Genomic DNA, 71,162 nt, shown 5'->3' with positions numbered 1-71,162 from the left:
ATTATGTTTCTGGCATCCTATACAACTTAGGGCTCAATCCTAACCAACTTTCCAGCACTGAGGTAAGGGCAATGCAACTCTGAGGTAAGGGGACAAACATTGCCTTGCCTTGAGGAGGTCTCCATGACTGCCCCCCAACTGTGGGATGAAGCACAGGCCCCACTGGCACAGCTACGCCAAGGCTGGAAAGTTGGTTCGGATTGCACCCTTAGAGTGCAATTCGGGGAAGGTGAATGTCCAGTGCAAATCCCTTGTGCCGGCCCACCAGTGTCTTAAAAGTGCTGTAAAGCACTTTTGCTCCATCGGGAGAGGAGGGAGACTGGCACAAGTCTCATTGGGCTGGCACAAAAGGGGAGCCCACACCAGCTGAGCTAGGCCAGCATGGGGGTCTGGGGGAGCTTGGGGAGGGTGGAACTGAGCATTTAGGATGGGGGGAGGGAGAGCGGTGGGCAGGCCTTGGGTAAGTGGGGAGCGGGACCAGGATCTGGCACTTATGCCAGATCCTATCCCCATTCCTTGGCAGCCCAAGGCAGCTCTGGGCTGCTTGGATCTACACCACCTCTTTAGGTGCTGCAGATCCAAGTAGACCCATTGAGGCTGCAGCAACTTTACCTGGAGTAGGTGGAAGCTGAGCCACTTTTGGTCCCATGCATATTCAGAAGTTCCACTGTATCTAATGGGGCTTATTCCTAGGACAGTGTGCATATGATTGTCGCCTTATGCCCAGGTTGCCAGATAGCTAACCAAGATTTTACCCTTCCATTAGGCATGCCCTAACAGGATCTGAAGAGAAAACTCATCCACCCCAAAATTCCTACAGGATTTATGGCAGGGCCTCTGAGAGGAATTTTATCAGGGGTTACAAAGTTTCTTTTGGGCCCTTTTGCAAAGGGGGAGGGGTGAAATAAATCAGGGGAGGATGGTGACAGGCAAGCAGAATAGGGCAGGAAGGGATGAAGCAGGGTGAGGGGAGAGTAGAGACAGCTAGAAAGGTCTTTAGAGCCCAGGTCTACCCACCCATGTGGCATCAGTAGTGTTCCCAGCATCCCCAGTTATGGTAGTGTCCCCAGCATCCCGTACGGGCAACAAGTCTGAGTACATAAGAAAATGTCAGATCCCAGGAAATTTCTGGGCCCCTCCTTTGGCTCCCGGGCCCCCCTTTTGACCCTGGGCCTGGGTACAAATTACCCCCTTTACCCCCCACCCCACCCCTAGGCCCTGATTTATGGTCAGGGACAAGAGTATTAGAATTTTAACCAGTTTTTTTTAAATAGGATTTTCAACAGAAATACAAGTTTACCAAACCAAGTTATGCATTGTAATGGATGTAGTTATGCATATAGTTTGCCCTAAGTGTCTACATTCAGAAAGGTATTTGATCTTTGTGTTCAAAGGACCATTAATGGAGTCTTTCTGTCTTTCTCTGATATGAAAAGTTGAATATACTAGAAAACATTTATCCTCTTCTAATTAGTCCCCTCCTCCGCCTCTCTCCACCTTCCTTCTGCCTCCTCCCCGCCTTCTCCCAGGCCCCCACCTACCTCTCTGCTACCCAGTGGTCCACATGACCGCTGAGTAGCGGAGCTCCAGTGCTCCACTGGCGCTAGCTCAACACCGGCCAGTGCTGGGCTAGCACTGGTACTCCACCAGCACTAGGACCCAGAAACGTGCCTTCTGACACATTTGCAAGAATGCGAACCCATTGTAAGCCAAAGCACTCTTTAGGATTGGGCCCTCAGGCCCCTGCCATAGCTATGTATCATCTGCAATTTGGATAAGCATCACCTATACTACCATTTATAAAAATGCTGAAAAGCACAGGGCCCCATGCACAGTGCTCCCTAAATATCTCCCTCCAGGCTGATCTTTAAGCCATGTCTTTCTTGACACAGACACAATTTCTCCCACTCTCTTCCTCAAACTGCTATGTGTGTGTGCCTTTGCAATATGTGTGTGGGACTTATCAATAACGTGTATCATTTTTAGACTGAAGGGCAAAGGGAAACTGAACCATCGCTACATCTGTGGTCACTTCCACATGACCCAGCTTGCATGACCCTCACTCCAGCAGTGTCTCTTCTAGTGGCTGTCTGCTAGTGTTCTTTTGCATCTTTTTAGATTGTGAGCCCTTTTGGGACAGGGAGCCATTAGTTATTTGATTTTCTCCGTGAACTATTTTTTGAAATTTTTATTGAAAAGCAGTATATAAATACTGCTTAATCATCATCATCATCATCATGGGGTATTCAAGGGTGGCTAAAAGACAATAGTTCGTATTGTGAGAAAAACTTCTGGGAGATCATTGGAATAATTAGTATTAATATAAAGGTGAACTAAGCTCTAGCATAAGCAGAGAGCTAGGACAGCCATCCCTTCTCTATGTCTGGTAATGTACTCCTATATGGGGGGAGGGTTATGAGGGGAAGTGGTGCTATTGACACATATGAAGATCCTTTCTAAGAAACTGTTGTGCCCTTGCTCATCCTAAATTAGATTCATTGGACCTCTTCTCAAGACATAACACAAGGGTTTGGGAATCCATGCCTGACCTATCTGTGTTCAGTTGAATGTCTACATTTAACCTATCCAGGTACAACTGTACTCGCTTTTCACATGACAAAAAACATCGTTTGAAATCAAGGGAAGAGCTGTTGACATGCTATTTGATGCAAACCTCTGAATGAAAGTTGTAGCTGTTTGACACATATTCACCCATATTGGATATATTATTAGAAGAACACATATCAGATTCTCAAATTCTAGAGGGGTACATACATTGCCTTATAATGAATGCAACTGTTGGTATATCTAGCTAAGGATTTGTCAAGGACTTTAAAAGCTCCACCTGCTTGAGGAGTTGTGAATTTTAGCTGGAACCTCTAGCTCTCAGTCACAGCTCATCCTCTGCAATGTTCTATTCGGTGCTTGATTCTTTTGTGGTTCAAATCTAATAAAGGTGATACATTTGTTTTATATGTGTGCCTAACTAACTTGGTTAAGCAAAATTTTAAATCAGAAAAAGCTGCAAGAAATGCAATACATCATTAGGAAGCAGAGATGTTAGAGAAATGGAGCAATAAAAATAAATAAAGAAATAAAATAAAGATATCAAAATCTTGGCAAAATAAAAAAAGAGAAATGGAGCAAGCAATATCTCCATTTGCTTATACGTTAACCACATTGACTAACTGTATAGAATTTGCTTTGTATGACATAAGCCTCCCAATATTATTTCTCAGGGCCGCTTTGACCTCCTTGTTTCTCAGACTGTATATAAAGGGATTCACTAGAGGGGGCAAAACTGTGTAAAGGAGGGAGGAGAATTTTTGCATGTCATAGGTTATTTCATTCTTTGGCAACATATACACAATCATTAGAGACCCATAGAAAATGGAAACCACCACCAAGTGAGAGGAACAAGTGGAGAAGGCCTTTTGCCTTCCCGTGGTAGAGGGGATTTTCAAGATGGCCGCTATAATGTATATATAGGATGTCAGAGTCAGAAGAAAAGGAGGAAGTGTGAATATAACAGCTACTACATAACTCATAATTTCCAAAATGCTAGTATCACTGCAGGAGAGTTTTAGCAGTGGGAAGTTATCACAGACGTAATGGTCTATCTCACTGGGGCCACAAAAGTTTAACTGCAGGATAAAGGTGAGTAATATAGAAAACCCCACAAATCCATTGATCCAGGATGCAGCTGCTAACTGGACACAAATCCAAGGGCTCATGATTGTCGCATAATGCAGTGGTCTACAGATGGCTAGATACCTGTCATAAGACATCACACAGAGTAAACAGCACTCGGTAGCTTCCAAAGAACCAAAGAGATACCACTGCATGATGCAGTGGCTGTAAGAGAGGGTTCCATCCCCAGTCAGGAGAGCCAAAAGCATCCTTGGAAATATATTGGAGCTGCAGCAAGCCTCTAAGAAGGAGAGGTTGCCCAGGAAGAAGTACATGGGTGTGCGAAGGTGGCAATTAAAGACCACTATGGCCAGAATGAGAATGTTTCCTGTTAGGGTCACAATGTAGATGATAAGAAACAGTAAGAAGAGAAGTATCTGGAATTCGGGTAATTCCCCAAATCCCAAGAGGATGAATTTTAAAATTGTTGTCTCATTTCCCAACATCGTGTTGAAGCAAAGGTTGAAGTCCTGTTGAAAAGATAAATGCAGAGGAGAAAGAAAAATACTGGTGAAGATATTGCTACAGTCACCCTGAGTACTGTTCATGTGATGTTTCGGTCAGCATAACATTTTTGTGACAGAGAACGTGTGGTGTACTTTCATTTGTTCCAAACATCTGCTGTAATCTGGGTTCTCACACAGTTTTCCCAATTTTGTGATGCAGCCAAAGCACACATATTCAGCAGTCATGAATCAATTATTAGAGGCATGCCACCTTAGATTAGAGTCTGAAGACACTTCGCTTCTGCTGTTCATCTACCTGTTTGCTTGTTTACCATAGACCTCCATTTTCGCCTAATATGGTGTCATTGTGGAGTCCAATAATATTGCAAGTTGTGAGGGGACTGATCATCGCTCATTCACACCAAAAATATGCAAGGTGAGCATTTGGAATTATTGTATCAATGGGCAACAATTTATTGAATAATACTTGCAGGTGGTATTGAATCACTTGCAGGTGGTTCTAACTACCCTGCAATCCTCTCCCTTTAGTACAGGTTTCTGACTTGGAGGACACCATCAGCTATTGCCTATTCCCCTTTCATACATCCCCACACCAAGCTATAGAGCTTCCCCTGATATTCCCAGTTTTTCTATGCCCTTCCCTAAAAGAGTTTTGGGAAGTTCTGGATTGTACTGCCCCCCCCCCCTCAAAAAAATAAAATAAAAATAAACAAGTTGCCTTTATGCTGACTTTGGAATTCTTGCCCAAGAATTCCTAGCTAGTATATCTGGGCCAACTGCAGCAGCCCCTGGAAATGGGTTATGTATCTCTTATCAGTTCACAGGCCTCATGATGTCCAACAATCTCTATTCTTGTCCATTACACCTTTGTCTCCAAAAATTGATTCAAAATAAAAATCCCCATTCCTTTTAGCCATTCCCCTTTTTCTTCCTGCCTCCTTTTGGGGGAGGGGGTACTCCGTTGGCTGATATTGTAAGACAAAAGGCACAATCCTAGTTAGATCTACTCAGAAGTAAGTCCTATTGTGTTCAATGGGACTTACTCCCAGGAAAGTGGGGTTAGGATTGCAGCCAAACAGTCTCTAGATCTCAGTTTGCATCAGTTTGCAATTAGCAGATACACACAAAACAAAGTCTTCCCCTCCCCCAGCAAATTCATCACTTTTCCCTCCCTTTCCAAAACCTTCCAGGTGTGCTGCTAACAAACTCAGGATTGCACAATCCTAACCAGGTCCACTCAGAAGTAAGTCCTATTTTGTTCAATGGGGCTTACTCTCAGGTAAGTGTAGTTAGGATTGCAGCCTCAGTGTGCTGGCAGCCTTGTTTCTAGTGTATAATTGTAAAACCTTCACCCCCATTTTGTGGGTAACTGAGGTGTTGTAATGCGGAGCTGTGGCTAATGACTACAAGGATCAGGGGAGGCTTGAACCGGAAAAGTTAGAGAACCACTGCCCTAAGGCTCAATCCTATTCAATTTTCCAGCATTGATGCAGCTGTGCAAATGGCATATGAATTGCGTTATAAAAACATAAGAACAGCCCCACTGGATCAGGCCATAGGCCCATCTTGTCCAGCTTCCTGTATCTCACAGTGACGCACCAAATGCCCAGGGAGCACACCAGATAACAAGAGACCTGCATTCTGGTGCCCTCCCTTGCATCTGGCATTCTGACATAGCCCATTTCTAAAATCAGGAGGTTGCATATACAACCATTCTGTGCTGGGGGGGCTGGTATGGAGGCTCCCTCATGGTAAGGGAAAGCTTGTTCCCTTATCTTGGGGCTGCATTGGGACTGCATTGAAACTAGGAGATTGAATAGGATTGGGCCCTTCGAATTCTTTCTTCTACTCTGAAAACTACATATATTCAAAAACACCTCTGCCTTTATGAATAGTTCTTTGTTATGCCTGCTGAACATGTATCTTGCATGGTACTGTTTGCTTAAAGGTTTGTTTATTTGTTAAGAACTGCTGTTAAGAACCCTATTGGAATTCCTTCAAGAAGTATGGGGCAAATTTAGTTGAAGGTAAATGCATATTATGGCATTTTAATTTCACATTTGCCCCACATACACAATACCCCTGATCACTTTGAAGCATCATACCGATGACACAGGTCACTCTCAGGGTCATATCCTACTGCATCATGAGAACAACTCTGAAGAAGAGATAAGGATGTGATTATTTGGTGAAGGTTATCGAATATGCTTCTTTAGTGGGTAGGGAATTGATTCCAGGTTTCCCTCTACAAATTCAACACTCTACCCATTGCACCACACTGTCTTGCCAGTATCAATTAAATATAATCAAAAGCTCACTCACTGTTCTTTCTTTAGCTTTTTTAGTCTCCTCTCTTAATGGTCCATGCCTTCAGTCTTTCTAGCTGCAGGCCATGATCTGGCTATTTGTACTCCTCCTGATCAGAGTTCACCATTCTTAAATAGAAGCAACCAGCATTCAGCATAAACCCCACCCCCCAGTTCCGATTCCTGAATATCTGGTGCATGAAAGAAAAATGTGTTGGTTTCTCTAAACATAGGCTAAGATAGTTAATTAACTTCAGATGGCCTATATAAGCTGCCTACTATACAAAAAAAATTCAAAATTTTTGATTTATATTTGGGGAGAAAAAAACCTATATATTCAAGGAAGGAAGGAAGATGAACAAGGGAAAACAGAAATTGATTTTGTAAAGCAATAAACTTACCTTTCTGATACTGAGATATTTTACAGGTCCATTTAGTTTTCTGCTTTAGAATAGACATGGAGGGGGGAAACTGTAAGATCCTGCCTTTTACTCATTTTCTATGATCGTATCTCTCAGTTCTAAGATATATGCAAGCTGAATTATACTATACATAATGTTCTGTTTATAAAAACAGCATCTTTAAAATAAATTAGGCATGCCCTATTAAACAACATTCTGGCCTCTAGGGAATATACTCTCTGAGTGCAAAAATATAACTTTCTCTGGATGTTGGCCTTATTAAAAGGCAGTCAGTGCTGACTGCTAAGCCATATGGGATATCATCTATTTCAGAAACAAATGCAAGCATATGGAATGAAAGAAGAATTAGCATGAACTGCTTTTCAACTCCCACTAAATATAAGTCAGAGTTCAGTAGACCTGGCATCCCGATATGTGCTCTCTCCAGGGCAAGTGAACAAATGTTTCCTTATCCTGAAGATGCCTTCAGAGGCTGAAACTCCCCTGCTGTATACGGTGGGCGCCATGTTGGTGCCACTGCATCGCTGTGCAGGGATTTTGTTAGGATTGTGCAATAAGAGTGTTAGGCTCCTGCCCCAACCTCATATCATCTGCAAAGTTGATAAGCACCCCCTATCCTACCATGTATAAAAATTCTGAAAATAGCAGGGGCCCCATACACAGTACACATACACTTCCTCAATACCTCCTTCCAGGCTGATCTTAAGACCTTTCTTGACATAAATAGCCCCCCTCCCCCATAAGTTGTGTGTGTGTCTTTCAAAGTCCAACAACATATACTAATAGATTGAAGGGGGGAGGAAAGCTGAACCATTGCTGCATCCATGGTCACTTGCACATGTCCCAACTTGATAAAGGGATGTTCAAGCACGGCTCAAAAACAATACAGTCATGTGTCGCTTAGCGACAGGGATGCAGACCAGAACCCCCATCGCCAAGCAAGGGTTGACATTATGTGAAGACTCTGAAGACTCTTCTGAGCCTCGCAGAGGCAGCGCACATCGGTTTCTGAATGCCTCAGAATGCCTGTTTCTGGTTTACATGACTTCTGGTTTTCCAGGAAACTGGAAGTTACATGTTATTATCCACAATGGCCAGTCTGAGCCTTGTAGAGCCTGTGAAGCTCAGAAAAGCCTCCAGAGCAAAGCCTCACATAACATCAAACCTTGCTTGGGTGCTGGTCTGCATCCTCGCAATGCCTCTGTGAAGCTCAGAAAAATCTCTGGAGGCGAGGCAAGGGGGGATGAACAGGGACCAGCAGCAGCCATTGCATATGCGATCTGTTGCTGAACGTCACTAAGTGACGCTCACCTGTATTGAGTTCATGTTGCGAAGAAAACTCTGGAGAGATCACTGGAATAATTAGTATTAATATAAGGGTTAACTGAGCCTCCTCATAAGCAAAGAGCTAGGACTCTCATCTGCCTGTGTGCCTGGTGATGTATTCCTATAGGTGGGGTAATGAGGGGAACCGGGTGCTATTGAAAGGTATGAAGATCCTTTTTAGGAGACATTTCTCATTTTACATTAGAGTCATAGTTTACTCTACCATTGACTCACTGGACAATTCACAAAAGATACCTCCACAATTTGGGGATCCACACCTGACCTATCTGCATTCAGTGGAATGTCTGCATGGGCAAGGAACCTATCCAAGTATAACTGTACTCTCTCTTCACATGACCAAGTAACATAGAAAAGCATCCTTCACAACCATGGGGAGAGAGTGCCGTCAACATGTTACTGTATATTCACCCATATTTATCAGTGATTCTCACTTTTTTTTTTAGCACCGGGACCCACTTTCTAAAATTACTCTAATGGGGCACACTGAGTTTTACAACACTTTAAAAAGTGATAAAGAAATAAATAACGTTTTTATTAATTTATTTACAAATAATATATTATTTATTAATTTGTTAAAAATTGATCCATTTCTCATAAGGAGGCTGCCCTAATAAATAGCTTCAAGGCTTGAGGGGCTTAGTTATCTGACTCAACTTTCACCTGTCCCCACCACCTGTCATTGAAAGACTTGGAAAAAAAACAAACCAGAAAAAGATGCTTACACATTTATCTTCTTATATTTACACAAGCTTGCAGTTGTGCTAAATTAGTTTTTAAAACGTGCCTTGTTAACTTGGGTAAGCAAAATTTCAAAATGAACAAAAGCTACAAAAAAAATACATTAAATGCATCTATGTAGGCTGCTAGAGAAATGTAGCAAACAGCATCTCCTTTGCCTTATATGTTAACCACATTGACTAAATTTATTGAACTTGTTTTCTGTGACATAAACCTCTCAATATTATTTTTCAGGGCCTCTTTCACTTCTCTGTTTCTCAGACTGTATATAAAGGGATTCGCCAGAGGGGGCAAAACCGTATATAGTAGTGAAGAGAATTTTTTCATGTCATGGGTCAGTTCATTATTTGGTAATATATACACAATCATTAGAGACCCATAGAAAATGGAAACCACCACCAAGTGAGAGGAACAAGTGGAGAAGGCCTTTTGCCTTCCAGTAGTGGAGGGGATTTTCAAGATGGCCGCTATAATGTATATATAGGATGTCAGGGTGAGAAGAAAAGGAGGAAGTGTGAATATAACAGCTACTACATAACTCATAATTTCCAAAATGCTAGTATCACTGCAGGAGAGTTTTAGCAGTGGGAAGTTATCACAGACGTAATGGTCTATCTCACTGGGGCCACAAAAGTTTAACTGCAGGATAAAGGTGAGTAATATAGAAAACCCCACAAATCCATTGATCCAGGATGCAGCTGCTAACTGGACACAAATCCAAGGGCTCATGATTGTCGCATAATGCAGTGGTCTACAGATGGCTAGATACCTGTCATAAGACATCACACAGAGTAAACAGCACTCGGTAGCTTCCAAAGAACCAAAGAGGTACCACTGCATGATGCAGTGGCTGTAAGAGATGGTTCCATTCCCAGTCAGGAGAGCCAAAAGCATCCTTGGAAATATATTGGAGCTATAGCAAGCCTCTAAGAAGGAGAGGTTGCCCAGGAAGAAGTACATGGGTGTGTGAAGGTGGCGATCAAAGACCACTATGGCCAGAATGAGAATGTTTCCTGTTAAGGTCACAGTGTAGATGATGAGAAACAGTAGGAAGAGGGGTATCTGGAATTCAGGTAATTCTCCTAATCCTAGGAGGATGAATTTTGGAATCGTCTCATTTCCCAACATCGTGTCGAAGCAAAAGTTGAAGTCCTGTTGAAAAGATAAATGCAGAGGAGAAAGAAAAATACTGGTAAAGATATTGCTACAGGCACCCTGAATACTGTCCATGTGATGTTTCGGTCAGCACAACATTTTTGTGACAGAGATCATGTGATGTACATTCATTTCCCCAGACATCTGCTGTAATCTGGGTCCTCACTTAGCTTTCCCAATTTTGTGATTTGCAAAGTAGAAAGGGCAATGTTAAGCCCTGTTAGAGGCAGGGCCTGGGGGGGTGGTGGTAAAAGGGGTATTTTTTGTCTGGGTCCAGGGTAGAAAGGGACCCAGGAGCCAAAGGAGGGGGCCCAGAAATTTCCTGGGATCTTACATTTTCCAATATCACCCAGACTGACAGCCCATGTGGGATGCTGGGGGCGACTACTGTCACAAACCATACGCACCAGGCTCAGGAATGCATACATTCCTTAATCCATTTCTGCCCAATGTTGCATATAAGCAACAGGGACCAAATGTGTACACCTGTGGGCTGGGCAAAAATGGTTTAACAGTGTCACATCTGAGAAGAAACTTGACCTGCTACAGTAGCTCTTTGGCTTGTGGGTCCACTTACCATGAAGGAATGTAGAAGAGCTCAGCGACACAGCTGCGGGACTTGCAGCTGCTGCAGAAATCGGTTTTGGTGTACAGAGGACACTTTCCATGCTAGTGTGAGTCTAAATACAATGATACCAATTGGTGTGTTTTGGTTTGGTGCATTTAGTTTTCCGTATTACTGTAGCTGCCAATGCCAAGCAGGCAGGTAGACCTGTGCTCTGCATTGGGAAAATAGGTAGAGCTGGGCACCAATTCCAGCTCTTGCCACTTTCCCCCTGTCTGTTTTGCCCCCATTCTGCCTACCCCCATTGCCACCTCCCCATTCTGTTTCACCCCCTCCCTCTTTGGGAAGGGGCCTAGAAAAAACTTTATACCCCCTGATAAAATTCCTCTCAGAGGCTCTGGTTAGAGCTTTTGACTTATGAACCTTATAGTAATCTGGTTCTAGAATGCTATGGTCAATTCAATCGCAGAAGGTTCTAGAAAAACTAGCAAGCATTCTGCCTCTGTGCTTCTAATTATACAACGGCTGCATAATTAATCTTATTACTCAACTAGCAAATGCGCTAAGAGCCCAATACTATCCAACTTCACAGCATTGATGCAGCTGTGCCAGTGGGATAGACATTGCGTTATGTGCTGTGGGGGCAGTCACAGAGACCCCCTCAAGGTAAGGGAAAGCTTGTTCTCTTAGCTTGGGGCTGCATTGGAACTAGGAAGTTGAACAGGATTGGGCCCTTCTAATTCTTTCTTCCGCTCTTAACACTATACATCAGGGGTGCTCACACTTTTTTGGCTCGAGAGCTACTTTGAAATCCAGCAAGGCCCGGAGATCTACCAGGGGGGAAGGAAGCGTCTGACAGACACCCCCTTTAATGTATGGAGCCCCTGCTGGAGTCTAGTCAGTTTTGTCAGTTTTGTTGCTGCATGCCTGAAGAGCAGCTAAAGTGTTAGTTTCAGTGTCAGTTTAGTGTCAGCTAAATATGTCAGTTTCGTCTAGTCACTAGACGAAACTGACATATTAACAGTTTGGAGAGACAGGGCTCTGCGATCTACTCATTTTGCCTCGTGATCTACCGGTAGATCGCGATCCACCTATTGAGCACCCCTGCTATACATGTATTCAAAAACACCACTGCGTTTGTGAATAGTTCTTTGTTATGGATGCTGAACATGTTGTACTGTTTGTGAAAAGGTTTGCTTATTTTTGTTAAGAATTGCTGTTAATAACCCTATTGGAATTCCTTCCTTCCTTCAAGAAGTATGGGGTAAATTTAGTTGAGGGTAAATGCATATTATGGTATTTTATTTTCACATTGGACTTTGCAGCATCATACTGATGACACAGGTCAGTCTCACTGTCATGTCCTACTGTATCATGAGAACAACCCTGCAGAAGAAATAAGGTTGTGATTGTGATGTGGTGAAGGCCACCCAATGTGCTTCTTTACTGGTAGGGAATTGATTCCAGGTTTCCATCTACAAATCCAGCTCTACCCCTTGCACCACACTGTCTTGCCAGTATTAATGAAATATAATCACAAGTTCGCTCACTGCCCTTTCTTTAGCTTTTTTAACTTTGGCTGCAATTCTAACCACTTTTTCTTGAGAGCAAGCCCCATTGAACAAAATAGGACTTACCTCTGAGTAGACCTGGTTAGGATTTTGCTCTTCCTCTCTTAATCATCCATGCCTTCAGTCTTTCTAGCTACAGGCCATGATTCAGCTATCTGCATTCCTTCTGATTTGAATTCACCATTCTTAAATATAAGCACCAAATATTCAGCATAACCCTCCCCCCGCCCTGCACATTACAATTCATGAATATCTGGTGCAGAAAAGTGAAATATGTTGGTTCCTCTAAACCAGGGGTGCTCAATAGGTGGATCGCGATCTACCGGTAGATCGCGAGGCAAAATGAGTAGATCGCGGAGTGCCAACCCCCCCCTTTAGGTGCCTCTGGGAGGAAACGCCGGGAGTAAGGCCCATTGTATTCAATGGGGCTTACTCCCAGGTAAGTGTGGCTAGGATTGCAGCCTCACAGCCTAATCCTAGGCATGTCTACTCAGGAGTAAGTCCTGTTATACTCAGTGGGGCTCAAGGTACACCAACATACATTGTACACATAAATGTTATATGTTATGATGGCGCGAACATTGTAAAAAAAACTCTGGTAGATCTCCAGGCCTTGCTGGGTTTCAAAGTAGCTCTCGAGCCAAAAAAGTGTGAGCACCCCTGCTCTAAACATACGCTAAGATAATAAATTAACTTCAACTGGCCAATGTATCCTGCATACAGTAAAAAATAATTTTCAATGTTTTTTATTTATCATTTCAGGGAGAAAAACGCTATATATTAAAGGAAAGAAAGAAGATGAACAAGGGAAAGCAGGAATTGATTTTGTAATACAGTAAACTTACCTTTTCAATATTGAGATATTTTTCAGGTCCATTCAGTTCTCTGCCTTAGAATAGACATGGAGGGGGGGGGGAAATGTATGATCCTGCCTTCTACTCATTTTCTATGATCGTATCTCTCAGTTCTAAGATATCTGCAGGCTGAACTATACTATACATAATGTTCTGTTTATGAAAATAGCATCTTTAAAATAAATTAGACAAGCCCTATTAAACAACATTCTGGCCTCTAGGGAATATACTCTCTGAGTGCAAAAATGTAATTTTCCCAGGATGTTGGTCTTATTAAGGAGCAGACAGTGCCAACTGCTCAATCATATGGGAAATCATCTGTTTCACAAACAAATGCAAATATATGGAATGAAGGAGTTCTCATAAACCACTTTTGAATTCCCACTGTCTGTATATCAATCATCCTTCAATCAGCTGTTAACTGCAAAATGTCACCTAAAGAAATCTAGGAATTTCTCAGCCAAAAAAAAAAAAAAAAAAAATCTGAGGGATGTTGCAAAATATGCCTCAATTACATCACCACAATTTCTGGGTGTATGCACATGCTGAGGTTATTGCCCTAGGGCAAGTGTTCAACTTGGCAGGAGCTGGAACTTCCCTCTAGTCCCAACCTGCAACATGAGACCCACATTCAAGAGTCCACCAGGTGAGCAACTTAGATGAGTGAGCAGCCAGTCCTCTCCTTTTACCCAGCACCCCCCAATAAAGACACAGGCAAGGGCATATGGTACAAAGGGCCACTTTATTAACTATTTAAATATACTTCAGATTGCAACAGGGCCTAACAAATAAGTCATGCGGGTTCTACATGGGGGAAACAGAGCTGCCCGTCTACTTCCCCCTATAGTGATTTGGGCGATCACACCAGACTCTGGGCAGCGTCAGTACAAGCCTGCCGCCCCCTTCATTGTCACTCCGAAGGGGCAGGGTGGCAGGCTAGCTCAGGCCACCCGAGCGAACCCACGGTGCGCCTTTACCACCAGGCCGAGGTTCATCCAGCCTGCGTCACCCAGCCGGGAATGCCAGCATGACCAAGTGTGGAGTCCACTCTGCCCTTGACACCCTGCCGTGTACACCGAGATGACCTTACCTACCCAAAACCCACACGACACCTGCCTAAAGTGACCAACAAGACCTATGGAAACCCCAACTCCACCCCTAACTCCACAGTCCGGGGTAGGTGAAAAAACCACCAATCAATGTGCCAATTAGGCTGATGGTAAAAAATTCCTACCTGGCCCCAGTTGGCGACAAGCTAGTTTCAGACTGCCAAAGGGTGGGCGGGTGGGGGATTGCTGCCTGGTCCCGACTCAGCGGGCTCCCAATCCAATTAGCCCTCAGCCAAAAGCCTGCGGGGCTGGCCCCTCCTGTCCCTCATGTGTGTGGGGGCAGGGCAAACACCAGTGGTGTGTTAATTCACTTGCCACCGGAATTCCTGCAGAGGGCAGTCATGCAGCTTGTTCTGCATTGTATCATTTTCTTCCTCCTTTCCTTCTACTTGGAAGTAACAGGATGGGTAGAAAGTGGTATGCAGTGGTGTAGCTAAGGGGGTGCAGGGGGTAGCTTTTGCACCAGGCAACAAGTTTTAGGGGGGCAACAAGCTGAGCTTGACACTAGTGGCCAAAATTGTGAAAAAAAATTGGTATGTACGAATAATATTATCATGTTATATATCATTTGAAATGTAATTTAATGAGGATGGCAATGCAACAAACCCCATTAGAATATCTGTGTTCTATCAAACGTTATGGCCAATTAACCAGAAAATGAAAACACAACTGCATTATGGAACAAAAAGTGTATTTTCATAACACAGAACTGATCTATGAGACGGATTTTTCTGAGAGCCAATGAGATGTTGTTATGGTAAAGCATCGAACCAATAAGGTGTTAATATGAGTCAGCTCTCATTTCCATGTATCATAATACAGTGACCCCTGCTAACTGAGTAAAGAAATACTTTTTTCAAATGGGGCTCCTCTTATATTTAGTAAGTTGAGAATAACTGTCTCTTTTCACCCCAGCACAGTGTCTCTAACAAATAAGGTGCACACTCTCTATTTATTTGCTTAATTAAATTTGATTTTGTTGTGGAGGGGGAGGGGCTACAAAATCTTCTTTCAGCCCAGGTAGCAGATAGATGCCTTAGTATGCCACTGGCTGGGGGGAAGCGGCAGAGCAAGCGGGTGGCGAACTTCTGGGGGGGAAGAAGCATGTTTTCCCTCAATTTTCACTTTTTAAAAACCCGGGCGTTACATCACTTTGGGTTGTGACATCACTTCCAGGGCATCATTTTAAGCTCTGCACCAGGCTACACAATCATTAGCTACGCCACTGGTGGTATGGCAACTATGTATACTCCATTTTGAAAGGCAGAGGGGAAAAACGGGGAGATTGAGGCAAGCAGTGCTATGGAAAAGGTGAACAGGCCGAGAAGCGGGAAACTGACAGCCCAATCCTGAACTGCCCGGGGCACAGGCTGCAGTGACACCGAAAATGGCTGTCTCCACATCCTGCATATTCCAGGCAGCCTCCAGCAGCTTCTCAGGGGAAGGGGACATTTGTCCCCTTCCCCCAGGTAAAGTGAGTAGCCCTGCAATGGGGCTATTCCATTCACCGCCAACCAAAAGGTCGGGTGGTGAGCCCAACACAGAGGCTCTGGATATATATATAATTTAATATATTTATATTTATTTCTGTTTTATATATTTATTTATATGTTATAAGTATATAAATGTTATTTATTTATATTTGTTTATATATAAAACATGAAAATATATTAAACATATATATTTGTCGACAAATTCCTAGATTTCTCTAGGTGGCATTTTACAGTTAACAGTTGATTGAATCCTGATTTATGTACAGACAGTGGGAATTCAAAAGTATTTTACGAGAACTCCTCCTATGTTCCATGTACTTGTGTTTATTTAAGAAATATATTTCCATGTGGGTAATGTTGGTCTTAATAAGACCAACATCTCAATAAGACCAACGTCTTGGGAAAAGTATATTTTTGCACTCAGAGAGTATATTCCCTAGAGGTCAGAATTTGTTTAATACGGCATGCCTAATTTATGTTAAAGATGCTGTTTTCATAAACAGAACATTATGTGTAGTATAATTCAGCCTGCATATATCTTAGAGCTTAGAGGTATGACCATAGCAAATGAGATGAGAAAAAGGCAGGATTCATATGGCTCCCCCCATGTCTATTTTAAAGCAGAGAACTTAATAGACCTCTAAACATTGGAAAGGTAAGTTTATTTCTTTACAAAAAATTTTTCCCTTTGTTTTCCATTGTTCATCTTGTAACGTCCTTCCTTTCTTGAATAGCCCCCCACCCCACAATAACATAAATCAACACATTTGGAAATTATTTTATACAGTATACAGGATACATCAGCCATTTGAAGTTAATTCACAACCTTCGCCTAAGCTTAGAGGAACTAAAATATTTTACTTTCCTGCACCAGGTATTCATGAATCTTAACTGAAAATAAAACAGTTATGCTGAATATTGGGAGTTTCTATTTAAGAACAGTGGACTGAATTCAGATCACAAGTAATGCAAATAGCTGGATCATGGCCTGCAGCTAGAAAGACTGAAGGCATGGATCTCTTAAGAGAGGAGGCTAAAAATGCTCAAGAAAGGACAGTGGATGAGGCTGTGATTATATTTCATTAATATTGGCAAGGCAGTGTGGTGCAATGGGTAGTGCTGAACTTGTAGACGGAATCCTGGAATCAATTCCCTACCCAGGAAAGAAGCACATTGGGTGGCCTTCACCAAATCACAATCACATCCTAATCTCTCCTGCAGGGTTGTTCTCATGATACATCCCCAGGACCTTGAAAATGACTTGTGTCATCTGTATGATGCTGCAAAGCGATCAAGGGCATTGTCTAACAAAGCTATTTTGAACCAGTGTGCCGTACGGCACATTGATGTACCACGAATGGTCCACAGGTGTGCTGCAGGAATTTGGGGAGGGTCATGTATTAGTAGGGCCACTGGGGAATGTGAGTCCCCTGCCAGCAGCATGGTATGCCTTGTCAAAAAACCAGTGGTGTGCCTGGACAATTTTAGCACCTTGTCAGCATGCTGTGAGATGAAAAAGGTTGGAAAAGGCTGGTCTAACATATGTGGGGCAATGTGAAATTAAAATGCCATAAAATGCATTTACCCTCAGCTAAATTTGTTCCATACTTACTGAAGGAAGGAAGGAATTCCAGTGTGATTAACTGGATTAAATTCCAGTAATCCACAACAAAAATAAACATACCCTAAACAGTTCAATAACAGATACACCTTCAGAAGCCACACCAAAGAACTATCACACATGCAGCAATGTTTTGAATACATGTGTAGTATTAAGAGCAGAGGATAAACTTCTAGATGCATTTGCTGCTTGCTTAATCAGATTGTTTGCAATCCATTTTGTCATTAGTACCAGTGTAGCAGAATGCTTGCCAGTGTTTCTAGGGCCTTCTGCTATTGAATTGACCACAGAATTCTAGAGCCAGCATTCATTAGAACAGTGTTTCTCAAACTGTTTGTCGGGACCCACTAGGTGGGTCGCAACCCAATTTCAGGGGGATCCCTGTTCATTTCAATATTTATTTTTTAATATATTAGACTTCATGCTACCATGGTATGTGACTGCATTTGCGGAAGTGTTACAGACCTGTACTTATAACAGGCTACTCTGTATATGCTTTTAACAATGATAGTCAATGGAACTTACTCCTGGGTAAGTGTGGGTAGGATTGTAGCCTAGGATTGTTAAAAATATTCCTGCTTGATGATGTCACTTCTGGTCAAGACATCATTTCCGGCAGGTCCTGACAGATTCTCGTTCTAAAAAGTGGGTCCCGGTGCGAAATGTGTGAGAACCACTGCATTAAAGATTATTATAAGGCTCATACCTCAAGAATGCCTGGAAGATGGGGTAACTTTGCCCTTTCTCCCTTGCACATGATAAAGCAGGGAAATGAAGCTAGCCACTGGATAAGAGCCACGAGATGGAGTTCAGGATTGCTAATCAGTGTGTGCTGGCAGTCAGGATGGCCCCTTCCTCCCACCCCTGAATGTAAACTGAGATTAGCTAGCTTTCCCTTTGGGGGGCCAAGTGGAAATTCCTTGCTGCTCACTTGATTGGCATGTGGTGATGACTTGTGTGTATCTGTATGTGTGTGTGTGGTGGATAAGAATAAGGGTAGGTGGGCACCATGATGTATGTGAACTGGTAAGGAGTGCAGAACCAAGGAAACAAGGTAAGCAGTGGCTAGGAACTCTTGGGCAAGGATTGCAAAGTCAGCATAAAGGCTACTTGGCTTGGGGAGGGCGGAATGATCCAGAACTTCCTCAACCTCTTATAGGGAAGGGCAAAAACGGAGAATATCAGGGCAACTTAATACATGTATTATTCAATAAATTGTGACCCACTGATAATTCCAAATCCTTGTATATTATTAGGTTAAATAGGCAATGATCATTTTCCCGACCCCCAATTTGCAACATTATGGGACTCCATAATGGCAATTCAGATGGCAAAAATGGAGATCTATGGTAAACAAGCAAACAGATAGATGAAGAACAGACCAAGGTATCTTCAGCCTGGCATGCCTCTAATCCAGGGGTCTCTACACTTTTCAGTATGAGTGCCACATAGTATATTTTACACATTTTTGCAGACTGAAAAAAAAAAAAATCAGTTTTATAAACAAATGAACAAAATTTAAATGAATGAATAACTTTAACAGATCTTTTTTTGTAATCATCATGATATGTTTCAGAAGAAAAGAGAAATGTGACAATTACAAAGAAACAATGCCATGCTTAAACTTGGGGATGGTATATAAGGAGTAAAAATATCAAACATTAGCAAATGCTCTGACAAAAACTCTGACCAGTTGCTGTGGGCCAGGTAAAAACTTGTGGTGGGTCAGATGTGGCCCCCAGGTCATAGTTTGGAGACCCCTGCTCTCATCCGTGGCTGCTCTCTATGGTTTGCCACCACTGCAGCATCACAAAACTGGGAAATCTGGGTGGGGATCCAGATTACAGCAGATATCTAGGACAAATGAATGCACACCTCATGTTTTCTCTGTTACAAAAATGTCATGCTGATTGAAACATCATCTGAAAAAAATATAAATATATAAATTTTCAGGATGCCTGTAGCAATATCTTCACTGGTAGTTTTTCTTTTCTTTTTCTTTGCACTGATCTTTGCAACAGGACTTCAACTTTTGCTTCGACACGATGTTGGGAAATGAGACGATTCCAAAATTCATCCTCCTGGGATTTAGGGAATTACCCGAATTCCAGATACTCCTCTTCCTATTGTTTGTCATCGTCTACACTGTGACCCTAACAGGAAACATTCTCATTCTGGCTGTAGTGGTCTTTGATCGCCACCTTCGCACACCCATGTACTTCTTCCTGGGCAACCTCTCCTTCTTAGAGGCTTGCTACAGCTCCAATATATTTCCAAGGATGCTTTTGGCTCTCCTGACTGGGGATGGAACCATCTCTTACAGCCACTGCATCATGCAGTGGTATCTCTTTGGTTCTTTGGAAGCTACCGAGTGCTGTTTACTCTGTGTGATGTCTTATGACAGGTATCTCGCCATCTGTAGACCACTACATTATGGGACAATCATGAGCACCTGGACTTGTATCCAGTTAGCAACTGCATCCTGGATCAATGGATTTGTGGGATTTTCTGTATTACTCACCTTGATGCTGCAGTTAAGATTTTGTGGCCCCAGTGAGATGGACCATTACTTCTGTGATTACTTCCCACTGCTAAAACTCTCTTGTAGTGACACTAGCATTTTGGAAATTATGAGTTATGTAGTAGCTGTTATATTCACACTTCCTCCTTTTCTTCTGACTCTGACATCCTATATATACATTATAGCGGCCATCTTGAAAATCCCCTCCACTACTGGCAGGCAAAAGGCCTTTTCCACTTGTTCCTCTCATTTGGTGGTGGTTTCCATTTTCTACGGGTCTCTAATGATTGTGTATATGTTACCAAAGAATGAAGTTACCCATGATGTGCAGAAATTTTCCTCTCTCCTATACACACTTTTGCCTCCTCTGGCGAATCCCTTTATATACAGTCTGAGAAACAAGGAGGTCAAAGAGGCCCTGAGAAATAATATTGGGAGGCTTATGTCATACTAAGCAAATTCTATACAGTTAGTCAATGTGGTTAATATATAAGCAAACGGACGTGTTGCTTGCTCCATTTCTCTAACATCTCTGCTTCCTAATGATGTACTTCATTTCTTGTAGCTTTTGTTCATTTTTAAATTTTGCTTATCCAACTTCATAAGGCTTGCTTTTGGAACAAATGTAGCACCTTTAACAGATTTGAATGATGAAAAACCAAGCACAGAATAGAACATTAGTTTACTCAGAGGTGGAACATCTAGTGCTCAGCCACAGCTCATCCTCTGAGTAAACTAATGTTCTATTCTGTGCTTGGTTTTTCATCATTCAAATCTGTTAAAGGTGCTACATTTGTTCCAATTGTTTGATTCATTTAAGGCATGTATGTGTATCCCTCTAGAGTGTGAAGATCAGGGATGTGCTTTTCTAATGATTTATGCAATATGGGTGGATATCTGTTAAACACTTACACCTTTCAAAAAGTTTGGATCCAGTAGCATATCGACAGCTGTCTCTCCCCATGACTGCAAAGGATGTTTGTCATGTGAAAAGAGAGCATAGTTATACTTGGATAGGTTCAATGCATTCATTCAACTGAACACTGAGAGGTCAGTCATAGATTCTCAGACCCTGGAGGTATCTCTTGAGAAGAGGTCCGACGAGTCTAATTTAAAATGAGCAAGGGCACAACAGTCTCCTATAATGGATCTTCATATGTCTCAATAGCACTTACTTCCACTGATTATCCCCATATAGAAATTCATCACCAGGCACTGAGGCAGATGCCTATCCTAGCTCTTTGTTAATGTAGGGGCTCTGTTAATATACACTAATTAATCCAATGATCTCCCAAAAGTTTTCTTTGCAGCATGAGTTCATTATTGTCTTTGAGCCACCCTTCCCCTTAGCAAGTTGGGGCTTCTGGAAGTAACCATGGATGTGGCAATGGTTCAGTTTTCCTCCCCCCTTCAATCTAATAATAATATATGTTGTTGGACACTGCAAAGTCACACGCACACACACATGGGGGGGGGGGCTATTGTGACTGTGTTAAGGGAGAAATGGCTTAAATTTGGCCTGGAGGGAAGTAGTTAGTGAGCACAGTGTATGGGGTCCTGTGATTTTCAATATCACTGCCCTGATATCCTTGCTCATGGTGAGATACTATTCCAAAGTTTTGTCTTTTTGATGTTGTTCCTGTCATCATTATTTTTATTATCAATAACAAGGATGTTTATATACTGCTAGAAGAAAGTAAGAAGAAAATGTAAAAGGGGCTGTCTGAAAGAGGGCTCACAGTCTTAAAAAGAAAACACATACCGCAAGGAGACACCAACAAACGGCCACTGGGAAAGACAGCATGGGGGGATGAACTGGACAGTGCCCTTCCTATGTTAGATATTAGAAAGCCTGCCCCCTGAGGTCATCTCGGGAAGCTCTTCTGTGCATCCTGCCATTAGGCAAAGTTTGGTTGAAGGCAACAGGGGGAATGGCCTTCTTTGCAGCAGCACCACAGTAATGGAACTACCTTCCTATTGAATCAAGAACTGAGACATCCCTCTTGGCCTTCCAGCAGGGACTCCAGACATTTTTATTCCCTGCTGCCTTTTCTTTCTTATGAGTGTTGATTTCTCCATTTGTTTCTATGTGTCAATTGTATTAATATTGCACTTTCTGGATTTAATTACATTTCATCCTGTTGTTATCCCCTTGAGCCTTTTGTTGTCAAATGGAAAGGCAGATTAAAAAAAATTGTTCAATAATATGAATAACTAAGGCCGCAATCCTAACCAATTTTCCAGCATTGACATAAGGGCAATGCAACTCCGAGGTAAGGGAACAAACATTGCCCTACCTTGAGGAGGCCTCCATGACTGCCCCCCCCCAACTGCAAGATGCAGCACATGCCCCACTGGCACAGCTATGCCAGTGCTGGAAAGTTGGTTAAGACTGCACCCTAAATATATGAGAATCAACACTTCAAAGGTGCCTTTTTGTCATGTTAGAAGAGGTAACTTTGAAGGCTGTGCTAGATCATCCATAATCTCATATGGCCAATGAAAGCTTTAGAATGACTTGCTGAAGCAGCATTCCTAAACGTAAGGCCATTCTTACCTCTTCGCTCCACTAAGAGATAGAGGGTGCAATCCAAACCCCTACTTGGGCTGATGCAAGTCCCTTGCGCTGGCCTGGGAGTGTTGCAAAAGTGCCATGTTGCAAAAGTGTTGCAAAAGTGCACCGACAAGGGCCCCAGAGGGAAGGTGAGTTGCTTTGGCCGAGCTCAGCCAACACAGGGGTCTGCAGGGGGCATAGGGAGGGCCGGAGGAGGTGGAAGGATGTGTTCTGGGGCAGGGGGAAGGTGGGTGGCATGCATTCCCTGGGCCGGGCGGGTGGGGAGCGAGGGACTGGGCCAGGATCCAGTGGTTATGACTGATCCTGACCCTATTCCCAGGCTGCACGGGGCAGCTCCAAGCCACTTGGAATTGCTCCACATCAACAGGTGGCACAGATCCGAGTAGCCCCATTGGGGCTGCTGCAGTGCAACATGGGATAAGAGAAAGTGATTCACTTGCCTCGGGTTGCACTGCTTTTGGCCCCAAACGTGCACTGGATACAGTGCAGACCTGCTGGCCCGCCTGTTCCAGTGCAAGTCAGAACTGGGCTTTTAAATTCCTTAAAAGATAATTTTAAGGGGAAAAAAGAAAAGAAAACACAAAGTTTCTGGCAACACCAAAACGCTGAACAATTTTCATGATTGTAAGGCCATGATTCCAGTTCCATTTATCCAAAGCATGAAGCTTAACTACCCTTTTCATAGAAAGAAAGAAAAATCCCGTCCATATTAGAATAATTGTTACATGTTTCCTCCTGGGATGTCTTTTAAAATGTATTTCTTAGAAGGATTTTGCTGCTACTAATCTCTAGGGACAAGTTACTTGTCTGCTAATAGGATAAATAATGAACCAGGTTAGATGGTACCCATTCAATATTTCACACACTATACAATCAACCCAAGAGGCTGAGCTATCTTCTGGAGGACATAGAATCCAATAAGAACATGAAGGAATGTTTTAGAATCTGCCTTCAGGAACCCCAAGATTCACAGCATGTCTTGGTTTTGCTTCTTGTCTCATAAAGGTAAATACAGGCACCTAATATATCTTAACAAGAGCTTCTGTGGCAGGAAGCACTGCAACCTGAAGACTGCTTGTATCCCATTCATGTTTACTGTATCACAGCCTTCATCTGTATCTTGGAGAATGGCCATGAAATGGACTTTGCAAGGTCTTTAACGGCAGGCTGCTCTTTCAGAATCGATTCCTCACTGGATTGATTCTCAGCATTATGTTTTGGTTCAAGGTGAATTTCTAAGCTAATGCAAGTTAACCTGTCCCAGACTGCTCCCTGAGTACTGCCAAACTCTTGGTGGGATGAAAAATAAAAATTAAGAGGCGATCAATAGCCTAGCTAGAGGGGGGCAAAATAGTAAGTTCTGCATATGCTGCAATGTGTTGTGTAAAACGCCTCCTCTCACTTGCCATCGGAGCCATTCTGGGCAATGCTGGCAACGCACAGGAGATACTGTTTAGTTTGGTTAGCACCTCTGTATTGTTGTCACATTGCCGGGCATAGCTCTGACAGTGAGTGGGAGGGCCACTTTCACAGCGCATTGTGGCACCTACAGTACTTACCATTTTGGTCCCCCCTCCAGCTATGCTACTGGTGCTGATCTAAGAACACAAATTATATGTCTGGATCTTTGCTATCAGGTGTGGAAAGAGGGTGGATTTGCTCTGTGGATTTGCTCAGTGAACACCTGTGCATGGTGGGAACAGCACACACCTGCATTGTTTTGGCATTGCAGCAACAGTAAAGCAAGGTTGGAACCCCTGACAAAGACTTATCACTTTTTGCGTGGCAACTGAATAATGGTGCTTAGCTGGCCTGTGGGTGGCTGGTATTACAGTGGGGGGCATGGCCAGGATCTAGCACTTGTGCCGGATCCTAACTCCAGTCCAGGGCAGCCTGAAGTAACTCTGGACTGCTCAGATTTGTGCCAGCCCTTGAAGTGGTGCAGATCTGAATAGTGCCATTGGGGCTGCTGTGGCATTACCCCGGATACGGGGAATGCATTCCCTTTGCCCCTGGCTGAGCTGCAACTGGTCTCAATCCCACACTGGATATGGGGCAGGCCAGCCAGCCTCTCCGTTCCAGCGTGGGATAAAATTAGGCTGTTAATGTTTCTATGTTCCCCTTGCTTTGTTTTGTTTCTCCCCACTGGGATCTGGCAACTGACATTATAATGTTGTTGGTTGTTGTTGGATTAGATTGTTTTGGATTGTTGTGATTTTCTATTGTTCAAAGACAATCTCATTTGACAGGAGGTAGGTACAATGAAACCAAATGAATGGATGCAAAAGAAAAAGGAAATCAAACTTATGTCGCTCAGTTCATCCTTTTGGGATTCCGAGACCTGAAGAATCTACAGATCCTCCTCTTTCTAGGATTCCTTATTATCTACATTGTGACAATGGCAGGGAATATTCTTCTCGTTGTGATTGTGATGATTGATCAGCATCTTCACACCCCCATGTACTTCTTCCTGGTCAACCTGTCTTGCTTGGAGATTTGTTACAGCTCAACTCTCAACCCCATCTTGTTGGCAACTCTCTTAATGGATGGAATGGCCATTTCATTCATTAGCTGCTACTTGCAGCTCTTTTCCTTCGGCTACTGTTTAGGCGCAGAGTGCTATTTACTATCGGTGATGAGCTATGACAGATATTTAGCAATATGTAAGCCACTGCATTATGCAACATGTATGAACACCAGAAAGTGTATCCAGTTTGCAACTCTGTCATGGATAAATGGTTTAATCGGCATCTCTATAATAATGGTTGCCATGTTGCAGTTGACATACTGTGGCCCCAATGAAATTGATCATTACTTCTGCGACAGTGTTCCCCTTCAGAAACTCTCTTGCAGTGATACCGATGTGGTTGAACATGTTAATCTAGTCTTGTTGTTTGTGTACACTCTGCCTCCATTTCTGCTAACGGTCACATCCTATGTGTATATTCTCAATGCCATCCTCCGAATCCCGTCCACCACTGGAAGGCAAAAGGCCTTCTCCACATGCTCTTCCCACCTCATTGTGGTGTCAACTTACTATGGGTCTTTAATGACTGTGTACCTATTACCAGATTCTTCCGAACTGAACAAAGCCTTCTCTCTATTGTATACAATCCTTCCCCCTCTGGTTAACCCTCTCATATATAGTCTGAGAAACAAGGAGGTAAAAAGGGCCTTGAGAAAGGCGACAAGCAGGGTGGCAGCTTTCAGAATATTCCACAATGTGCTAGTTAATCGGGATAGTGTTAAACCAAAATAAAAGGATAGAGAGGGTGTAGAGAAAAGTGATGATATGATACTATTGCTTCTCCCACTGAAAAGTCATATCAACACACACTTGTTCTAGGACAGTGATTTTCAACCTTTTTGATCTCATGACACACTGACAAGGTGCTAAAATTGTCAAGGCACACCATTGGTTTTTTTGACAATTGAAAGAAACACTGCTCTGCAGGTGGGGGGGGGGCTCACATCCCCCAATAGCCCTACTAATAAATGATCCTCCCCCAAACTCCAGCCTGCAGACCTGCAGGCCATTAACAGCCCACCAAAGTACAGTGGCACACTGGTTGAAAATCACTCTGTGTGTGTGTGTGTGTGTGTGTGTGTGTGTGTGCTACTAAGACCGAGTGTTCAGCTGTTTATTTATTTTATTTATTTATTAGATTTCTAAACCGCTTTTCTAAAAAAACCAAATTGGTGTACAGACAAACATAAACACATAGAGATAAAACATCAGAATCGGATATTAAAATAGAAACCATAAAAACCATTAAAACAACAACAAAATAACAAAAACACATCTTGCCGCTGTTGTCAGTACCTGCTGTCACAGACGCAATTTCCTTCAGACTGCTCTTGGATGTTTGAGTTGACATCTAGAAGTCCAACTGATATCTCTAAGGCAGGGATTTTCAACCAGTGTTCCATGGCACATTGGCGTGCCACATGTGTTTGGGTGAAAGTCATTTATTTGTAGGGTGAGTTTGAGAGAGGGCAGAACCAGGCTGCAATCCTAACCACACTTTCCTGAGAGTAAGCCCCACTGAACAAAATAGGACTTATTTCTGAGTAGACCTGGTTAGGATTGTGCCCCCAGTGTCATTCTTCAGTCAGCTGTTGTTCGGATCAGTTGTGTTATTCCATGTTAACATGCACTAATACATTTCGTTAATTCTATATCTTAACAGACATTTTATAAATGATAAACTATATCCTTTAAAAATTCATGGTTTGCCTTCACAATTTTAGCACCTTGTCAGTGTGCTGTGAGTTGAAAAAGGCTAAAAATCTCTGCTCCAAGGTATGCAACTATACTGGAAGTTTCTGGAGTGAAATTTTGGAGAGTCAGGTTGAGGGACCAACTTGTTTGCTTTGAGTCTGTCCTTAAGATTCCACTGTTTTGTGCAGCCTGTCACTTAACCCTCAGTCCCCTATGAATGCTAAGTGTGACTGGGTATAACTGTATTTGCTCCAACTCATCCCATTAATACACTGTGTTTTCATTCTCCCCACCCCCTTTTCCACTCTTGACATGTGTGCTGTAAGCACCTTCCGGTACAGGTCTGCCTTTTATGCTTATGTTAACCTGTAAAATGTCATGTATCCTGATAACACTAGTTTTGCATCATCGTACAGGACACATTGTACAGGACACGTGTGTTTTGGCTATTTTTGCCAGTATTTGGTACCATTTAGTGATGGTCAAACCCACCCCGCCACCCCCCGCTGTGATTTGGAATTGGATTTCACTAGGGCTGACACCAAATTTGCAAAAAAGGGAAATTCAAAGTGAATTTCGAGACTCTTGCCAAGGCAAAAATCAAGTATTTTCCAAAGAAGCAACATGATTTCCTAGGAGTTACTATATATCCCTAGACTAGGCAAATACAAAATTATCTGTAATGGCAAAATAGCTTTTATCCCCCTAGAGCTGAGTAAAATAATTATTTTTAATTATTTTTGAAGAATATTTGACTGAAATTCAAAGTGCAAGAGGGATTTGGGGAAGTGGCAGACAGCGTGATTTGAATGGGAACATTATTATTTAGAGCATCAGTTGACCACGTTGGTCGTGGTAGACGCCCTTTTATGGCATTAATTGTCTTTTATTTTTATTTTGAAATGCATTAGCTTAAGAACATATTCTTATTTGTTTCTCAGCCTTCAACAGATACTTTCATCCAAGGGAGCTAATCCCTATACATTTAAAAATGCCATCAATGTAAAAAATGCAATACATCAATTAAAAATATATTTGGGGAGGCTTACAAAATGCAGAAAAAAACAGATATTTATTTAGTAGAAGGTTCCTATACTGCCCTTTCCCCTTACATCAGGGTGGTTCTCAAGGCAACGTACAAATCACATGAAACACTAAAGGTATGGACAAACTCAGCAGCATTACATCACAAAATACACCACAATAAGCCCAATTCTAATATCTTCTTGGTCAGCAATGCAGCCTCTGTGCTGGTCCAGTGTTGCAACCATACCATAAAGCAAGTTTGCGGCTACTCTGAGCCATTGGGGAGGCCCATGCTAACTCAACAGCACTGGATCCATTCCCCACACCAGTCAGAACAGGTGTATTCATGCCAGCAGCTTGAGGGGTGGAAGACGGTGGCGGGAAGGCGTTTTGGAGGTGGGCAGCAGGTGCTTTGGGACAGGGAGAGGACAGAATAGGGGAGAGTCAGGCCCAGGAGGGGGCAGGATTGGCAGAGCAGACCTCCACCATATCCTAACCACCCTCCCAGCACACCCAGCATTACACCAGGCTTCCTGGATTTGCACCAGCTAAATAACTGGTTCAGATCTGAGAAGCGCCATAGGGCTGGCTGGGGCTTGAAGTCAGGAAATATATCCCCTTACCATGGGATGAACTCCAGCCGCCTCCTAACCTGTGTTGGATACAGAGCAGGCAACGTGACCTGGTTGTGCTGGCACAGATGAGATTGCGTTGTTGAAATAACATAAGTGCAACCTATCTATGTCTCAGTTGCAGCATTTTTGGGGGGAACTAAGGAAGTTTAATGTACTTCTGATTCTCTAGGTCAGGACAAAATAATGCTAGTGAAGAGTGGCAAGGTGGGGGAAGGGAGAACATGGTACAAAAACATAGCATTGCAATTCTATACATGCTTACTTGCAAGTAGGTTCTCTTGTGTTTGGTGGTACTTACTTCCTTGAAAATGGGCATAGTACTGCAGCTTAACAGCTCAATCCTAACTAAATTCCCATGTAGTGATGCAGTCGGGCTGGCGTGAGCTACTCGGCATCCTGTGGGGATTTTTGGCTGTGGGAACCCACCCTCTTCTTCCCTCATTTCACTTCTCTCCCCACCCTTCTCTGCCCAGAATCTCCCCATTCCTCCCCTTCCCCACCCCATTCTGCCCACTGCCCACCCTTTTTTCCAACCACCAATTCAGTGACATCAGCAGATGCAGTTGTTTCCACCAGTCATAATGCAGGCTATGGAGCTGATGGCCTTGTAGCACTCACTGGCAGAAATGATGTTCCACCAGCATCCTCCTCTTTCCACTGGCAGACCGTGAGTTCCGTCAGTGGGGCAGCCTGATAGGATCAGGCAGCCTGGCACATCCGCTTATCAACCGTCACAAACCGTGCAACTCTTCCTACAACTGTAGGGCTGCAATCCAATGCACTGGGAGCAAGCCCACTGAATGCATGCTGTCACAGTGAGGGACCCTCACACCATACATAAGAAACTCAATAGTCATTATATCAGAACCGAGGGCCCAATCCTAAAGGCTCTGAGCACTGGCGCTGAGCTGCAGTGCGAGTGCTTGGTGTCATAAATATGCTGTAAAACACGTTTATGGCACTCTCCATACAGGGAGTGCCAGCACTGGCCCTCTACGACTTGGTGCTGGGCCCAGCGCCAGACGGATGCCACCCAGAGCAAGGGAAGAGCTCTGGGTGGCAGTAAGGTCTGTTGGGCTGGGGGAAAGCATTATACAGTGGGGAGAGGGCAGGGGGAGGCTGGGGCAGGGGAAGGAACCAGGGCAGGAGGGGGATGGGACCAGCAGAGCCCTGCTCTGCTGTATCTGTGCCGGGCTGCAAAGCCCGACACGGAGGCTCTCGAGTCTGTGCCATCAAAATAGCCAGTGCAGACTTGAGAAGCCCCATTGTGGGGACAAAAGTCTCCTTCTCCCAAGGAGACCTCCAGAGGCCCCAGTGGTGCTACTGGATGCAGCGGTAGCTGTTTTGGTGCCACTGTACTAGGCAGCAGTATCAGGGACCAAACTGGGCTGTTAGTAAGCAGGAATTCAATACTGTTTTGACTTCATGTCAGAGAGCAATGAGGAGAAAATACTTTTTTGAGGGCAACATGGACTTCCCTGTTCCTCAGACTGTAAATAAGAGGATTTAACAATGGTGGCAGGATGGTGTAGAAGAGTGAAAGAAGTTTGTCGGTGTCCTCAAAATGTTTTGTCTTGGGTTTCAGATACACTGTTATTCCAGAGCCATAGAACAACATCACCACCATGAGATGCGAAGAGCATGTTGAGAAGGCCTTGCGCCTTCCTTCCACAGATGGTATCTTCAGAATGGTGGAGGAAATGCACATATATGACAAGAAGATCAGTGCAAAGGGGATGAACCCAAGGAATGCCACCTCCACCAGGGCTAGCTCCTCATTTATAGAGGTGTCTTCACAGACCAGTTGGACCATGGCAGGGAAGTCACAGAAGAAGTGGTTGATTTCATTAGAACCGCAGAAATGAGAGGAAAATACCACGAAAGTCTGGCCAAGTTGTACTGGAATTCCGGCTAGCCACGAGGCTGCTACCAGCCCAGAGCACACTCTTTTGCTCATGATGAGTGCATAATGCAGGGGTTGGCAAATGGCAACGTAGCGGTCGTATGCCATAGCTGCCAAGAGAAAGCACTCTGTTGCACCTGTGATGAGGAAGACACTCATTTGCAAAGCACAACCAGTGAATGAAATGGTTTTATCCTTTAACAGGAGGTTTTCAAGCATCTTTGGGATTATGAATGAGGTGCAGCAGATCTCCAGACAGGACAAGTTCCTGAGAAAGAAATACATGGGACTGTGGAGTGCCTGGTTGGCTAGCGTGATAATAATTATGAGGAGGTTTCCAGTGAGGGTCAAACAATAGATGGTTAGGAAAATGGAGAAGAACAAGCCCTCCAGACCAGAAGGGTCAGAGAATCCCAACAGCACAAAGGTGTTCACGGTGCTCCAATTTCCTCTCATTTGCTAATCTGGTGAAGTGAACAGAAAACATGCCTTTACACCAAGCTGAGATGAGAGAGACAATTAACATTGCTGAAGGAAATGACATCAGATAGAAAACACTATGGAACTTGGATATTCCCATTTTAGATCTAAGAACGATAGAATGAGATAGAGTACAATGACCAGAGAATATTATTTAGATAGCTTGACAAAGTAGCATATATGAAAAACAAGATAGTGCCCTGTCCTATTAAAAAAAACAAAAAACAACAACAAAAAAACATGTAAGTTAGTGTTTCCCAAACTGTGGTTCAGACCCACCCACGCACAGGAACTTGCGTGTGACTTTTTGAAAAAAGTTTTTGAAACATTAAAAAAAACACTTTTGCAAGCACCTTTGCCTGGTTTACTGAAGAAAATTGTTAAATGGAATGATAACTTGTGGTGTGAGGTAATTGATCTTCATACACCCAAATTAAAATGTCACATTTTCCTATTTTCTCTGGTAATTGATTTGCAATAGATCATTTATGAACCCAGTTTCAGCTTTGTTTCTAACCTGGAAGTCCCTAACTGCACATCTTGCTCCCCGGTTCAGCCTTCTGGGTACCCTGGAATGACTGTAAAGGTTTGGGGGAGCAGTCCTCCATTTCTAGGGAGTCTAGCACACCCATTTTCAACCACTGTGTCATGGCACATTGGTGTGCTGCAAGTGGTCCACAGGTTTGCCACAGGAATTTGGGGAAAGGTAATTTATTAGTGGGGCATGTGAGCCCCACACTGGAAGCATGGTGTTCCTTGTCAATTGACAAAAACTTGATGGTGTGCCATGACAATTTTAGTGCCTTTCCAGTGTGCTATGAGATGAAAAAGGTTGAAAGTCTCTGGTCTAGCAAATGGCTACACGCACATACTGTATGAAAAGTCTCTAGCAGCCTCAGGAGCACAGGACCTTGATTATTATTATTATTATTATTATTATTATTAATAAATACCCCTCCCTCCTTCTCCTTGTCTAGTGGTTGCAACAGGATTGCCAAAGGATTGTTCCGATGCTAAAATATTTGGGAAGAGCTGATGTAAGTCATGTCATGTCAATAATCGCAATGTAATTCAGTGCCAAAATGTTTTCATCTCAGGTGGAATCTCTTCCTCAAAAAGGCTGCCACTTCCCCAACTGAACATAGGGGAAGCAAGTAAAGTTCTAGCAATGTAGCCGGCTTACCGGGGGGAGGGGGGAGGACTGCCCAAACCGAGGGTGCCCAAGAATTCTAAACAAGGATTGAATGTTCCTGGAACACCCCAAATGGTTTGAGGGAGGAGCAGGGTTCTCTCATTTAGTGGGAATAACGACTGTGCTCCTGGACTGGAGAAATGGGAGCACTTACAAACGCATTTGCCACAAAGAATTACTTCCTAGAAATGCTTTTAAAAGTATAGATACATATGCTTCTAAACATTTTCAAAAGTTCTCAGATAGTAGTTTATTCATATTGGGAAGCATATTTTATACACTAGGGTTTCCCAACTTGGCAGTTGTGACCCCCCCACCACCCCCAGGCAGCAGGAAACACTATATTTCCCTTTAAGAGGAATGGTGATCTGCTGGTGAAGGCAGGATTGGCGTGAACACACTTCTGGGTTTGTGCCGATGACTATAGCAGCAGCTGGAGATGCCACAAAACCTGGGGTTTCACCACTGCAGCAGATGGTATGTTAAAAACAAAACCCATTTTTCCCTTAGGTGGTGGCAGTGGCTGTCACCCCCATCACTGCTGAATGCCCCCCCCCCCAAAAAAAACAGCACACAACTACTCAGTTGTTACCTTACCTTTAAGTAAAGGTTGGAAACCACTGTTAATAGACAATCTAGTAAGTACCTTTATCATGGATATGCAAGTCTGCTATTGGTTGGAAAGCTGTGTGCTTGTTGGTTCTGGAAGAAAGTGATACATTCTGCCATGTTCATGGTCTTCAGAGCTCTTAGTGACCCTACATTCCCTAATTCTTTGTTGTTATTTTTCCTCATAGTTGTATAATTTTTTCTGTCCTCCATAGATGGTTCACAGCTCTTGCTTCATTAACAAGAGGAAACTCCCTTTTGGTGCTATTTATCATCAAGGAAAACATCTCAAGAGATATTGACTAATTGTTTCAGAAGGGATGCTGATCATTAGTGATGAACTGCAGTGGTCACTGATGTAAAAGTTTATACCCTAATCCTATCCAATAGTAGCTCTGGCAGAATACTTGTCTGATTCCATCTTGTAGGCTGAGTCAATGTGCAGTAGCTGTGGGAACATAACTAGTTAGAAGCCTGAGAAGAAGCACCTTATGAGGAGTCTCACTTCTTCTAGGTGCTGAATCCTCAAGGTCTCCCTCATTGGGAATGCTTTGCAACTGTGAATTTCCAGTTGGAAGGGGCAGTGGTGTAACTTGGGTTTGTGTCACCCAGTGTGGGAGGCTGTCTGCCAAATCCCAATCCACTGAGCCTCGTGCCCGCTTAAGGCTGATTAGTTTCCCTTGTGAAATTCACCAGTGCAGCAAGCAAAAGTCAGAGTCCAGTCCCAGTCCACAGATTCCAAGTAAACCAGTCCAATCAATGAGAGTTGCCAAATCAGAGTCCAGAGCCAATAAGCCGAGTTACAGTCTGAGGTCAGGTTCCAGGTAAGTCAGTCAAATCAGTCAGGGTATCCAAGTCAAAGTCCAAAGTCAATACACCAAGTCACAGTCCGAGGTCAGATTCCAAATTCAGTAAGCCAAGTCAGTCTCCTCTCCAACCTGCACTCCTTTTACAACCCACAAACCCTTCCTGCCTCAGGTGCCCCTTATATCCCTGAGGGTCCTATTGCCTTTGAGTGGCTGCAGCTGTGCAGCACACTCTGCTAGATGCCCAGGCCTTACCCTTAAAGGGGCCACTGCTGACACCACATTTACCTCCTCGCCAGATCTTCTGTGATTCCAATACAGAGGCCAGACGTCAACCCTATGATGGACCACCTCCCATGCAGTGGGTTGGGCAACACTCCAGGCAGTAGGTGTGGTGATGTACCATCACCCTGCCCTTGCTGGTTTTTTGGGGCTATAACGTTTGATAGAATAGAGATATTTCAACATGCTTCATTTCGTTGCATTCTGCATGAAATTACACATTGATTGATATAGAACATGATGGTATTATTTGAAAATATCATGATTTTAAACATTTTGGTGAGCAGTGGTGTTTCCCCCCCCCCCCATGGGCATAACCTGGTGTGGCCCAAAGACCCCGCACTCCACTAGCGACCCCACTGGGAAGGGGTCAGAATGAATGTGACAGTAGGTTCAGGTGATGAGATCATTTTCCATAAGCTTCAGCGAGTCTGAATCTCTGTTTGGTTAAGAGCTGACAGCCCAATCCTAACCAAATTCCCATTCAGAAATGCAGTGGTGTGGGCTGCTTGAGTATGGCTTTGACACTTGTCCATGGGTTAGACTCCCTCTGGTGTTCAGGCCCAGATATGGGGAGCTGTGAAGTACTTACCTGAAACAGAAGAATGTGAGTCCCAGCATTGTTAAGGTCATGTGTAGATCCTTAAAAGCAAATGTTTACAGAGAACTACAAGAAACTCTTAGTAGTTTTGTAAGTAAACAAGCAACAGCCCTTATAGCTAGTGCTGGTCTTGGTCATGTAACCTTCAGCGGCGGATCTCCCCAACCTCACTCTCAGGGCAAAGGTCTGTGATAGTGCCCACCCCCCGCAGGCTGTCGGCACCCTCCATGTGAAAATCTACCCCCCACAGACACTCACCTGAGGCTCATGGAACCTTGTGCGACCCAGAGCTACGTCGGGGAAGCCTCTCTGAGGTTCCCTGACGCTATTAACTGTGCTTCCAGAAAACCGGAAGCACAGTTTCCAACATTGTCAGGAGCCTCAGAGAGGCTTCTGTGGAGTCCTAGAGGCTCACACCTGGGGAATTTGCCCCATCGGACCTAATGGTAGGTCCACAACTGGTAACCTTACCATTCCTCAGTTATCCAGGCTCATTTTGCACTGGTAAGTCACCCATTTCTGGCCAGGCCCCTTCATTAAAGCAGTGACTAAAGTACTCCACAGGGGACAAGGAGGAGGGGAGGGTACAATGCAAAAAGCAGACATTCCTCCAGCTAAAATTTCATGTTTGTTTTTTTTACAATTCAAAGACCAGCCCTGCAACACCCTCCCCCTGGTATGTTGTGTATGTATTGCATATGATTAAAATAAAGTAGCAGTTTTGAAGGTCTGTGTCATCTGCCCATCAGCCTTTGCCCAGTCTTCTCAAAGGAGCTTGTGAAGGAGGCATACTTGGTGAATCTTGTGAGGCTTCCTCTGTCCCTCTAACAGCCACTCTTCCACCTCTTCACTGCAGGCTGTGCAATATAAAATAGAACGGTTATCCCATTCTCCACGGAACAGGGACAGAATTCAGAGATAGCAGGCACAAAATTATCCATGGGAGTGCAAATCTCTATTGGCAGCAGGGACTGTCATGGAATAACACTGGGTTGAAACAAATGGGAGTATGTCCCACTGTATACTTTTGAGTATACAGGACTCACTTTTGGGACTTACTTTTGAGTAAATACACATAAGGTTAGTTTGGAAAAGGTTTTAGGAAGCAACATTAATTTTAAAAAAATTAGGAAAAAGAAAAGGAGCTCTTTCTTATTCCCTGATGACATATTATTTTTTTTAATAATTTTTTTTTATTTTATATTATAACATTATCTCCAGCTAACTAATATTCATCATACTTTGATTTCAATCTGTTAGAGTCCCCAGGTGTGTTTCCTTTAAGAGGTCCTGTCTACTTTCAGATGTCATCTCATCATCGCCAAAATTCCAAGTTCCTGAGCTCTACCCTGTGCAGAGCTTGACTAGGAGGTGTGCATCTATGCCACTGTGCTCCTTGGTGGGAACAGTGGTCCCCAGGGTCACATAATCTTGCTCAGGGGTTGGATTGGGCCTACTGACTACGTCCACTTGACCAGCTCTGGAATAAAGAATTGTAGTACTGGAAGTGGCTCATCCTCATTAGAGAGTTATTTTGTCTTCTGTTGGTGCCTCCTGTAGATTGTTAAGTAAACTACTCTTTAGGGATATAGCCTATTGGGGTTGAAAGCACATTCATATATTGTCTTTGGCATGAAGCATTACAGTTCCTGCTGCTGCCATGACGATCTGTACAACTTTCAGGTGAGTATGGAATTTTTGAAAGTACAGGAATAAAATAGCAAGGAAAGGGAACTCACAACTTGGTAATTTCATGTGAAGGAGACATTCTGAAATTATCAAGTTCAATAGCATAGCAGAATGAGTTCCTTAGCACATCAATTTAAGAACAAAAGAACATAAGTAAAGCCCATCTCGATCCAACCAAAGGCCCATCTAGTCCAGCTTCCTATATCTCACAGTGGCCCACCAGATGCCTCAGGGAGCACATGAGACAACAAGAGACCTGCATCCTGGTGCCACTCCCTTGTATCTGGCATTCTGAGGTTGACTGCTTCTAAAATCAGGAGGTTGCACATACCCCTTATGGCTTGTAATCCGTGATGGACATTTCCTCCAGAAATTTGTCCAATTCCATTTTAAAGGCATCGAGGCCAGATGCCATCACCACATCCTGTGGCAATGAGTTCCACAGACTAATTACACACTGGGTAAAGGAATATTTTGCAAGAAAAAATTTGAGCATATCTGCATGGAGGATACAACTCAGAAGGACACACTGGGTTGCATCCAAAGAAAGTTACAGCCCAGTCCCATGGCGCTACATAGTTGTCGGAACTCATGTTCTGCCAGTACAGCATGCTTTGCAGTCATTGTAAAAAGGGATGCACCACAGAGCAGCCACCACCATCAACAGTGAGCAGCAGTGGCCAGGCAATAGCAACCCTCACGAGAGCTGAAGGGCAAATAGGTTGGTGCATGGTGTGGGTGGGCAGTAGTCAGAGTAGGGTGGTGAAGGGAAGCAACTCTGTTGTTATCCTATCCCCTTGATCCGCCTACATGGGTCCACTCAGACTTGTGCCAACAAAGTCACTGGCCAGGTCTGTGCAGACCCATTGGGGCAGCAGAGGCTTACCCTGAGGCAAGGGAACAAATGTTCTCTTGCTCAGAGGAGACCACCAGGACTGCATCCTCGCAGGATGCTATGTGTGCTCCAGTGGCCCAGCTGCGTCAGTGGAGCCCCCTCCACTGGAGGGGTGGTTTTAGATAAGATTAGGCTGCCTTTTTTGACTAAGAGCCAAGGTATTGTGTGGTTATCTACTCAGGAGTAAGTCCTACTATAATCAGTAGGATTTGATTATAGTGTGGATAGGATTGCAAACCAAGATTTATTGAAATGAATAGAACTTAGTTCAGTCACTGGCCAACACTGTCTCATTGATTTCAGTGCTGCTCATTCAAGAGTCAGCTTTCTTTCTATCTAACCACTTTGGCAAATATTTTTCAGCTTATGTATTCACTGCCCTGCAGGTATCTGGGGTGTCCACCACTGCAGAAATGAATTCACCAGCTTTGATCTGTTCAATTTTAATCTGATCATTGTCTCTCCTTGGGTGAGACTTTCATGTGCCCGCTTTCCTGAATGACGGTAGAGTGAGAAAGCAGTGAACACTTCTGAAATCCCCACCTCTAAAACAGCATTTAATGTACTTTGTGTTCCAACTGTCTTTCAGGACCAGAGATTTCTTCACTATGCAAATGCTCCATGAAAGACCATGTTGGGTAACAGAACCAAAATCACAGAATTTATACTTCTTGGTCTTGGGGAGCTCCATGATTTACATATCTTGCTCTTCCTGGTGTTTCTAGTGGTATATATTTTGACCATGGCTGCCAACTTCCTAACTGTTCTCCTGATTGTGACTGATCATCACCTTCACTCACCCATGTACTTCTTTCTTGGAAATTTGTCATGCCTAGAGATGCTTTACAGCTCAACCATCCTGCCCAGAATGCTGGCCAGTCTCCTGACAGGGGACAAAACCATCTCTTTTCAAGGATGCATGACACAGCTCTATTTCTTTGCGTCCCTGGCTTCTACAGAATGTTATCTCTTCTCTGTAATGTCCTATGATCGCTTCTTAGCCATATGTAAACCCCTACACTATACAGTACTTATGAATGGGACGCTCTGCAGCCAGCTAGCTGCTGGTTCTTGGATCAATGGCATTTTTTGCACCTCAATCTACTTGGCCTTGGTGTTGCAACTCCAGTACTGCAGCCTCAACAAAATCGATCATTTCTTTTGTGAGTCTATCATGTTGATTAACATCTCGTGCAGTGACAGCAGGCTTTTGAAATACATCAGCATAATCATGGCAGTTGTGTTCACTTTCCCTCCTTTCATTTTAACTCTGATGTCCTATGTATATATCATTGCCACCATCTTAAGAATCCCATCCATTACTGGGAGGCAAAAAGCCTTTTCCACCTGTTCTTCTCATCTGATTGTAGTGACAATTTTCTACGGAGCCATCGCTATGGTCTATTTGACTCCCAAAACTGAAAGCACAAGAAATCTTAACAAAATCTTTTCTCTGTTGTACACAGTCCTGCCCCCCTTAGTTAACCCTCTCATATATAGCCTGAGAAACAAAGATGTCAGGGAAGCTGTGAGAAAGACTGCTGGGAAGGCTTGGGTAAGATGGATTGTGCATTAAGGATTCAAAGCTACAGTACTTTATAAATAAACTTGAATGGATGAGGAAAGGAAATTAGGAAAGTTTTTAATTACAAAAATCCTTTTTGCCCCCCATAACAATAATTATTTCACATTGTCTTTTCTGGGTGGAAAAGGGTCACCCTTTGATAGAGTCTCCCCTTTACCTCTGTTGGCCTCTTCATTTATGTAGGTTGTCACCCCTGGATTATGGGATTGACATTCAAATAATTCTGAGCGTACATGTTTAATTGCATTATTATCTAAAAATGTGGCTTTATAATTTCATTTTCTGGAAATGTTCCATTTTTTATTTTTACTTTTAAATAAAATGCTGTTTTCCACTATAACAGCATTGGAAGTGGCTCCATAAATGCACAATATATGCATAACAAATGTATACCAACATGTTTAACCCCGCTGGAAAGAAAATAAAGCATTTTCCATGTTATGTTTGATTGGAAATAAACTTTGACATTTCTTAATTGAGAAGGATGTAGGTATTGGTTAATAGTTTCAGAGAGTAACAGTCCAATCCTATCTCCCCCCCCCCCACCGGCCAATACAGGAGAGCCAAACAGGCTACTATTACATCCAGAGTGGTGATGGATTGGGAGGCTTGCGAGAGGTAAGGGACAGTATTGAAAGTCCCTCAACTGAAAATGGGCTTCCTTGGACCTGCACCAGCTCTTTAGTTGATGCAAGTCCAAGGAGAGAAAGGGTGGGGAGGCTGTTAACGGAGAGGATAGGAACCGGTGTATGCCATCGCTGCCAAACCTGTGGGTCGTAACCCCATGGGGGTCATGAAACCTCATTCAAAGGATCAAGACAACCTTTGAAAACCCACCTCTTACAGGAACAAGCTCAAGCTTTACTCTTACTTATTTTACACAATTATCCACGTCCTTCCCTGACCTAAGTTGGTGCTTGAAAATCCTTCAGTACTTGCGACCCACCAAGAAAATGGCACCATGCCTTTAACTTTGCACACATGCCTATGCCAGGTCAGTTTCAATGGCTTCACCAAGGTGATAGCAGAATTCCAACACTCCATAAACAGACAATATCACAAACAGAAGATACAAGTGCATGCAACATTATTGGGTGGTGAAGGGGATGGGGGCACCATGGGTGGCGACCGTGGATGGGAGGTGGGTGGACTGGGTCCCAGAAGGGGACAGGATTGGTGGTGAGTCCCAAGTCTCATTCATTCATTCATTCATTCATTCATTGAGGTCATGGGACAAAAAAGTTGGACCACTGCTATAGATGACACTACAATTATATTAAATTTTCTCAGAGGCTGTTGGGCCTATAATTCACCCACTTGTTGACCATCTTTGGTATAGGGAATTGCAATATTTGAAAACAGCTAATTCCTCATTAGTGGGTTCTTTTGACTTCTGAGGCATCACTTGTGAAGCTTCCAAGTAAACAAAGGATACTCTCTAGGGAAATTCTCCCTGTAGGTGGAAAGGAATATATAGAAATGAGCTAGCATAGAATCATGGAAATCGAATTTCTGTAATGACAATCCATACCACCTTCAGGTGAGTACAGTATATATCTATTTAAAATGTGAAACTTAAGAACAAATAATGAGGAAAAGAAAGTCACTGTGTTTGTAAACCATTAAACGCATCTTTGAAGAGAACATTTTCAATGTAGCAGATTTAATAGCATAGCACATTTGAGTCATATCTACATGGAATATATGGTTTAGGATTCCAGTGTCGTTTTTCTACCAATGGTAAATGCATCAATTTCAGTATATATTCCATACGGTAACTAGAGTGTTTCCCTTTCTTCACCAATCAGTGCCCAATATCCAATTAAAAAATAAGCTTGTAACATATTTATTTAACTGTAGAAATGTTACTTTTGTGCAAGCTTGCAAGACCCCGGGAATAGAAAAGTTTTCCCTAAAAATAATTTGCCTCAGACATCAACATATGGATTTTTATACCCTATTGGTTGGAGGAAAGAGTAAAAAAGGCAAAAGTTTTTTTTTTTTCTTTCTCCTTTTTTCATTGGCATTTCAGGATTCCCAAGTTCTTGGGTACATTTGTTTGTTTAAAGATACTGAATCCTCTAATACACTGCTATCAATAGTTTGTGAAAAAAATATGCTGAATAAAAGAGAACTATTAACCTAGTCACTGAATCCTGAGGATTGATATGCTGAAGTGAAATGAGACTTCAATGCCTTTTTACATGTGGCACTGCAAACACACGTTGCAAAATGCAGAAGAATTAAACCCAGCAAATTAAATGCTTTGTTGTGGATCTAGAGACTAACTTTATCCCAGCATTCTACCATCAGCATGCAGTAACCTGTAGAGCAGTGGTTCCCAAACTGTGGGTCGAGACCCACTGGTGGGTTGCAACCTGATTTTTGATGGGTCTCCAAAGGGTCATGGAAAGAGACCCTTTGAACTAATTGCCTTAAGTCCTGAAGCTATTCAAAAAATCAGATACTGTAGCTGCTAATTGCCCCTCAAGGAGCTGAGCTCCTGTAGTTTGCAAGCACAAGGAGATAAATGTTTGTGGGTTTTTTTCTGTTTGGTTATTATAAATAAAATTATTTCTTTCTAGATCTATTTTTTAAAAAATCTGGTAAACCTAGATGGGTCCCAATAGAGTGTCATTTAAAAAGTGGATCCTGGTGGTAAAAGGTTTGGGAACCACTGATGTAGGGCCAGTGGTGGGTCTGGATGGGGGGGCAGAGGGGAAAATGCCCTGAGCACCATGCCTGCATGGTGTGCCAGACTGCTCAGAAAGCCTTCTGAGGCTTCCGACACAATCTTATATCCAGTTTCCCGGAAGTACTGTTTAAGACAGCAGGAAAGCATGAAAAGGCTTTCTGAGTTGTCTTTGGCGTCACGTGAGTCTCCGTTGCACTAGGGGGGGCAGTGGGGTGTGGGGAGTGGCATGGCAGGCCTTTGCTCCAGGGCACATCGAGGGGCAGGTCCTTTACTGTGTAGAGCCCTGTTGTCTGGTGGTAAAATAACATATTTCTTAGTTCAAAACCCTTTCTTCTGGGTGACCAATTGCAGCATTCTCACATTCACAGAGTTGTAGATGACCATGTTGGTCCATTAAGAAGGATAACTGGGAAGATGAAAAACTGCCATATTAGTACCAATTTTAAAAACTGAACATTTTTTGAAGAATACAGACCATCTGCGTTTAGGCAGAGATCTATCAGTAGGCTGTCAACATTACTGGAACTACTGCTGCAGACAGAAGCAGATCTCTATATCTCCTGCATAGATTACATACAGCATGTTATCAAAGGCTGACATCAACTGATCAACTGTAACATTAGGTTATAGAATAATAAAAACAAGAACAAAAAAATAAATTGGAGGCCATTGAAAGGATACACCCCCACCCCACTGCCCTTGAGCATTTTCTAAGTTCAAAAGTAAATGGAGAAAGGGATGGTTAGTGTGAATGTCCACAGTGGTCTAACCTACTGCTTCAAAGCATTTAAGGCAGTAGTACTTGTACCACTGGTGGTGCTTGAGGTGGTATCCGGTGGTACACATCGGACCCTCAGACCCCTGCCGACTGGCAGCGAGACCAGCAAAACAATGCGACAAACAGCTGTAGGATGCTCGGCTCAGTAGGCAGAGCTCCTGTATGTGCTTTTCACATGCTCAAGAAAGCCCTCCCATCTGTCCTGAGCCTCTTACCAGTGTTTGTTGTGTTGCATCAGGTCTCTCCCAATCTGGAAGTAACTGGCTATGACATCATCACCGGTTACTTCTGGTGGTACTTCCAATAGTGGACTATGTGAAGTGGTACAGCAGGGGACAAATGTTGAGAAATGCTGGTTTAAGGTAAAGTCATCAAGGACAAAAATATCTGTCCCATCTTGGGATCCCAGTCCAAGAATATACCATTATAGGCAAGAAGATAAAAGTAAGAGGTGTATGCTAAGATAAGATCAGTAAACTACACTTTGTGTCACAGGGTCAAATGCATTCATTGAGGAACACTAGCTCTCCCCCAATTTGACCCAATGAGTTGTGTGAAGGCATGCGAACACATTACTTGGTGACATCACATTTGGACTAGTGCTTTACACTGTACTTGGGGTTGTCTTGAAGGCTAGAACAATTCAAGGCATTTGTTTTGACCTTTAAATCTCTATGTGGTTTGCATGCAAGTATTTGAAGTACTTTTCTTGTATGAACCTGTTTGATTGTTTGAATCAGTGGTGAAGATCCTCCTGTGTCCCAGCAATATCAAGCATTTCAGTTCATGTGTACCAAACATAAAGCCAGTGGGCTGGATATGACCATGAATGTTCTTTATTTAATCTGTATGATAATTGGGTTCTCCTAGCACTGCCATTAGCAGCTCTCAGCTGCTAAGCTACAAAGTAATATAGTGGCCTTCCTGTATTTTGAAATTATGATCAAGACTTGCATATTTTATTGTCTGTTGTTTGTAACAAATGAGTTCCTAGGTGAGAACAAAGTGCTTATTTCTGGCCATTGTCTGCTTAATGAAATTACTTCCTGCTTTACGACATCACTTCCTGCTCTCAGCAGGTTGAATTCTATTTAGTCCACAGTATGAAACAAATTTGACACCCCTGCTACAGTTGATTGGGACTTAAGAGCTGGTCTCCTCTGGTTGTATCCAGCCTCTGGAACTCTCTCCTGAGAAAGTACTACCTGACTCCAACTTCGTTATCCTTCCACCATGCAGCTAAGACCTTCACATACTGCATTTGCATTTAACCTGTAGATCCTGGGTTGTGCTCTAGATTTAACACAAAAAACACTGGCAGAAGAAAACAAAGGATAATATAACATAATATGAACAAAGTATATTTAACCATTTATTTCCTTTGCAGAATCATCCTATGGAAAAGAAAGCGTGGGAAAACCAGACAGTGGTTACAGAATTCATACTCTTGGGATTTGGAAATATCCCCCATCTGCAGGTCCTGCTGTTCCTGATAGTCCTGATGATCTACATGGTGACCATGGTTGGGAACCTCCTCATTGTTGCACTTGTTGTGATAGATCCACACCTGCACACACCCATGTATTATTTCCTAGGGAACTTGTCCTGCTTGGAGACCTGCTACAGCTCAACCATCCTCCCCAGGATGCTGGCCAGCTTTGTGACTGGAAACCAATCCATTTCTTTCACTGGCTGCTTTGTGCAGATGTACTTCTTTGGTTCACTGGCTGCTACAGAGTGTTTCCTCTTATCTGCCATGTCATATGATCGCTATTTGGCCATATGCAAACCACTGCATTACACAACTCTTATGAAGACCAGGGATTACTTCCGTTTAGTGGCAGGGTCCTGGATCAGTGGGTTTCTGGGGAATACCATTCTGTTTCCCCTGCTGCAGCTAACATTCTGTGGACTCAACAAAATTGATCATTTCTTTTGTGACTTCAATCCCTTACTAAAATTAGCTTGCAGCGACACTCGTCAAATCGTCGTCTTAGCATTTGTCATCGCTTGCATCTTCACGCTACCCCCTTTTCTCTTAACGGTGACCTCTTATGCTTGTATCATTACCACCATCCTGAGAATCCCATCTTCCCTAGGGAGGCAGAAGGCTTTCTCCACCTGCTCCTCCCATCTCATTGTGGTGACTATTTTTTATGGGACTTTGATGATCGTCTACATGCTGCCTGACACTCCGACATTGAGTGACTTGAACAAAGTCTTTTCCGCTTTTTACACCGTCTTGACTCCAATGGCCAATCCCCTGATATACAGCCTGCGGAATAAAGAGGTGAAACAGGCTTTGAAGAAAATACAAGACAAAGTAATCCCAGCTAGATTTGTACACTAACATGATACATGGCACTGTCCAGGTCTTACAAGCCAGCTTTACTTTGATGTAGCAATAAATAAATAAATAAATAAATAAATAAATAAATAAATAAATAGCAGCTCATACCACTGTCTTCTCCAACCAGATCTTCTTCTTCATGAGCTAGACTGGGACACAATCTCCTGGTACCTGATATCTTCCCCTTTACTTGGTGGTGCTGCAGTCCAGTGGCATTCAACCTTTTTCATGTCCATAAGTTGCTGTGACCCACAACTGAGGCTTTGTGACCCCACTGGGGTCCTAACCCCAAGGTTGAAGAACACTGTGTTAGATCAGTGAAACAAGTCTTTCAAAAAGTTGCTTTTAACAAGAACATAAGAACACAAGAGCTCCACTGGATCAGGCCAAGGGCCCTTCTAGTCCAGCTTCCTGTATCTCGTAGTGGTCCACCTGATGCCTCAGGGAACACACAAGACAAAAATTGTTGGAGCCTTGTTTGGCTCAGTTGACTGAATCACTTTAAGGCTGGGCTTGTCCTTGAAACTTGATCAAGCTGTTTGGTTTGGCCTGGCTGCTTTGAACCCAGCTTGCACTCAAGTTGTCTGTAATTTTCCTCTCAGCTCTGAATGATACTGACCCATGCAACCTAAGCTTGCTCCCACATAAGAAAATAGACAAAATACAGGTGGAACCTCATTATCTGCAAGGGTTCCATACCTGGACCCCTCATGAATACCAAATTGCGTGTGATATCAAATCACGTGGATTTCAGGGTCCACTGAGCTCTGAACGCAACTGGAGCCTTGTTCTGGTTGTGTCCAGAGCTGTTCTGAGGCCCATGGAGACTACACACAGAATGGCCTCCAGAGGTCCTAGCAGATCCTAGAAGGGCATTTCCGGATTTCTGGGTATACAGGTTGAACCTACTTATCCATTGATTTTTGATCCATGGATTTGGTTCAATGTGGGTCTTCTGGACCCACCATTGAGCCACATTTGTTCCAACCTGAAGCCTCCAGAAGTCTTCTAGTGCCCTTCTAGGACCTCCAGAAGTCTTCCTGAGGCCCCAGAAAGCATCGGAAGGCCCCTGAAAGCGTCGGAAGGCAAAACCGGAAGTTTTTGCTGGAAGGCAAAACCACGCAGCTTCCACAGGCCTCAGAAGAGCCTCTGGAGGCGACCGAAGCATAGCCACAGTCACCTCTGGAGGCTTCAGGCTTTGCTGAATGTGGCTCAACGGGGGTCCAGAGGACCTGCATTGAGCCAAATTCACGGATCAAAAATCTATGGATAAGTAAATCAAACTGTATACCCAGAAATTTACGTAAAAAAATTAGACATTTTATGACATGGGTGATCTGCAGTGAGGTTGGCAGGATCTTATAGTTGGAATGTGGGAGTGTTTGGTATGCTAAGTCTGGCTAACTCCACCTCTTGGAAGGGGCAGTGTGGACCTGGCAGGAGTAAGAAAGGAATGGTGACCACACTAGAGGTTTGCAGGGATAAAGGAGGACCTAGGTTATAATCCCTTGAGGCTCTGTAGGACAGAGGAGAGGAGAGTGGTCAGGTTGTTGGACTGCACCTGCGTTCACAGCCCCAAAGGCTGCTCAACTAGGAGAGGAGAAACAGAATGAAGGCTCTCTCATACAAAGTCATGAAGGGAGAAGGAACTATTATACTGATTGCCTGTTGCTCTGTCCAAGGGTGAGTATGTCTGGAGAAAGGGACAAAGGGATGGAAGCATCCAGAAGCTGCAATGGGTTTAGGCCTGCACTGTGTTTGGGGTAGGAACTCTTTAGCTAATATAGTGGTCTTCAGCCTTTTTCATGCCATGACTCCCCATCAAACAAACAAACAAACAAACAAACAAACAAACAAACAAAAGACTGGTAACCCACTGCCTATCCCATCCCCAAGGTCCTGCAAATCCTTTCAGATCCAAAATCATGCATACAAAGTCCACTGTGTGAGGCTGGGCCATCTTTGTAAGGTCAGGTCTTGCCTCTGCCATGCATGGCCACCAATGAGATTGCATGCAAAGTCTCATGGGATGGGGAGGCTGGGCAAAAGCCTTTCTCTCCTCATCCACTGTCATCCTGGTGAAGCCATGGAAGCCAGCTATTTTTGTCTCTGTAAGTTGCAGCAGCCCCATAAACAAGGCTTCACAATCCAGTTGGGGTTGTGTCTCACAAGCAGAAGAGGCTGATCCAATGGACTCCACTGCATATTACAACTTTCAATAAAGTTGTGGTCCTATTTAATCCAACGTATCACCTTGTGCCTATATTGGGTACGTTGGTCATGGGAAACAGCATAACTTTGTTTTATAACTTTAAAAGGAAAAAGTTCCAATGTAGGAAGTTCTAGAAAGAAAAGTTCATGCAGAAAGTAAAGACGGTGTAAGTCATTAGAAACCCCCCAAGGCTTCCTCATGGTCTTGTTCCTCAGAGGAATGCAACATTCTGAAAGATACTTTCCGAATAAGTCTATCTGCCCTCTAGGCCAATAGTATGCATGAGCTGAGAGCACCAGAAATCATATGGAGAGGATATAATTCCCTCTTCAATATTTTGCTCACATGTTATCAGAGATATTGTCAGAAACCCAAGCAGTGACAATGTTCCAGCATTTGGAAAGCCCTCCACTTTCATTTGACTGCTAGGATGTGTAAGAACTATCTGAACGTGCATCTTTAATCTTCTCACACGACTTTTTTTTCTCTTGAGTAATTTCAGCTAGGAAGATCTCTGTTATTTGTCTTCATTACTCTGGTAAGTGAAAATCTCTGTATATTTTAGCAAGAGAAAGAACTCGCCTAGCCTGTTTAACAGAAAATCTCACTGAGTGTTCCAATTTTTACAATATTGGTTAAAATACAGCATGCTTATGTGTGTAAGTATGGGGAAGGACCTGAATTTTGCTTTCCTCCTGAGCCAGCACTTTTCCTGTAGAACAAGGGATCTGGGGATGCTATCTGGGGAGTTTTTAAGAGTGAGATTTTGCTATTATTTTTCAATAAGGCACAAGCATAGTTAGGAAATTTAAGTTCCATTTGTGTCAATTGGAGAGTTAAATCCATTAAGATTGAAATCCTATAACACAGTGTTTTTCAGCCAGTGGTATGGGTACCACCAGTGGTATATGAGGTGGTGTCTGGTGGAATTTGCAGGACCACTGGACATCTGCTGCCCGGCAGTCAGACCAGGAATGCCACACAATAAACAGTGGTAGGAGGTTCATCTTGGCAGGCAGAGCTCCAAAGCATGCTTTTCCATGCTTGAAAAAAGGCTTCCTGTTCACCCTGAGCCACTTACTGGTGTTGGTCGCATCACATCTGGCCTTCCAACTCAGAAGTAACTGGTGATGATATCACTGCCAGTTACTTTTGGTGGTACTTCAGATAGGTGAACCATGTGAAGTGGTATAGCAGAGGACAAATGTTGAGAAACACTGCTGTAACACTTTTCTGGGAGTAAGCCCATTTGAAAAAAGTTGCTTCTATACATTTATAGGCTTGGGCAGCAAATTAATGAGATTTAAAAGTGCTTCCCTGTGCAGAGATCATGTCCATATTATTTAGGAAAAGGGGTTCGACACTCATTCTAAACTTTATCTAGTCATCATTCCATTGTTTTCAGTTGAAATTCTATTTGTGTAATTGGACTTTGTAAAATAGCACCTTGACAAGCTGCTGCCAATTGTAATCTAGGGGCAAGTCAAAGCATAACAGTCTATTTCCAACCTACAACTTCCGAACTGTGATTTTTGAAATGGATCCAAACCCCTTTGATTTCAAACAAGGACCTTTGATCCAAACAAAGTAATGCTGCTGTCACTAAGATGCAATTCTAATCACATTTTTCTGAGGGTGTTCCATTGAATTCAGTGGGGCTTAGTTATGAGTATACATGCATAGACTTGCACTGTAGTCTATATCTTGTATACCTTTATCTGGGAGTAAATTCCATTGATTTCAATGGATTAACTTCTAAGTAGACATGCATAGGATTGCGCTGTAAGGGGCCAATCCAATCCAATTTTCCATGACCTGTTCAGCTGTGTCAGTAGGGCATGCACTGCATCCTATGGTGGGGAGGCAGTCACAAAGCCCTCCTCCAGGTATGGGTACATTTGTTCTCTTACCTCAGGGCTGCATTATGGCTGCACTGGTGTTGAAACATTGGATAGGATTGTGCCCTAAGGCTCCTACTAGTGAAAGGGGTTATTACATCCATTTTCAACCACTGTGCCATGGCATATTGGTGTGCCGCAAATGGTCCCCAGGTGTGCCATGGGATTTTTGGAGAGGGTCATTTATTTGTAGGGCCATTGGGGGCTGTGAGCCCCCCATTGGCAGCATGGTGTGCCTTGTCAATTGTCAAAAAACCGATGGTGTGCCTTGGCCATTTTAGTGCCTTCCCAGTGTGCCGTGAGATGAAAAAAGTTGAAAATCAATGGCTTATTATATATGGATCTGTGCATAATGCCAGCTTTGCAGTGAAATTTTGGTTAGAATAAACTAAAATCATGTTGGCAAAAGGTAGCTGCTGCATAATAGCATAATAATGACAGGAAGCTATTAAACACAATTTATGTACAATAGATGTCAATAAATAAGGACCAGCTAAATGACTGATAAACCACTGCGTTCACGGGGGTATCCCCATGACTCTCTGGATTGTGGTTATAGAGATAGCAAACCAGAGATAGTAAAAATCACTTAAATGCTTCCATTTTCAGTTTGTTTAATTTTTCTCAGAAAGCTGTCTGTTTGTAGCTTGCATGCCCTTTATTACAAGCACTTTTGCAGATTGCTGTAAAAGAGGGCCAAACTAGATTAGATGCCTATTGTGCAATTGGGGCCTCTGTGTTTGATTTTACTTACTGCATGCAAATAGCATATGGGTTGGAGGGTCATCTAGATCCCTATATAGCACAATGGTTCCCAAACCTTTTAGCACTGGGACCCACTTTTTTGAAATGACACTCTATCGGGACCCACTTAGGTCTTCCAGACTTTTATAAAATGAGATCTAGGGACTAACTTTTATTTATTTATTTATTTATTTATTTATTTATTTATTTATTTATAAGTGATAAGAGCCAGAAAAAGACCCTCAAACATTTATCTCCCTATATTTACACATGCTTGCAAACTGCAAGAGCTGAGCTCTTTGCAGGTTAATTAACAGCTACAGTATCTGATTGTCGAGTATTCTCAAGGCTTGAGGCAATCATTTAAATAATCTTTCAATCACACGTTGGCGACCCACCAAAAATTAGGTTGCGACCCACCAGTGGGTCCCAACCCAAAGTTTGGGAACCGCTGCATCAAGGGTGGTTTAACTCCTTGCTCCCCCCCCCCCCAAAAAAAAGTCCTGCTCTAGATACTCTGCCACAACTGCTATCTTTCCCACAAGAAAAATTCCCAGTGTTACCAACTGGAACACTTAAGGGCAAAACCAGGGGCACCTAATATGGATTGGGACTGAAGTTAAATCTTTCCACAGTCTTGATTGGAATCCCGCAGTGGTAAAATTCCCTGTATTATCCCCTGATTTCGGCATATTTTCCCCGTTTGAGGGATCTTTCTAACCAACCCACCTATGGGTTTTTGGTAATGTCCCAACTACTTAAACATGATTTGGGCATCTTCCTGCTATAAGCCTTTTCTCTTCTAAATGCAGTACTGTTACTGAAGGTTCACATATCAGAATGTGGATTCACTCTCTTTGTGACTGGAGACCCCAGAAACAAAGGATGTTGTCAAACCTGAGATTAACCATGCTGTCTAACCCTTCTGCTGAGATTGACATATACAACAATTGGGCAGAGAAGTCCACAGCCAGAGAAAGGGATGGGATGAAGTGCCCCAGCTGGTCTGATTCCATCCAACTGGATGACCCTATGACATGAGCAAATTGAGGTTTTTTTACAGGCATGCAAAGAGATGTCCTTGATAGTGGCCTCATGCTTGGTGCGAAGTGCTGTGTCAGTGTAGTAACAAAGAACACACCCACTACTCATAGAAGTGTGAGTAGCAAATTATATGCAAATATCTAGCAACATGTGTTCAGGGGTTTTATTTTATTTTCGGCTCGCCATTTTAAGAGCTATTACCAAATTCTTTTTTGGGACAGACCTGCTTTTCTTCTGATTTGTGCCTTGTGCTTTTTTCCCTTTCCTTGGCGTCCTGGTGCCTGGAGAAAGGACCACTGAGAGGAATTTTATCGGGGGGTACAAAAGTTTCTTTTGGGCCCCTTGTCAAAGGGGGGGGCAATGGGGGAAGGCAGAATGGGGGGGTAAGAGGGTGCTGACAGCCAGAACAATCTTCGGAGCCCAGGTCCACCAGGCTTGTGGATGCGGAGCCCAGGTCTACCTGACCATGCGTTGACAGTTAGATAAAGTAATATGGAAAACCAAACACACTCCTAAGTCTCTTTAAAATCTTTGGAATTTAGAAAATATTGCTGAAAATTAGCATCAATGTGTTTAGGCTCATATTGTAGCCTTGCAGCTGTGCCCCTGAACTCCTTCATGGTTATCAGATCCACAAGCCAAAGAGTTCCTACAGCAGGCCAGTTTACTCCCTGATTTGACACTGTGTTAAGGAGGGTAATGGATGCAGTTCTGGGCCCAGTGTGTATGGCTTGCAGCAGCAGTTGCCACGACATGCCTGTAGTTAAGTAAGGTGGGGGGGGCAGGCAGTTAGAGGAACAGAGGTAGAAAGGGAAGGGACAGGGGAGTTTCTGGGCAGGAAGGGGCAGTATGTCGGAAGGAGAGGGAAGGTTTGGCAGCATGCGTCTATAACTGAATCCTCTCCCCCTCCCTTTCTGTCACCTTTACTTGCCTGGTTCCTGCACCAGCTAGTGCAGGATCAAGGACTCCCATAGGGCCTATGGGAGCTTTTGCCAGGACACATGAAGAAAAGTGGATGTAGCCTGAAGAGATTTCTCTAACCACATCCCCACCATAGGATGTAGCTCCCACCTCCTTTGCACACCTGCATCAGCTCAGGTAGATTTAGATTGAATGGGGCTGTTGGTGATTCTTTAGGTAGGTTTCGGTTTAGTTAGGTAGCTGGTTATTTTGAATTGCGGGTCTATTGTATTTATTAGCTTTATGCATTGCGTTTGTACTCAATAGAATGCAATGTTATGAACCCATACTTGTGTGTGTGTGTGTTCTTGGGTTGCTTGTATGGTTTCCAACACATTTTTTACTCCCTCTACCACACACACACACACACGCACGCACGCACGCACGCACCTCTCTCATATGTGGGGGAAACAGTGGTCCCAATCATGCAATAGCAGGCATTTTTTCCCCTAGTTTAACTCTTAAAAAACATATGAGCACATCCTAATTGATTGACAGCATAATTTCTCCTAATTAATCAGCAACCTGTGTCATCTTCTTTTTTACCTTGCAGATGAAGCACATTTTTTTTTAACAAGGACAATGAACGTTACAGGAATCGCTGAATTTGTCCTCTTGGGTGTAAGCAACCATCCTGATCTCCAAGTCATGCTGTTCATTGTGTTCCTGCTGGTTTACATCATCATCATCGTAGGGAACATGCTCATTTTTATCATGATTATAGTGGACCCCTTGCTTCACACCCCAATGTACTTCTTTCTCAAGGTTCTGTCCTTCCTGGATATCTGCTATTCTTCAGTTACGCTCCCCAAAATGCTTGTAGATTTCTTGTCTGAGGACAAGACAATTTCCTACACAAGCTGTGCTACCCAAATGTTCTTCCTGCTTTTCCTAGGTGCGTCCGAATGCTTCCTCCTGGCCGTCATGGCCTATGACCGCTACGTGGCCATCTGCAAACCACTGAGATACATGGCCATCATGAACAAGAAAGTGTGCTTTTCACTGACACTGTTGTCATGGTTTCTTGGAAATGTGGTATCCCTCCTGCAGACGGCTTGGGTGTTCACTTTACCATTCTGTGGATCCAATCAAATTAATTATTTTTTCTGTGATATTCCACCACTAATTAAGCTTTCTTGCATTGACACCTCCTTGTATGAGGTGCAGCTCTTTACAGCAACTGTCTTGGTTATCTTTGCCCCATTTTCCCTCATCTTTGTGTCCTATTTTCTGATTATTGCCAATATCCTAAAGATGACGTCAGCTGAGGGCCGTCAAAAAGCCTTCTCCACCTGCTCTTCGCATCTCATGGTGGTGACGTTGTACTATGGGAGTGGAAGTTTGATTTATCTGAGGCCAAAGTCAATTCATTCCCAGGACAGTGGCAAAGTGTTGGCCCTGATGTACACCACTATCACACCCATGTTGAATCCAATTATCTACAGTCTCAGGAACAAGGAGGTCAATAGTGCAATTAAGAGAAGGACAAGCAGAGCACTGAGCAGAAAACCTTTTTTCCACAGGACGTAGTTTTTATTGATAGTTATGTTTGGTGTTAATAAAGTTGTGCTGGTTTATGCAATACTATAAAATACCCACAGTCCAAACATGATCAGATTGTATAAGAATGGTGAATAAAAAGAATGTAAGCTCAGTTTTGTTCAGAAGACAGCACGGATTTGGTCAGGAGCAAATCCTGATCTACGTGTACATGAAAGTAGCATTGAACATTGATGTTTCTCTGTTCATTATAACATGGCAAAAATAATGACCAATCCTGAAAGTTCATTGTGAACAGATATAATGTGAAGATTATGAATGAGGTTTACTTGTTTTTTAATTCATTCTTAAAATAAGGATTGTAAAGAGAACCTTTGATTTATGACAAGAGTTAAATTGCTTACAAGTTACTGGTTAATTTTACTTTTGTGCCATGTAAGCCATCAATATTTTGGCCTCAATCCTATCCCCGTCAAGTTCATGAGATGCAGTGGCATCAACAGTGCACGTGTTGCATCTTGTGGTGGTGGTGACCAGATGGCCCAGAAGAGGTAGGTAAAGATATTTTTTACTTACCTCCCAGTAGGCTGCCTGGCTCCCAGTGGGTCTCCTTGGACCTAGGCCAGCTATTTAACTGGTGTAAGTCCAAAGAGCCTCAGGGGGTGGATCAGAGCTGGCAAAGGAGGATAGGACCCCAGCATGTGCTGCCGCTGCTGAAAGCCAGAGGCAGACCTCCCCAGCCCTGTACCCCGAGGCAAAGGTCCATGATGGCACCCCCCACATGCAAATCCACTCCCCACTTACCTGGAGCACGACGGAGCCTTGTGCAACTCCAGGACACGTCAGGGAAGCCTCTCTGAGGTTCCGATGTTTTAAACTATGCTTCTGGAAAACTAGAAGCACAGTTTCTGACCCCGTCAGGAGCCTCAGAAAGGCTTCCCCAAGTCCTAAAGGCTCATGCCTGGGGCATTTGCCTCATCAAATGAATGGGAGGTTCGCCACTGCTGAAATCCACCTCTGACTGCCCCCTGCCCAGACCTCTCCCCTCAGATCCTCCCATAAACCACCTATGACCTGCCTCTGCTGCCACTTTGCCTGCTCTAGCATGGCTTGAGTGAGCTGTTGAAGAACGCAGGCAGGTCCTCCTGCCATTTGTACCAGTGATCCCTCAGTGCACAACAGTGGCATGTGTTTTGCTGTGCCACACCAGCACTTGCAGTGGTGGATTGAGAGAGCCACTGCTGTAAGCACCCAATGGCTATTTGCCTAGTCTATATTATGTTGATTTACAAATTAGGCTCCATGCACTCACAGTTTTCCTTGGTCTATCAGGTCAATTTTGGCCAGGGGAAAGATCAATCCAAGCAGAAATTCAACAGGTGATTTTCCCCCAGTCACTTCAACAAAATACCTGATGAATGACTGCTTTATACATTTCAACAAGCATAGGGCATCCCCAAAATGGAGTCTATTGCTATAGTGAATATCCAGGGAGGTATTCTACAGGAAGTGCAGTTTCTGGTACTGTTGCTCCTCAAAAACACTTGTGTTTTCACTTCATTTATTTGGCTAGACCATCTATGAGGCCAACTGAGGTGGTCAATTGAGGCAGAGTATAAGTGGGGCACCTATCTCCATCCACATTCTTGCCCCCAGTATGCCTCCTCCTTCCCCTACTCCCTGAGCTGGAAAATGGAGGATGGAGCATAAAAGGAAGTGTGGAAGAGAGAAGACAGAGAGTCTCCTCTCCTCCACACTTGCTTTTCCATTCCACCATGCACTTTCTTTTCCAGTTCAAGAATGAGAATTGAGGCTGTTGCCTTACCAGGTAGTGAACATTCCATCTCAGAAGACCTTGGGCCAGCCTACCAGATCATTCTTAAAGGTGGGCCAGAGAGCAGGGTCTCCATTACTGATCTCAGAGTCTTAGGGCCAATCCTAACCAGTGCGTGCCAGCTCACAGCGAGCATGCACTGTCGCAAATGTGCCATAAGGCACATTTGTGGGCCCTAGTGCCAGTGCTCCACTGGTGCTAGCCCAGCATTGGCCGGTGCTAGGCTAGCACCAGTGGAGCACCAAAGCTCCACCACTTGTGGGTGGGGCTATGGTGGGGAGGAGGTGTTCTGGGGTGGGGGAGATGGAGGGAGGGTGGGGAGAGGCATGCTGGGGGAGGGAGCAGGGCGGGAGGGAGGCAAATGTGAATGAAAAAGTGATTGCATAACCTTGTGTGTAAAATATGGAAGACAAATGTATGGCAAATTGATAATGCACACTATAAAACACAACAATTTTGTATAGATTGTAGTTAATTACAAAGCAGATGACCATCAAAACAACTCCCTCTTTGAATGAAGGTGTGTAAAAAGTATATTTCTAGAAAATTCTGCTTCTAATAAAAAACACAACTGATTGGTTTTTCACTGTGTCTTTGGTGAAACATTCAGATAATGAAAAACCATATTCCCACTTTTAATGGACATTTTGCTAGGTCAAATCGATAAGAACTATAGAAACCAACAGTGTGTTATCATTCTGTCTAAATTATGGTTGGTTTTGAATCATACAAGCTACAGGTTGCCTGATGGATGGCAGTGTTAGACATCTCCAGTCTTACCAAGTTTTACACTAAATCCCTAAAGCCATATATATTCTTCATTTTATAAAGTGTTTTTCTGAGGGACTCCTTCATCTCTTTGTTTCTCAAGCTATATATGACAGGATTTACCAAAGGAGTCAAGACAGCATAGAAAACCGAGAATATCTTGTTTAGAGCTCTCAGGCTGTCAGTCTTGGGTAAAACATATACCATGATTAGTGTCCCATAGAAAAGTGTCACCACGGTAAGGTGAGAGGAGCAGGTGGAAAAGGCTTTATGTCTCCCCTTGGTGGACGGGATCCTCAGGATGGTGAAAATAATGAAACCGTATGATGCCAAGGTCAATAGAAATGGAGGGAGGATATTTAGGGAGGCCAGTATGAAGAATATGAGAGTGACCCATCCAGTGTCTGTACAGGAGAGACTAACCAATGGGGCGACATCGCAGAAGAAGTGATCGATTTCATTGGGGCCACAGAAAGTCAATCCTGAGAGTAACAATATGAGTATAATTAGAACAAAGACAGGACATAACCAAGAACCAGCTGCCAGCTGGATGGTAGTTGTGGCATCCATAAGGGTTGCATAATGCAGTGGTTTGCATATAGCTACGTACCGATCATAAGCCATCGCTGCCAAGAGGTAGCATTCTGCAGTTGCCAAGAAACCAAAGCAGTACAATTGTATAAGGCATCCAGTGAACGTTATAGTGTTGTCCCCTCTGAAGATACTGGCCAGCGTCCTGGGGAGAACAGTTGAGCTGTAGCACGCCTCCAGGCAGGATAAGTTCCCCAAGAAGAAGTACATGGGAGTTTGGAGTTGTCTGTCACTCGCAACCAAAGAAACAATGGTAAGATTCCCAGCCATTGTCACAATGTAGCTGAGCAGAAATGCCAGAAAGAGAGGAATCTGCAGGCCTTGAAGATTGCCAAATCCCAGCAGGATGATTTCCGTAATCATCGATTTGTTTTCCCATCTGTCTTTCTCCATTGCTCTAGAAATACATAGTGCATGGTCAAATTGTGATAAATTCCCCACATTGTTCCAAATCTGTGAACTGCAATTGCAGTTGCCATCCAGTTGCATTCAGATGAAATTATCCCATGATTAAAATTTCTACTGCAAGGACCGTTTATTGAGCGAGCACAATGTTTTCTTCAGACATCCAACTTTTACATCACAAAACCCTTGCACAAATCCATTTGAAATGCGTATGTCCTGCAACTTGTATAGATGGCTTCTTCTTGGGGGGGTGGGGGGTGGAATAGATATTTCGGAACTTTATATGGATTTTGAACTACAGATCAAAGGAGAGAGAGAGAGAGAGAGAGAGATCCACTTTGTGGTAGAGAAGTGGTGAACCCACATCTTTTTTCACCAGACAGATGAAATGAAGAATGAGTCAAAGCTTAAACTAGCAATGCCTGAACATGCAGAGAACCCATTCCCACAAAGACTCTGCCTCAAAGGAAGGGAGTGGGAGAACTAGGAATAATGGTTCATCAGTTCTGTGTGGAAGAAGCTGGTTACATAGGCTGCAATCCTAACCACACTTTCCTGAGAGTAAACCCTATTGAACAAAATAGAACTTACTTCTGAGTAGACCTGGTTAGGATTGTGCCCTGAGTGATACAGAGTTTGTACCTCCATCCTGTCAAGACACATGAAAGTGTCACTGACCAATGGGAAACAAAATGTCCTACAACTTGTATAGATGGCTTCTGCTTGGGAAGGGGAATAGATATTTGGGAACAGGTAAGTTCTGCTCTTCCCTGAGTGTGGCCACACATACCTTAAGCCCATCACTGAGAGACGGTTGACCTCATTTCCTTTCTGCTCCTTGAAAATCTTCAAGTTTTCCCCCTCAAATTCCAGACACTCTTTATGATCTCAATCACCTTGTACAATGTCCACTTCTTCGTCCCTTCACAGTACTCTCAGTTTGTATGGTGTTTGTATGGTCTTTGCAGATAGATTGAATTGTTCTCCGAGGTAGAGGTAAGGTAATCAAGTTGGTCCTATTGGTGTGCTAAAACAGGTTTATTTAGATTTTATCCAAATAAGTAAACAGTGTTCTGATCCCATGGGATGAGAGGGCTAATTTAATGTTGCTATGCCCAGAGGGCTGATTTAATGTTGACATTGCATATTACCACAAGACAAAAAATTGTTGCCTATAAGCAGTGCTTTTTTCATGTTAAAAAAAAAAAAAAAAAAAGGTGCAGGAACTCACAACTTGTTAATCTTTTATTTATTTATTTATTTATTTATTTATTTTTAAACCATTTTTTATTGGAGAAATAAGCCTCGTCAAGGTAAGGGAACATTTGTTCCCTTACCTTGGGGCTATACTGCAGTTGCATCAGTGCTAGAAAGTTGGTTAGGATTTGGCTGTATGGAATACAATACAATGTCAATAATGGTGACTGAAGGATAAAGGATCAGAAGATGCTATAGGTCCAGAAAAGCTCTAAAACAGTCAATGATTTAGGATTAGGGCCTACTTGCATGGTTTTTAGCCAGTGGTAGGCATTGATTTTGGTCAACCTATGATGAATTCCAACTGCACTACCATCGACTAAATCACTTGGATGCAAGGTGATACCACGGAATGAAATCTAACAAGCCGGCTTTCAGCAGCACCCAGTGACAAACTTCAGCTGTTCAACATAAACACAGTGTGATCATTCAGAATAACACACAGTTGGACTTGAATATGGAGGCAGGAGGTCAGCCTGGTTCAGCTATTTTGGATGAAAGCTGCCCATCTGATATAAAGCACTCTTGGGGGTTTAAGAGAAAACCTGCCTATGTGAACCACCTTGAATTAAAATCAAAGGAACAATTCCAATGACCAAGATGTATTGGCAACCTTCAGTCTCGAAAGACTATGGTATCGCGCTCTGAAAGGTGGTTCTGGCACAGCGTCTAGTGTGGCTGAAAAGGCCAATCCGGGAGTGACAATCCCTTCCACACCGGGAGCAAGTGCAGTCTGTCCCTGGTCTGTCTCCCTGGCTATGGGCCTTCCTTCTTTGCCTCTTAGCCTCAGACTGTTGGCAAAGTGTCTCTTCAAACTGGGAAAGGCCATGCTGCACAGCCTGCCTCCAAGTGGGCCGCTCAGAGGCCAGGGTTTCCCACTTGTTGAGGTCCATCCCTAAGGCCTTCAGATCCCTCTTGCAGATGTCCTTGTATCGCAGCTGTGGTCTACCTGTAGGGTGCTTTCCTTGCACGAGTTCTCCATAGAGGAGATCCTTTGGGATCCGGCCATCATCCATTCTCACGACATGACCAAGTCTCTGTTTCAGCAGTGAATACATGCTAGGGATTCCAGCACGTTCCAGGACTGGAATCCAATGACCAAGAAAAGCGGTATATAAATATCAGTTGTTTATTGGGAAGTTGGACTTGGTGACTCTGGAAGTCCTGGAACTAATAATAATAATAATAATAATAATAATAATAATAATAATAATAATAATAATAATAATAAAACTTTATTTTTATCCCGCCCTTCTCCCCAAAGGGACCCAGGGCGGCTCCCTGTACAATGTACAAACATTGGTACACACCTTGCTGAAGAATTCTGTGCAACCTGAAAGCTTGCATATTTTTTTAAATCAGCAGAACCTGCACTATTAAATAATTTGCTTTCGCTGAGACCGTAATAAAGATTTGATTGATTGAATAATTTGCTTTTTTAAAAAAGATGAATGGGTCTTCACCTCACTGTACCTTCAAATTGCATCATTCACCTAGGGAGGATAAAATCATTCTCCATGTCCCAATAGGTCTAATTTCTCTCTGTGTTGCTTAGTAAGAGATTACATCGCTGTACCCTTGTGCCTATAGGAAGCTCGCGTCGGTGGTAAAGGGGCAACACTGTAACCTAAGCCAGACACTTTTCTGCTGCCTGTTTTGTTTGATGGACTATGCTAGTTTGGAAGAGGCCCTGTGATTGGTTTGATAGGATGAGGCTGTTGACACAGGGCCATGTTTTTCTTGGTGGGTGTGGGTGGCAGGGGGGAGACCCACGATCTGAGTAATGGCAGCGCTGAAGGTTGAGCAGAGTCAAGAGCCAGGGAGGCTTTGCTGCGCCCCAGGAGACGTCTCCAGGGTCTGGGGGGGGGGCACTAACTGAGCACTGAGCATCCCAAGGGCACGGGCGTTTGGGGAGCTGCTGAAGACAGTGCACTGGGGACTGAGTGACAGCCCAATCCAATGCATGTCTACTCTGAAGTCCGTCACATTAGAGTCAATGGGGCTTACTCCCAGGAAAGTGTGGCTAGGAGGATTGGGCTGTGAGACAGCAAATTTCCAGCTGCTGCATCTCTCCCTGCATCAGACTTTGCCCGGGAGTGCACCGTGGAATTTCGCATCACCTGCGCGCCTTGATCCACCACTGCCCCCCCTCCCCCGCAGCCCAGCCTGTCTGCCCCAGCATGTCCACTGCACTCCCGTGGCTCCATCCCCCCCTGCACAGCACCAGCATCCCTGTATGTTGGCCCCACGCTTGTCCCCTCCCTCTTTGATCCATCCCCGGCCCCACTCTGATGTCACGGGAGGCTGGAGAGGAGGAGGAGGAGGAGGAGGGAGGGATAGATGACTCATAATGTTATGATGTGGTTCCACAACACACAGCCACAGACTGTGCCGCTTTGAAAAAGCTGTGCTCCCCTTGATGCGACCCCCCCCCCCGCCCAGCAGCAGCAGCAGCAGAGACAGAGAGGTCCCCCTGGGCGCAGGTTTCAAGGTGAGCCTCACGGAGGACGCCACTCAAACTTTGCCTCCCCGGGTTCTGCCGGCCCTGCACCCCTCTGCGCCCCCTTCCCCTTGCAGAGAGAACCCCATTGCTGCCTTCACAGCCCCCTCCCTCCCCACCCCCAGCCATCCCCTCGGGGGACTGCATAAAAAAGGTGCCGGAACGCCATTCCGGTGCGTTCTATTAGAAAAAAAACCCTGTCTATAACTGAATAACCAGAGTAGATGGATTCCAATTACTATGGATCAGACAAAAGGCTACACTAAGTTTGATCCAGGCCCCATCCAACTGCCATCTACTCACTTTAAAAACAAAATCAGAGAAAATCCTACAGGCTAACAGCCCAATCCCATGCTCCCTGTAGAGAACCAAAGAAGACTAGGCCATGGTTGGACTCCATTTTGTGGAGTGGTCTCAATTTTGAGAAGAAAAAGCTGAAGTTGCTAAGTGCCAGAAGGTGGGCGGAGGTCAAGCAAAGTGCAAGGACACTGTAGATTCCATCTAGCTGAAGGGATAAACAAGGTTTTATCTAGCTGATGGTTCCATCTAGCTTCATTTAGTGTAAAGGAAGAAGGTTCCATCCAGCTGAAGGTGCAAGGACATTGCAATCAGAAAGATTCCATTCAGCTGATGACCCATCACTTGGGCTAAGTGGTTTGACCTTTTTGGTGACCTCAGGACACTACATCACTCAGTCAGGAATTTTTCCAGCCTGCTTCCTGTTTGGATACCTAGTTGGGCAAGCAGATAGCACATCATCAGCAGAAGATCAGAACATCTTCTTGTCACTTTGGACAGGTGAACTAGCAATACTGTTAGAACTAGCCACCTTGTAAGTGATAGGCTTTGTTAGGAGTATAGCTTTATTGTTTTAAATGTGTATCTGTTAAATCTCTATTGGTCTTAAAGGGATGTAACCATAACTGTTTGATTCTTAATAAATATACTTAAGCTATAAGCTTGTATTTTTTCTAAGCATTTGGAACTGTTGCCATTCTAAATTCAGTCCTGCTACTTGGGCACTCTACTGTTTTGGATTAAGTTGCACAGCTTTTACTGGGCCCCTGAGATTAGGGCCAGTATTGCCTGTCAAGGCCATCCTGTCCCCTCCTAGGAGCCTATATGTAACTGTATGCCCTAGGCTGGTTATAGGTTGTAGGAGCCTGTGAATTTACACTCCCCCCCCCCACCAAGGCACCTGTGCCAAAATGGTTCAGCTGCATGGGGGGGGGAGCAGTCCCAAAGATCTCTGGGCAAGGAAACATTTGTTTCCTGTGGTGCAAAAACCCTACACAGAGGGTTTGATCCAAAGAAAATGGATCCTGGGGTCTAATCCTAATGATTCTTCCTAAATCCTAAAGCACATTTATGGCACCCGGTGAGGAAGGAGCTCTGGAGCCAGACCAGTGTCACTCAGATACTGGACCCAGCACTGTCCAGAAAAGGATGTATCACCACCAGGAATAAGGGAAGTCACCAGGTGGTGGTGAGGCTGGGGGGGGTCAGGGGAGGGTGGAATGAGGGCAGGGGAGGGTGAGGAGGGGGAGGGGGGAGGACCCGGCCCAACATGTCATCTCTTAAGTTTGCGCTGACAAAATTTTGCTACTTCCTGGTGCCCAATAGATACAGCAGTAGCCGCTTTGGCGCTGTTGCTCTCTCAGGTGCCAGGAAGCTCAGGATTGGGCTATGAGTAAGCACCACTGAAATCCAAGAAACAAGTTTGCTCTGACTACCTTACCCCCATCAACATCCATGGGGCTTAGTCAGAATTCACTTCCTTTGAATGCAATACATAGTATCATTACTATAATGGAACACAGGACAGAGATTAACACTTTCTTATTGTCCCATTGGAAAGAAGAATTGTTATACACTAAAGATTCCAGTTTTTTGTTTTTTTTTACTACTCCTGGGAACACATGGCAAACATGAATATGGCCCCATAGAAAGAGAAGCAAAGGGATCCCCAAGGACATAACTAATAAAGAGATAAGTGATCTCTGTTGATCAGGGATTGTACTGTTATTCTCTCCCTCTGATGTGTTTTCTAGTTATACTCATACTAATTTGCTTCTCACCACCACCACTACTATTAAAACATCAGGGTTAGCATTGTCCTGTGGGAGAAAAAGGTTACATATAGACTGTTGCAGACCATATTCCAAAGGTATCATGATGGTGTTACCGCCCATAGAGCCAGGTAAGTACTTTGGAACATGCATTAATCTTTATGTGGTTGACTTTTCTGCCCTTTTGTTCTATTGGCAGCTCAAGAGTCCTATTTTCATGGTTTTACCAATATACTTGAGTGCTGGTGCATATCAGAACACTACTCAGTGAAATGAGGGACAAATCATATAAGATTGATCTAAAGAAACGGAAAGCTATGGCAAACTGCATATGCTCCAGTTTGGGAATTCATTTTAGAAAGTATCCACATACAATAAAGAAGTTTAGGAAGTAGAATGAAGGATCTGGTAAAACTGCAGAATGGGAATGGCAAGGATGAGAACTCAAGTGACTTGAGATAGAGTCACAAAAACACGTTTTCACTGATGTTTTTTGCTGATTCATGTGGACTTACGCCATGCGTGTCAAAGACTTGAGCAAACATACAAGACTGGGGCTACTGACTTGGAAAGTGCCGTGGATTTGGATGATGCAAAAAAATTCAGGATCTGATGGAACTGCAGAATAGCAGTGGAATGAAGGGGAAAATCTACTCAACTCTTGTATGTGGAAATGGTTCTGACTAGATGGTTATTAATTTGTGTTGTAGTAATGAGAATCCTGGTATCGGGAAATCTAAACCAGGTTGTAGCCTCAATCTACATCAACATGGGCAAATATTGAATAAAAGAGACTGAAGTTCTACAGTAAATCATTGAAAACCACTTTGTTTCTTGCTTTGCAGATTACAATCAGAGACTTCCAAAAGATATTTCACCAGAATAATTTTTCCACACCTATTTTTTTTCTGTTTTGAACATATTTGACGGTCTTATTTTCCAAACTGATTATGTGATAAGACACTTATAAAGAAATGTTGGACAATGATCACAAGTTGTGACAAACAAAGGGAAATACATGTTTTTATTTGCTTAGAGTCAGCAGTGCAATAGAATTTGGGAATTTTTTATGAATACAGCAAGGAAGGACAACAAAAATGAAAAATGAATTTTCCTTCCAAATTGCATGTGGAATAACTGATATTGGTAAGAAATCTGTTTCCAAAACTGTGGTTTTAGTTTTCAGTCATAAACCACAAGAATGACCTGGCACAATCAGACTACATTCAATGAGTTCATACTTTTGGGTTTTTCCAACCTAGGACAGTTCCAGGTTCTCCTCTTCATTGTCTTTCTGATTGTCTACTTGCTTACGGTGATGGGAAACTTTCTCATTATCTTCCTAGTCATCATTGACCCAACCCTCCACTCCCCTATGTACTTTTTCCTCCAAAATCTGTCATTTGCAGAAGTTGGCTTTGTCTCAAATATTGTCCCTATGATGCTTGTGAACCTTCTTTCAGAGAAAAAGACTATTTCCTTCTTGGGATGCAGGGCACAGATATATTTTGTCTTCTTCTTTGGGACCATGGAGTGCTACATATTGACCGTCATGGCATATGACCGCTTTGTGGCCATATGCAATCCTTTAAGATACACAGTTGTAATGAACCGAAATGTATGTGTGCTACTTGTGATAGTAGGATGGACTTTAGGTGTCTGTGTTGGGATTATACATAGTGCATGGGTTCTCGGCTTTCCATTCTGCAGGTCCAACACCCTGTTCCATTTCTTCTGTGATGTTCCACCAATTCTACCCTTGGCCTGTGCAGACACCTACAGATTTAAACTATTTTCCCTCATAATAACATTTTTAGCTGTATTATGTCCCTTCTTACTGATCCTGATCTCCTACATCCATATTGTTCACACAATCCTGAGAATGACTTCAGTGGAAGGAAGACGGAAAGCCTTCTCCACTTGTTCTTCACACATCATCGTAGTGACTCTGTTTTACAGCTCAGTCAGTTTGACTCACATTCGAGTCAAGACATTCTCTTCCACAGGGAACAAACACTTACTATCCCTCTCTTACATTGTGTTCACTCCCATGTTAAACCCCATCATCTACAGCTTGCGGAACAAGGAGGTGCGGGGTGCCCTCAGCAGGCTAATCAGAAAGAAAATATCTTGATGATAATCTCAGAAAACAATTCAAATTTAAAAAAAATCAAAAGTAATTGGATATTTGAGAATAAGTGGCATATGTCACTGAATTTTCACATCATGACCTATGATATTCAAGCAAAGTAATTTAGAAGCCATTCTGTAGATGATGATACAACTGAGGGAGCCAGTTTGATGGTATTTTTGCCTAACACGTTTTTCTTCTCTCACTAATTAGTGTGGTAGAAATGCATTAAGAGGCAGTATCTGGCATAGTAGGACTATGTAAGAAAGCCCCAGAGCCATTGCCAGTGAGATTTTATGTAGTTGAGAATCTATGTAGTGATGCTACAAGCCATGGCTGTAGGACAGGGGTGCTCAATAGGTGGATCACGATCTACCAGTAGATCGCGAGGCAAAATGAGTAGATTGCAGAGTGCCGACCCCCCCTTCAGGTGCCTCTGGGAGGAAACGCCGGGAGTAAGGCCCATCGTACTCAATGGGGCTTACTCCCAGGTAAGTGTGGCTAGGATTGCAGCCTCACAGCCTAATCCTAGGCATGTCTACTCAGGAGTAAGTCCTGTTATACTCAGTGGGGCTCAAGGTACACCAACATACATTGTACACATAAATGTTATATGTTATGATGGCGCGAACATTGTAAAAAAAACTCTGGTAGATCTCCGGGCCTTGCTGGGTTTCAAAGTAGCTCTCGAGCCAAAAAAGTGTGAGCACCCCTGTTCTAGGAGATACCCTTTGCTGAATCAGGCAAACCATGGAGCATAAGCATTCTATCTTTCCTGCTTTCTTGAGATTGTAAATGCAGCTCATGTGTTATCAATAAACAGCTATCAATATTTCATAAATGTGTTATGAAATAACTTTTGTGTATTTCATGAAAGAAACCTCCTTTTCTCCAGGTGTTTACCTCGACAGTGCAACGGGCATCTTGGCAGCTGGTTCTTGCACTTTCCAAGTGTCACATGCTCCTTCAATCAAACTTCAGACTTGCTTCTCAAGGATCTGTGTTTTGTTTTTGTTTTTTTGCCAGCTAACTCCTCCACACTCCCATTGTATACATCATCCCATCAAGAAGGAAATCTAATTCTACTTCATATCAACCTCCAATGCACTAATTTGGATGATACCGTCTGCTGTTGTTCAGGATGTGATTCAAAGCAAGGGTATGCAAGCTTCCACACCTGGTAGTGTGACAATTTCACCTTAAAACTGGGCAAGCATAGAGCCTCATCTATCACTTCATACTCACCGAACAGACTGCATTAGTAGTCAAAATAAGTTTCAGGATTCTCTGCTTCAGCTGAGAGCCGTGACTTCATTCACTCTTGCTTGCATATATTTCACCCAGTCATGGATTAGCCCTTGAGGCAGCCTGGGGCAAAGGTCTGCAATGCCACCCCCCCATGCAATGCTGTCCCCCATACTTACCCAGCGCACTGAGCCTCGCCCTGCTCCAGGACTGACTGGGGAACTGTTCTGAAACTTTCTCGCCGTCATAAACAGTACTTCCGGAAAACCGGAATCCTGTTTCCAATTGCTTCGGGAGTCTCAGATGGCTTCCCGTGTGGTCCTAGAGTTGCATGGGGTTCAGCACCCAGGGCATTTGCCCAGTGCTAGGTCCACCATTGATTCCACCCCACATACACTACAGTGCGCGTATTCACCCCATAAGAACCAAACGAATGGGGAAAATGCCTTGTTATTCTTTATGTTTTGTTTTGTTTTTGCTTTAAATCCACCATAATCTATCCCACCTGGGCTGCAGAACTGAGAGACAGTCACATTTTACTGAAATACATTTATATCTGTTATTTTTATATTCCCTTTTACAGAACATTTGTTCAACCTGACCAATAGCTTTTGAGGTAAAGCCTCTCAAAACATTGCAGAACTTCTTTGGAATAAAATGTTTAAAGTGGAATTGGCAAGCGGATGTACAGGTCTCTATGTCCATGTGCCTGAGGAATAAGAATGTAGCATGTAGCTCTTCAGACAATATATATAATTGACAGCCCACCCTACCCCCCAGCACCCTGCATGACGATGTGGTGCTGAAAGCATACATGTTGCATCTTAGGGTGGGGATAATATTTTTAATTACCTTCCAGTAGGCCACTTGGCCAACAGTAGGTCTCCTCAGATCTACCCCAGCTTTTTAGCTGGAGTAAATCAGAGGAGAATCAGAGGCATGTGGGGCAAGAAAAAGGTGATGGGGGTTTGTGTGTGTGGTGCCAGACAAGATCCACCACCTCTGGCTATTTGTATCTGAAGTCCCATGACACATGACAGCGGTGTGTCTTTTGCGACACCTTGACATAGAACGGCAGATCATGACATCTGCTGCTGTAAGTCCCAAATAAGATTGGGACACTAAAAGGACAGGAAGCACACATCACTCTCTTGACTTCTCTGTCCCCCTTTTTTCCATTTTCTTTGATGTGCAAAACCATTTAACGTTTTCAGAAATAGTCCAGGTGCCTCAAAATATTGAGATGTTGATGTATTCAGAAACTGAAGTCCTAATAGTGTTTAGACTAACTAGTCCATGGTTTTACTCCATTTTGTGGAGTGGTCTCCATTTTGAGAAGAAAAAGCTGAAGTTGCTAAGTGTCAGAAGGTGGGCGGAGGTCAAGCAAAGTGCAAGGACACTGTAGATTCCATCTAGCTGAAGGGATAAACAAAGGTTTCATCTAGGTGATGGTTCCATCTAGCTTCATTTAGTGTAAAAGAAGAAGGTTCCATCCAGCTGAAGGTGCAAGGACATTGCAATCAAAAAATTCCATTGATGACCCACCACTTGGGCTAAGTGGTTTGACCTTTTTTAGTGACCTCAGGGAACTACATCACTTAGTCAGGAATTCTTTCAGCTTGCTTCCTGATTGGATACCTAGTTGGGCAGGCAGATAGCACATCATCAGCAGAAGATCAGAACATCTTCTTGTCACTTTGGACAGGTGAACTAGCAATACTGTTAGAACTAGCCACCTTGTAAGTGATAGGCTTTGTTAGGAGTATAGCTTTATTGTTTTAAATGTGTATCTGTTAAATCTCTATTGGTCTTAAAGGGACGTAACCATAACTGTTTGATTCTTAATAAATATACTTAAGCTATAAGCTTGTATTTTTTCTAAGCATTTGGAACTGTTGCCATTCTAAATTCAGTCCTGCTACTTGGGCACTCTACTGTTTTGGATTAAGTTGCACAGCCTTTACTGGGTCCCTAAGATTACAACCAGTATTGCCTGTCAAGGAGCCTATATGTAGCTGTGTGCCCTAGGCTGGTTATAGGTTGTAGGAGCCTGTGAATTTACACTCCCAGCACCAAAGCACCTGTGCCAAAATGGCTTGGCTGCATGGGGGGGGGGGGCAGTCCCAAGGATCTCTGGATAAGGAAATATTTGTTTCCTGTGGTGCAAAAACCCTACACAGAGGGTTTGATCCAAAGAAAATGGATCCTGGGGTCTAATCCTAATGATTCTTCCTAAATCCTAAAGCACATTTGTGGCACCTGGTGAGGAAGGAGCTCTGGAGCCAGACCAATGTCACTCAGATACTGGACCCAGCACCGACCAGAAAAGGATGTATCACCACCAGGAATAAGGGAAGCCACCAAGCCTTGATGCTGCAAAAACCCTACACAGAGGGTTTGATCCAAAAAAAATGGATCCTGGGGCCTAATCCTAGTCCCTTTGAATCCTAGTCCCTGGGGCCTAATTAAACGCCCTTTGAATGCAACTCATAGTATTATTACTATAATGAAATACAGGACAGAGATTAACACTTTCTTATTGTCCCATTGGAAAGAAGAATTGTTATACACCCAAGATGCCAGTTTTTTTGTTTTTTTTTACTACTCCTAGGAACACACGGCGAACATGAATATGGCCCCATAGAAAGAGAAGCAAAGGGATCCCCAAGGACATAACTAATAAAGAGATAAGTGATCTCTGTTGATCAGGGATTGTACTGTTATTCTCTCCCTCTGATGTGTTTTCTAGTTATACCCATGCTAATTTGCTTCTCACCATCACCACTACTATTAAAACACCAGGGTTAGCATTGTCCCGTGGGAGAAAAGGGTTACATATAGACTATTGCAGACCATATTCCAAAGGTATCATGGTGGTGTTGCCACCCATAGAGCCAGGTAAGTACTTTGGAACATGCATTAATCTTTATGTGGTTGACTTTTCTGCCCTTTTGTTCTATTGGCTGCTCAAGAGACCTATTTTCATGGTTTGACCTATATACTTGAGTGCTGGTGCATATCAGAACATTACTCAATGAAATGAGGGACAAATCATATAAGATTGACCTAAAGAAACTGAAATCTATGGCAAACTGCATATGCTCCAGTTTGGGAATTGTAGAATTCAGGTTGTAGAAATAAGCAATTGCAGAAATAACTAGCTAGGTGCTCCACATGTCCACAACACGTGGGAGGGAGGTACTTCATCTTGTCCCCTGGACTATCCAATGGACAGAGGGTGTGTCCTGATTTTGTGTCTCTGGGAAAGAGTGGGGTAGAGGAGGAGCCTCACAGATGGGGGAAGGGGGCTTTGGCCATAGAGACAAGTGGGTTTTTGCAAGCAGAGAGAGGCAGGAGGAGGGAAGGAAGGAATCAATTGGCTCATTCTGCTCTGCTGCCTTCATGTGAATAACAGCATGGCTTTTGTTTATTGATGGGATGGACATAGATATCAGGGGAGTGTTTAAAAGAACTCTGAAGCGCACTCTCTCTCTCTCTCTCTCTCTCTCTCTCTCTCTCTCTCTCACACACACACAGGCAGCAACTGTTTTTTGTTTTTTTTCTGTAGAGCCACAGCTGACTTTTCTATGGAAAAGACTTGGGACTTGAATCTTTTAGAGTTTCCAAAAGACTCAGAAAGTCTGGCCATTAGGACTAATTTTTGAGTTGAGTTAAAGGGGCAGAGACTCACGACTCAACTCGAGTCAACCTGTGTTGGATTTTCTCATCTCAGAAGGCTGAAATGAAGGGGAAAATCTACTCAACCTTTGTACATGGAAATGGTTCTGACTAGATGGTGATTAATTTGTGTTGTAGGACTGAGCATCCTGGTTTCTGAAAACTAAACAATTAAATGTTTAGTTTTCCATCTCCTTCCTTTTGGACAAACAGTATTGAATAAATGAGGACTGAAATTCTACAGTAAGTCATTGAAAGTGTCTGTTGTATCGTCTTGCACATTACAGACTCAGTTAGTTGCTCTCAGCTGAAATACTTTTATCACCCTTATTTTGAATGCCTTCTTTTCCAAATATTATATGATAAGACACAAGAGACAAAATATTGGACTTTAATCACAAGTGGTGATAAGGAAAGAGAAAAGGATGTTTCCATTTGCTTGAAGAATCAACAGTGCAATAGCTTCATGGAGAAGACCCAGAGCTTTCCATAGACACAGTAAGGAAGCACAATAACAATGAAGAAAGTATTTTACTTCTAAAGTGCATATGGAATAACTGGTATCGGTCTGTGAGCTTCTTCCGAACTTGTGGTTTTACTTTACAGAAAAAAAAAATGACCTGGCACAATCAGACTACGTTCAATTAGTTTATACTTCTGGGGTTTTCCAACCTAGGCCAGTTCCAAGTTCTCCTCTTCATTGTGTTTCTGATTGCCTATGTGTTTACTCTGATGGGAAACCTTCTCATTATCTTGTTGGTTAGCATTGACCCAACCTTGCACAGCCCCATGTACTTTTTCCTCCAAAATTTATCATTGTCTGAAGTTGGCTTCATATCCACTATTATCCCTAAGGTGCTTGTAAACCTTCTTTTGGAGAAAAAGACTATTTCCTTTTTAGAATGCAGGGCACAGATATACTTTGTTTTCTTGAATGGGACCATGGAGTGCTACATATTGACCGTCATGGCGTATGACCGCTTAGTGGCCATATGCAATCCTCTAAGATACACAGTCATAATGAACCGAAATGTATGTGTGCTACTTGTTACAGTAGGATGGGCTTCAGGAGTCTGTGTTGGGATTATGGAGAGTACATGGGTGCTCAGTTTTCCATTCTGCAGGTCCAAAACCCTGTTCCATTTCTTCTGTGATGCTCCCTCAATTTTACCCTTGGTCTGTACAGACACATACAGGTTTAAACTATTTGCCTTCACAGTGACTTTTGTATGTGTTCTGTGTCCCTTCCTACTGATCCTGGTCTCCTACATCCATATTGTTTACACTATCTTGAGAATGCCATCAGTGGAAGGCAGACGAAAAGCTTTCTCCACTTGTTCTTCACACATTATTGTGGTGACTCTGTTTTTTACCTCAGTTTGTTTGACTCACTTTCGCTTCAAGTCAATTATTTCCTCAGGGAACGAACTGTATCTATCCCTGTCCTACATAATCTTCACACCCATGTTAAACCCCATCATCTATAGCCTACGGAACAAGGAGGTGAGGGGTGCCCTAAGCAGGCTGGCCAGAAAGAAAATGTGTTGGTGATAATCTCAGAAATATTTCAAATTAAAAATAAAAAAGTATTTGAATATTCGAGAGGTAGTAGTGTTTTCATTAAGTCTTCACATTTTGGGCTGTGACCTTCAAGCAAAGTTATTTATGAACAGTTCTTTAGAAGATGATGAGACATGATACCTTCTCTACTAAAGGCCACTTTATTGAATACACAAATTTTGCAACAGGGTGACTGTGGTCAAAACCAAAAATCTTCCCAAGTGTGAGGTACTAAGTGGGGAAAACAGCCCTAGCCATCTTCATCCTCCAGTCTCATAGGGCATCCATCCGACTCCAGGCGTCACTCAAAATTTATTAAGCCCACTTCTCTGTGTCACCCAAAGAGGGTAACAACCCAATCCTATCCACACTTTCCTGGGAGTAAGCCCCATTAACGCTAAAGGGAATTACTTCTGAGTAGACAAGCATAGGATTGGGCTGTATGTCAGCAAAACTGCAATGCCTTGTAGGTCATCCCTGCCTGGCCCACCAGTTCGGGCAGGGGGCTTGCCAGCCAGCCTCCTCAAGCTGGTCAGGCAGGGATGACCTGCAAGGCATTGGAGTTTTGCTGACATACAGCCCAA

The 71,162-nt window shown here is 43.4% G+C and overlaps 8 protein-coding genes and 2 pseudogenes across 8 annotated transcripts; 6 read left to right on the top strand and 4 right to left on the bottom strand.

Moving 5' to 3' along the window:
• Nucleotides 1-3,164: 3,164 nt before the first annotated feature.
• On the bottom strand, nucleotides 3,165-4,136 carry LOC136652606 (olfactory receptor 10A4-like). The gene has a single exon (XM_066629536.1). The coding sequence runs from the start codon at nucleotides 4,134-4,136 to the stop codon at nucleotides 3,165-3,167; it is 972 nt and encodes a 323-aa protein (XP_066485633.1).
• Nucleotides 4,137-9,129: 4,993 nt separating this feature from the next.
• On the bottom strand, nucleotides 9,130-10,098 carry LOC136652605 (olfactory receptor 2AP1-like). The gene has a single exon (XM_066629535.1). The coding sequence runs from the start codon at nucleotides 10,096-10,098 to the stop codon at nucleotides 9,130-9,132; it is 969 nt and encodes a 322-aa protein (XP_066485632.1).
• A 9,285-nt stretch (nucleotides 10,099-19,383) lies between these two features.
• LOC136652604 (olfactory receptor 2AP1-like) lies at nucleotides 19,384-20,313 on the top strand. The gene has a single exon (XM_066629534.1). The coding sequence runs from the start codon at nucleotides 19,384-19,386 to the stop codon at nucleotides 20,311-20,313; it is 930 nt and encodes a 309-aa protein (XP_066485631.1).
• A 9,427-nt stretch (nucleotides 20,314-29,740) lies between these two features.
• LOC136652603 (olfactory receptor 10A5-like) lies at nucleotides 29,741-30,676 on the bottom strand. Its single transcript, XM_066629532.1, has one exon. The coding sequence runs from the start codon at nucleotides 30,674-30,676 to the stop codon at nucleotides 29,741-29,743; it is 936 nt and encodes a 311-aa protein (XP_066485629.1).
• Nucleotides 30,677-35,822: 5,146 nt separating this feature from the next.
• LOC136652602 (olfactory receptor 10A7-like) lies at nucleotides 35,823-38,350 on the top strand (annotated as a pseudogene).
• Nucleotides 38,351-43,228: 4,878 nt separating this feature from the next.
• On the top strand, nucleotides 43,229-44,182 carry LOC136652601 (olfactory receptor 2AP1-like). The gene has a single exon (XM_066629531.1). The coding sequence runs from the start codon at nucleotides 43,229-43,231 to the stop codon at nucleotides 44,180-44,182; it is 954 nt and encodes a 317-aa protein (XP_066485628.1).
• Nucleotides 44,183-51,622: 7,440 nt separating this feature from the next.
• On the top strand, nucleotides 51,623-52,570 carry LOC136652600 (olfactory receptor 10A7-like). Its single transcript, XM_066629530.1, has one exon. It carries the CDS (start codon nucleotides 51,623-51,625, stop codon nucleotides 52,568-52,570), a length of 948 nt encoding a protein of 315 aa, XP_066485627.1.
• A 2,590-nt stretch (nucleotides 52,571-55,160) lies between these two features.
• LOC136652599 (olfactory receptor 6F1-like) lies at nucleotides 55,161-56,126 on the bottom strand. The gene has a single exon (XM_066629529.1). It carries the CDS (start codon nucleotides 56,124-56,126, stop codon nucleotides 55,161-55,163), a length of 966 nt encoding a protein of 321 aa, XP_066485626.1.
• Nucleotides 56,127-63,165: 7,039 nt separating this feature from the next.
• Nucleotides 63,166-64,098, top strand: LOC136652598 (olfactory receptor 10A7-like). The gene has a single exon (XM_066629528.1). The coding sequence runs from the start codon at nucleotides 63,166-63,168 to the stop codon at nucleotides 64,096-64,098; it is 933 nt and encodes a 310-aa protein (XP_066485625.1).
• A 5,535-nt stretch (nucleotides 64,099-69,633) lies between these two features.
• LOC136652597 (olfactory receptor 10A4-like) lies at nucleotides 69,634-70,569 on the top strand (annotated as a pseudogene).
• The last annotated feature ends 593 nt before the right edge of the window (nucleotides 70,570-71,162 follow it).

Source organism: Tiliqua scincoides, chromosome 5 (genome assembly GCF_035046505.1).
Source record: "Tiliqua scincoides isolate rTilSci1 chromosome 5, rTilSci1.hap2, whole genome shotgun sequence".
Taxonomy (NCBI): Eukaryota; Metazoa; Chordata; class Lepidosauria; order Squamata; family Scincidae; genus Tiliqua; species Tiliqua scincoides.
The sequence above is the reverse complement of the archived record's forward strand: the minus strand, read 5'-3'. Positions and strand labels throughout refer to the sequence as shown.

Coding starts and splice junctions, on each gene's coding strand:
- LOC136652605 (XM_066629535.1), bottom strand. CDS start 10,098: ATGTTGGGAAATGAGACGATTCCAAAATTCATCCTCCTAGGATTAGGA.
- LOC136652603 (XM_066629532.1), bottom strand. CDS start 30,676: ATGAGAGGAAATTGGAGCACCGTGAACACCTTTGTGCTGTTGGGATTC.
- LOC136652606 (XM_066629536.1), bottom strand. CDS start 4,136: ATGTTGGGAAATGAGACAACAATTTTAAAATTCATCCTCTTGGGATTT.
- LOC136652600 (XM_066629530.1), top strand. CDS start 51,623: ATGAACGTTACAGGAATCGCTGAATTTGTCCTCTTGGGTGTAAGCAAC.
- LOC136652599 (XM_066629529.1), bottom strand. CDS start 56,126: ATGGAGAAAGACAGATGGGAAAACAAATCGATGATTACGGAAATCATC.
- LOC136652601 (XM_066629531.1), top strand. CDS start 43,229: ATGGAAAAGAAAGCGTGGGAAAACCAGACAGTGGTTACAGAATTCATA.
- LOC136652604 (XM_066629534.1), top strand. CDS start 19,384: ATGTTGGGAAATGAGACGATTCCAAAATTCATCCTCCTGGGATTTAGG.
- LOC136652598 (XM_066629528.1), top strand. CDS start 63,166: ATGACCTGGCACAATCAGACTACATTCAATGAGTTCATACTTTTGGGT.